At 45.3% G+C, this 72089-nt stretch overlaps 1 protein-coding gene and 1 long non-coding RNA gene across 2 annotated transcripts; both read left to right on the top strand.

The window, feature by feature from the left end:
- The first annotated feature begins 49144 nt into the window (after nt 1-49144).
- Nucleotides 49145-50071, top strand: LOC149864510 (putative G protein-coupled receptor 141). Its single transcript, XM_090048740.1, has one exon. It carries the CDS (start codon nt 49145-49147, stop codon nt 50069-50071), a length of 927 nt encoding a protein of 308 aa, XP_089904866.1.
- Nucleotides 50072-54967: 4896 nt separating this feature from the next.
- Nucleotides 54968-66990, top strand: LOC149864509 (uncharacterized). The gene is made up of 3 exons (XR_016442270.1): nt 54968-55110; nt 65001-65226; nt 66780-66990. It is a non-coding gene; the product is annotated as an uncharacterized LOC149864509 (long non-coding RNA).
- Nucleotides 66991-72089: the final 5099 nt, after the last annotated feature.

Genomic DNA, 72089 nt, shown 5'->3' with positions numbered 1-72089 from the left:
GCAGCAGATTTCAGAAAAAATAACATGCCTAGTGCTTTGGAAGCTAGCATAGTTTGTCATAGGGTGTAAATTGATGTTGCATTTGATACAGAAGGAAGCCTTTTGTTCCATGGCAAATCCTGACCTTTCAGGTATATAAGTCCATGTTTCATGTCACATCCTACTGAAGTATGTAGGTCAATAATCTGCTGCTGCTTTTTTCTGGGACAAAGACTTGCACATCTGTAATGTTACCTCAAGTAATCATCCCAGGACAAGCTGGCTAGACAGTCCTCCAAACATCCCACAATGCACTGCTCTTGCCCCTCTTTAACTTCAGGTGGTCATTCTAGCACAGGAGAACTCTATTGCCTGCAGGTGAGAGGTCACACATGGCCTCACCCATCTTTTTTTGCCCTCTATGGTGACTTGCTTGCCATTCTGTGCTCCTACCCACACAATCAAGGGCAGCACCCTGACCTCAAACCATGCTTCCATCAACCACCACTGGCTGCAGGCATGGCTGCAACTAGATGCAGCATGAAGTAATGGACATGCTTACCATTTGGGGAAAGGTAGAAACCAAACAGTTTCTCCATTCCAGCCACTGAAACCAGGCTGTCAATGAAAGGATTGCTGTGGAAATGGCTGTCCATGGGCACAACTACAACTGGCACCAATACTGCTCAAAGTGCAAGATGCAGAAGCAGAAGTTCATGAAGGCCTGGGGTATCAATTATGTGCAGTATCCTGCACCTGCCCTGCACATGTAGGGTGTCCTGCACCTGCTACAAGGAGCTATCCTACATCTTGGAAGTGGATGACAGGGTGCAGTCCCAGCATGTGGCATATACTGCTTGCATTTCCCAGGACAGCAATATGGAGATGGGACATGCCATCATTCTGTTCCACACAGCCATTCTTTCCTGTTTCCATCCTGATTCAAGAGATGGCCATGGAGCTGTTCCAAGTTGAGGGCTCCCAGACAGCATGAAGATTGACTTGTAGCCAGACAGCCACTGGCCAGAGCACTAAGGTCATTCCTAGTCTACTTCCTGGTCACCCTTAAAGATAACAGGTTTGCAGCCGACTCCTACCTGCACAGGCCTCCTTTCACTGCTGCCAAAAATGCCTGCCTCTAGGTCCTAGGGGTCCAGCCATTGTGAGGGACCAAGCAGATGTCTTTCCCAGCCTGTCCAGGGTAAGTTTGCTCATGAGGTGTGCAAGGGGCTGAAAATATTCCCAGGGGTACATTCCCAGGAAGCAAGGGGGAACCCCAGTCTTAGCCTTATAGAAAGGCAACCTTAAACCCATTTCATTCCAAAGTATAGGAGTTATACCAGACACTGTCAGATTTCAGAGACGTTTTTGACATAAGTGCAAAAGACCAGTGAAAAAGGCATGTATATATGGCGAACTTACTGATACAGTGGCCCTAAGCCTCCCTCACCAAATGGGAGTGGTGAGTGGCTGTGTCCTCAGCTCTGCTGTGGAGGAGTGTGGTGAATGGTGCATAGTTCAGTGCACGGAGCGAGACCCTGGGAGCTGCCCAAGGCAGCTCGGGTCTGCAATCCCTGCCCTAGGGCCAGACAGCTGTGGTGACAGCACAGCACAGAGCAGTCCGGAAGGTATTGGGACCTTGGGAGCCGCTTGCAATGGCTCAGGTCTGGGTCCCCTGGCACAGAGCAACGGCCCAGTGCAGAGAACACTGCACGGAGGGTCCAGAAGCAGACTGAGCCCCAGTGTTGCATGAGGTGACACGTGCCTCCAACCCTTAGCAGAAGGCAAAGCCACCAGGAGCACGTGATGGTGCTCGGGACTCCAAGCAGGTGAGCAGTCCAGAAGGAGACAGAGGTCTAGGAGGCTCCTGCAAGCAAGGAGCAATGTGCCTGAGGAGCCAAGGACCACTCACTATGGACCCCACAGTAATGAGGTGCTGGGGAAACGGATTCTCACAGGGGAGGAGAAATTCTTTCTGGCTAGTAAGGGGCTCCTGGAGGGGAGGTCCCAGGAGAAGAGGGCCCCCTCTGAGTTTATAGGCTTCACTGGAGGTTTGTAGAAGGCCCAAGGTCACTAGGGTTTCCCCTCCCACTGGTCGTGGGAGTACAGCCAAGGCCTGGGCTTTGGGGACTTTTGAAAAGTCATGTTTATTTTGGATGTTTATGTGCCTTATATTTTGTGAGGGAGCACCTCATATTTTGTAACACTACATCTCATATTTTGTGTATTTTTATAATTGTATATTGGTAGTTTAACAAAGTCTATAATCCTGCCTAGGGGGGATCCACTGGGACCCCTTGCTATTACTTACCTGTAATAGCAGGACCTGTCACTCATCTGAAACCCCAGTGGTAGTAATGCATTATAAAAAATAAGGTTTATAGTTATATATCTGAATATATACTTGTATACATACATATCTGCACATATGTTTACATTTATGTTTATCTTTTACCCACTTATGTAAATATTAATAAATATAAATAAATTCGTATATATTTAAGTTCCAGACTGGCCTGGCCTGGTTCCTTTGGGACAGAGGGAAACCCACCTGCCAGCTAACAATCCCCTTCAATTGGAGAAGGGAGTGCATACCCGTGTGCACCCAGGCTACATTTTGGGGGCTTGCATGGGATTTGTTAGCAGGTGATTTAACACTGCCAGACTTGTGTGTCCCTATAAGGAGCCATTAAGAGAAACATGTTAGAGCCTGTTACTCTCCAGGCATCAGAAAGAGATGATCTCCTGGGTGTGGAGGAGCAGCAGCCACTTGAGAATGGATTGCAGCCTTGCAGCAAGTTATTAGAGAGGTGGCAAGCTCCTCCAGTGACCAAGCCACATATAAAAGATTGAGGAATTTTTCAGGAAACCTCCCCGTCCCTGTGAGGGAGGAAGGATTTGAGTCTTGGTCTGCCCACATTCAGGAAACTTTGATGACATGGCATGTTCCTGACAAAGAGAAACATCATTGTCTCCTTGATGAATTAAGAGAGCCCGCTTTTGGGGTTATCAGGACTGCCAAGCTTCAAACCCCCGGTATCACCATGTAGCAGCACCTTCAAACCCTGCAAAATGTGTTTGGGTGGCCGTCCCAGAGCGGAGGAGCGTACTATGAACTGCTCAGCACATTTCAACACAGGCAAGCCTGCCTCTTCATATTTGTTGCACTTAGAGCATTTGCTGCAGAGAGTGGTCGCGCAAGGGCCCTTAGCCCGGGCAAGGCCGACCATGCGAGGCTCTGCCAGGTCCAGGTAGGGGCTCGATATAGCTTGACTCTTATCAGGGACCTGAACCTCCTTGGGCAAAAGAGGAACCTGCCTGGGTTCAGCCAGCTGGTGCAAGAAGTGAGGGATGGGGAGATCCTCCATTTAAGAGATACTGTTTCTCCCCCTCCCCACCCCCCCATAGGGGACCTGTTAGCCAGGCCATGACGGTAACCCCACAAGAAGAGGGGCCCCCGGAAGTTGATGAAGAGAAGAGAGTTAGTTTCCCTTCTACCCCCACTGGCAGGCAGATCTGCCTGCCGTTGCCACCGTGCCAGCTCCCTGAGGCAGAATAGGACCCCTGCCGTCCCTTCCACCAGATGCAGGGGAAATAACCCCTGTCCCTGCCCCCACCCCAGGAGCTCTGTCTGGCCATGCCCCTGCTCCACCACTGCAGCGAGAGGGTGCAGGGCCCTTGTTAGGGGCAGCAGCCCCTGTCATAAAGTCGGGAAGTGCAAACTCCTTCCTGATGGGGGCACCGTGCTGCCGGGCAGGCAGAGCTCAGGGGACTGTGTGCAGCAGCACTGTGGGCCAGAGTGGGCCAGAGCCCTCCATGCACCCGCAGCACCGCCGTGCCCTGCAGCAGCTTCCCTTGACCACAGCGCAGCTGGGAGGAGGCTCACGCTTGGGGAAATGGAAATGGGGGCTGCTGCTTGAGCGGCTGGGTGGGGGCAGGGCCAGACACCACCTGCAGGGCCTCAGGGCAGGGAGTGGGGTTCCCTGCTCTGGCCCTGGGGCACTGCAGCTGGATCTGCCTGGCCCAGCTCGGTCTGCACTCGGGGCAGCATCTTGCAGTATAAGCCCGCTCCTGCTGGGAGGGGCCAGGACCCACATGCAGACCAAGAAGCAGCTGCAGACTGAGCGGCAGACAGATGCAGCTGCGGTGTCCCAGGGGCAGAATGGGGGAACCCCCCAACAAGAGCCCTGCCCACTCCTGCTTTGGTGTCAGGGCAGGGGCATGTGCCTGAAAATGAACCCATGTCAGGGTGCAACCCCCAGGTATTGTTGGTTAAAATGTTCCTGGCCTACAAAATTGAAGAAAAGACTGTAACTGGTTAGCAATCCCTGGCCTATTGAATCAAGACAGGATCCAATGGGCTCATAATGACTTTTCTGGGACTTTATATAATAGACTTTATTTTTAGTCACAGTTACTTTTCATTTCTTGAGAGTCAAAATTTGAACGGGCTCCACATGCTGAAGGGCTCAAGCTGAGGGTTTTTGTACATGCAATCAGTAATGAGCTGTAATATCAAAACAGATGAAATAGAGGCAATGGGATAGAGCAAACCGGTGCTGGTTAAAACATTCTTCTCTGGATCTTGAGTTGAGTGTTAAAACTGCCCCAAAGTAACTAAAAACCTTACAGTAATGCCTTAAGTGACTGAGCTATTTCAAATGTTACTTCCACCTCAGACACATCAGTTTTCCCCTACTGGAAAACTAATTGGCTAGAAAAGAACACAAACGTTTCTCTTCCATTCAATCCTGCATGAAGTGGGGAGCCTTCCATTTACAGATTTTAATCTATAATGTATTGCATTTGGAGAAGTAATTTTCACAGTAGTCTGTTTCCTCCTTCCCATATTTTTGCTTTCACTTGGGATCAACTTGATCATGCTAGTAAACCCCAGCTAACCAGACTTTCTTCCGCCTCTAGTTTTCAGTTCTGTCACAGTAGATAGTGCGTAAGTGCACTGCTGCTGATGATATCTCCTGGAGAGTTTGGTATGGAAAATTCATTTGCTAGAAAAAGGAATTTTTTAGTGAGACTGATGAAAGAAGAGCCCTCTGAAATGATGACCCAAGACTAAAAAGTGGACTTCAGATACCTTTCCTTCTAGGCATATTGAATAAATGAATGAATAAACAAACAAATAAATAAAGCCTTATTGTAGTTATGACCTGTTCTTGATTGAAAGCTAAATCTCAGGAGACAAAAAAGCAGGAAAAAGCAAGCTCATGTTGCCTAATTTTAAATTCAAAGGAACATCTGCCTCCCAGGGTTTGAAAAAGAAATAATGGTAAAAAATACAATAAAAAAGCAGATTAAAAAAAGAACCAGCAACTTAGAAAAGTAGTGTTTGATATAGACTGAAAAGCAAAGGTGACAGGGGGCAGGAAGGACTTTTTGTTTATGTAAGAAAAAGCAGCCTTATAAAGGAGTGTTTCAACATAAGGGTTTTGGGGGGTTTTGTTGTTTGTTTGTTTGTTTTTCAGTATCCTCTCAAAATATTAAGCATTTAAAAGGTTGACAAACATTATAATTTTTAGGTGTAGCCATATGACGTTTTAAAATTTTGATTTATAGTACATTGTTGAGCCCAACAAGTTCACATAAAAAGACTAAGTGAATAATATTCATAAGCATTCAGAGTAAAAGCCAATGCTTCAGGGTTCCATATTCTGCTTGATTCATGTTTCTGTACCATCATAATACTAAACAAAAGTAATGTGTGCATCCTAGAGAGAAAAAAATATACTTTTTTTTTTAAATCTCAGATGCTCTTCTCCTATGGTTATTTTCAGGTTGTCACACAAGGTAGCAATTTAAATGAATGATATGAAAAAATGTCATTAAGCTGCAGGAGCTCTGAGTTTGAAGTGAGTGTATAGAGCAGAGGTTCCCAACCAGGGGCCTGGTACCGAGCTATGAAGGGCTAGCTGCCAGGTCGTGGCACAGGCCTCCCACTCAGACCCCCGTCTGTCTACCCAGGCAAGCTGCTTCTGCCTCTGGCAGTCACAGGTTTAAAGCTGGGCAGTGGGGCAGCCCGAGAAGGGAGGCAGCCGGCTCTGTGCACCCCATCTCGCTCATGCTGGGCTTGGCAGGGCCCCCCAGCCCTACCCGCGGCTGGAAGCAGGGGGAAGCGGGCAAGGAAATGCCTGGGGTGGAGGGTGGGAAGGCAGCTCAGCCGCTTGCTGCTAGGGAAGGCAGTGGAGCCACTTCTTCTCAGGCAGCCCCAGCTGTCTCCCCGCGCCACCACCTGTGCAGCCCCCTCCACCGTAGGGTCCCCCGGTACCCACAGCTGCAATGCCCCAACCTGGCTGGAGCTGCACCTTTACTTGCAGGGCAACTCTTAGCAACCCCCCTGCCCTGATAAATTTAAATAATTAAATTAGATTGTTTCTATACCCCATCCGCCAAAATTCTTTGAGTGAGTTTGTCGGTCCACAATATAAAAAAAGTTGGGAACCACTGGTACAGAGGAGTTTCTGAATGTACTGTCTATAGCATGCATCAAGCACCGTTTCAAAGCAAGTGATGCCATCTGCTGACTTATTTTTTCAGTACAGAGTTTGGTACAGTACAGAGACAGGGAATCTTAAGCAAATACCAATCAGCTAAATTAACCCCCCCCTATAATTAAAGCTGAACCCTACAACTAAACTGAAAGATAAAAAAATCTTAACTTTTACCTTAATTTTTGGTATTTCTAGCTCTATGACCAGCATATTATTCAATATATACACCATGTACTCTTGCAATAGCAAGACTCCTCAAATACCTCTGGCAAAAGAATTTGATGTAGGACAAAATGAACAGAGCCTGTAATACCTCTTAGCACTGAGTCATTTTAAGTCTAAAGCACATTTAACTTCAGAACTTAACAGTGAAGCCAGAAAAACAATGGAGAACAGTACAGGACTTGTAATCACTTCAAGTGTCCTGAGCCCTGCTTACCTACCACTTGCCTCATCAGCATGTTAGAAACTTCACACGATAGCCCAGATTTCTCCCAAAGGATCAGTCCTATCATAACAGCAACTTGTTTGAGCAATTCAACATAGGACTGGCCTTAGACACAAGGGCCACATCCAGATGAACATGGCCGTGGAAATATCCAGGGGTCAAAAAAACTTGCAGAGAAAAAAGTGGAAAAAAGCAGAGCTGGGCTACCCAGAGCTGTGCTGTGACTGCCAACCAGGCTCGGGGTGGCAGAATTGCTGCCGCTGCAGCCCTGGGAAGCCCCCAGAACTCCAGGTAAGGCTGCTGGGGCCAGCCCTCAGCCTCCCCTACCCCACCTGGGGCACCTTGCCACATGCCAGAGATGTGTGGCACGGGCATTCCCAGGGAACAACTAGCAGCAGCAAAAGTTGCATTGCTGCTAGTTGTCCCTGGGGAACCAAATGTCCACACCACATGTGGACTCAACCAAACAGCCTAATTTTTGTTTGGGGTCATGTGTTTTTAAGGGCACAGCCTTTATGGGTCAAACACAAGAGCTGGAATAGGTGGACAAAGTGGTGGTTTTCAATCCAAGAGACAGGTTTATTGGGAACCTGAAACCCCTTTTCAAGCCAAACCTGATAAGTATTCTTGTGAAAGCAAAACTTTTTGCAAAAGTTAAAAAAAAAAGAGTCACAATAACACTGTTTATCAAGGCCACCAGCATTAAGCTAGGCCAAGTGTTAATTTTTTAATTTTTTTTTGGAAAGTACTAATAGTTAAAAGCAATAGCTGTGGTAATAACTGGGTGTTTTGCCTTTTGACAAGAAAAAAAAATTTTGCATACTCATTTAGAAGCCTATTGAAATAACTGTCTTTGCTAGTTAAATATGATAAGACGGAAATTTATGTAGGTTATGTTCAACTGATGTAAATGCGTGTATGAAAATGGGTAGAATAACAAGATTGGAGTGGTTGTGACACGTGTCAGGAAAATGGACTAAAAGGAGCCATGGAAAACTGACTAATACCATTGTTCATAGATTTCATAGATGTCAGACATTAGGGCTGGAAGGGACCTCAGAAGATCATCGAGTCCAGCCCCCCACCCAAAGGGCAGGAAGTCAGCTGGGGTCATAGGATTCCAGCAAGATAAGCATCCAATTTGCTCTTGAAGGTGTTCAATGTAGGTGCTTGAACCACTTCCGATGGCAGGCTGTTCCAGACCTTGGGGGCTCGGACAGTAAAGAAATTCTTCCTTATGTCCAGCCTGAAACGGTCTTGCAGGAGTTTGTGACCGTTTGACCTCGTCATCCCTTGGGGCGCTCTGGTGAACAGACGTTCCCCCAGATCCTGGTGGTCACCCCTGATAAACTTATAGGTGGCCATCAGATCACCCCTGAGCCTGCGCTTTTCCAGGCTAAAGAGCCCCATGGCTCTCAGCCTGTTGTCGTAAGGTCTGTTTTCCTGACCTCTGAACATGCGCGTGGCTTGTCTCTGGACTCTCTCTACACCCTCTCAAGCTTCTCCACATCCTTTTTGAATTGCAGAGCCCAAAACTGCATGCAGTACTCCAGCTGCGGCCTCACCAAGGCCGAGTACAAGGGGAGAATATCGTCTCGGGATTTGCTTGAGAAGCATCTATGGATGCTGTCTCAGGGCACTTGTGTGCCCCGCTCCTAGTGAGAGGTACGGACTTAAGGGGGAAGGGGTGTAGCAGAGCACTAGGGTGCTCGCTACTAGCAAAGGTAACAAGAACCCAGCTGCCAATCTGCAGGGTAGCACAGGTGGAAGTTGCTAGGGCAACTGATTGGGTCAACTGACTGCCAGGGGGCAGGGCTTGGCCTTCATAAGCAGCCAGGCTGAGGCCAGGGGTCAGATCCATCTGACTGCCTGAGGAGTAGGAGCTCTGCTACAGAGCCGAGCCGAGCCGAGCAGGAACTCTGCTGCAGAGCAGAGCACAGCGGCCTTACCGTCTGAGTGTCTGTATGAGGAAAAGGGGTGGAGAGAACCCTGACTGGGAAACGCGAAGAATAGCCAGGGTGGCACACAGTTTATGTTATAGCCGAGCGGCTTATTTTGAGTTATAGCCGGTTGGCTTATGGCTTTATGTTCCCTGGTTTGTTATTGTTATACCGGAGGACCGGGTGAGGCTGTAGGGGAAGGAGGAGGCCTCAGGGCAGCGCCCCGATAGCGTGGGGGGTTCCTGGTGCCCTGGGAGGGCACAGCAATCTGGTGCCAAGGAGGGCACAGCAGGTAGTGCGCTGTAGGGTGGCGCTGTGTAGCGGGGTGTCCTGACCCCAGCCCAGTGGGGCGACATCGGGTAGAGTTAGCGGGGTGTCCTGACCCCAGCCAAGTGGGGCAGTATCGGGGGTAGAGCCCAAGCAGGGCATATGACCCAGAAGACGGGTCAGGGGGCCAGGCACGGCTACAGGCCACCTGAGCCCCAACCGCAGGAAGCGTGGGCGATGAAACCCCAGTGGGGTAACCTACCGCAAGAAGCACAGGTGACGAAGCCCCAGTGTGGGTGTGAGCGCGGGGAGAGAGGCCCCAGCAGAGGCACTGCCTGCACTTGAGAAGCCCCAGAGAGGGGGCGAGCTTACTGAGGAGCCCCGGAAGGGGGCGAGGTTATTGACAGGCCCTGAGAAGGGGCAAGCTACATATTGAGAGGCCCCGGAGGGAGCGAGCATAAGAGCGAGACGACCCAGGAGGGGTCACTAAGACGAGTAAAGATACGAGAACGTCCGGTACATCTGCGAGGCTTGGGGCATGCTAGGGGGGGGTTGGAGGCATGTGACGCCCATAGGGTTGGAGCACCAAAATCCATCGGGTACAGAGCTGGGACTGGAAGAGTAAGAGCACCGGGTCCAAGGGGCCAAGTAAGGCAGCCTCCCATTAATGTTATAGGAACAGCAAAGTCGTGGCGGGCGAGAAAGCGGGTGCTAAACAGGCAACTTGGCACGGTAGGGGCGCCAGGGGAGATCACGGCCGCTCCTGGGTCCCCGCCCTGTGGCAGATGCAATCCAGCATTTTGGTCGCTTTAGTAGCTGCAGCATTGCATTGCAGGCTCATGTTCATCTTGTGGTCAATGACCACCCCCAAGTCTCTTAAATGACCCCCCTGTTAGGCCTCTTCATATGTAGTAAGGTGATTACTTCGCTTACTGCATCTGTATCTCATTGATTTCTTGCTTAAAGTGACACTATCTATGTGTCTTCTAATAAATGCTTATGTTCACCAGTTTTCTGAATTCTTTCTCTTTAGCTTCCCAACTCTTGGGTGTAACAGGAGATGATTGGAATCAGTTGCATAGCACTGAAATCGCTTTCAAGACCCAGAGACAACACACTAGTATTGCATAAGACACAAGGAAGCTAGGCTTGCCTTCATTCTCCTGTGATTCCTAAGATTAGGAGTAAAATCCTCAGAGAAACAGCAGTACTGGCACTGATCCCGCCTGTCAATTAAAATTAATGTGTGTAATGCATTCTATAGCCTGTAAACACATTTTCCACTTCAGTCCCATCATGCAGGAATACTTGCATCAAGTACTTGATGGGCAAATGCATGATTATTATTTATCCAAGAATATAAAATGAGTTGATCCAGTTCATGGCTAACAGGATCAAGAAACAAAAGTTTTGAATAAAACAATCCCAGTATTTTTAAATTATGTTTTATGGCACTCCAGATTGCAACTATACAAGAAGACACGTCACTTATGATACCTGTAATTACAATAAGTGAAGTAGATGATGTTCCACTGAAAGAACATTAACTCTTTTTCATACCAGTGACTACTACTATGGGGGAAGAGGGGGAAGACCACTCATTAACACAGTATTTCAAGAGCTCTAGTGATGTCAGTTTAATGTGAAGATAATGATAAGGGTGACAATATGAATATGATCCAAGTAGTTATTCTTCAATTTGATATTTATTACCTTAGCTTTGTTTTTAGCTAGAAAACACTACTATGTGTCAGTGCAACTGCATTTTTTATTGTCAAAATTATGAGTGCACAATGTATTTGGCTCATTAATGTGGCATTTGCAATATTTCAAAAACATGTCAAAGGTTTTAGAGTGAATGCATTGTGTGAAACAAGATGAGAATGAAGACAGCGTGGCACTGACTTAGCGAAATCTAGGCAGTTGTCATCATGTGGGAAGAGATCAGTGACATAAAATGTAAACATGCAGTTTGGGAAATTTTGAGAAGAAATACGTGGCTGCTAAAAAGTATCAAACCAAGTAGAATGGTATAATGACTCATGACTAACTGTAAAGAATAAGATTGTCTGTTGATAGCCCTAATTCAGCAGAACAGGAACATATGGTTGATGTAAAGGTGACTAGGGCACGTTTACTGTGACAGTTGACTCCATCACTAAATACCTGGTAGCAAAATTCACTGAAAATATACTAGGTTACCATGCATAACTGACAGTTCTTGCTACATAGAACACTGTGTTAGTTATCTGTAATGTAGATGCAGACCCACTAGTCATTTTTTTCCAGAATTTAATTGGTCATAAAATGGATGACAAGTAAGACCTAACTGGAGAAAATGCTAAAAGCAGATTTTTTTTTTTTTTTTTTTTTAGTTCTGTCAATCCATTCATGAACTGGACTTATTATTATGATTATTATTTTAGAAAAGACAGTCACTTACTTTAAAATAGGAACAGACTTTCTGCAATCTCTTGGCTTTTATGCAAGCTCCTTATTTCATCTGAATGATTGATAACCTTTCATATTTCCCTTTTGTTTAGACAGTATCATGCACTCCCATTTATTTGTAGTGAAGATTCTTTAAATAATTTTTCCTAACTCTCAAGCAATGGCCCTCGTTTACATCTGTAAAAGAGGAGGGAAAAGTATTCACGTAGATCTAAAACTGTTGTTCTATGTATAAAGACTTGTATGCATGCACTAAAATATGACACCCCATTTCAAAATACAGCCACGTTTTTTATATCAGAATCCATGTTGTTTTTTAACAGCAGCTTCGGTGATAAACTAAGGAACTGTCATTAATAATTATTCCCATACAAATATAAGTTTTAAAAAGTTGTTTATTCCAAGCTGTCTCTACCTTCAAGAAAACTTTCCCATTAACAAATATTATGGAAATGTAATAATCTTTTGGACTTTGGAGGAACCCTTCTAATAGTGTTTCAACTTTACTGTCTATACAAATTTAGACAAGATAGCTTACAGTTAAGATATATTCACGCATTTTTAAGGGAGGTCATCTCATTAACTCAACTTTGCCATTGGGAGTCTACTTACGGTATATGGGGCATTCATACATGTACCTTTGATTGCTCTGATGCACTGTAAATCCAGCATGTTGGAGCAAACTCGATTAATCAAGTCTAAGGAGCATGCAAACTGACGTGCCTAGCGTTGCATTTGTGTAAATAGCAAATTCCTTGCCAGTGGGCAGAAAACGGTGGCGGTACACTTTTGAATTAAAACACCAACAATGTGTTTTAGTTAAAGAGTGTGCTGGCACCATTTTCTCAGTGCTGTCATGCATTTCACTGTTTATACAAATGTATGTGCTGCAGCACAAGGTGGTTTTAAAAGAACACAGCGCTGCAGCACACACATGTGTACAAATGCCTATATATTTTAAACTGAATCCTAGCTGGTTTGTGTAATGCGTAGCACCTAGCATTTTATTCACTGAGCCTGTTATTAAAACCTGAGTTGAAGTAGGTTAACTGCTTCCTAGGGAGCTTTAAAAAGATCCTTACTCCCTCAAAACTCCATAACTCCTTATATGAACAAGGGCCTCATGGCACAGTAATTTTAGGTGGCTTCAGGAGCTCTTAACCTCTGGGTTAGCTGCACATTAAGACCTTTGAGAGGCTTAACATTATTCTGTTTAAAGTTATGCCACTCCAGAACAGGATTATTAATTAAGCTCCAGTCCCATTAAGGTGTGGTCACTCCCCCAGCTATTCCACCCAAGTTGAAGTCCTCCAGCATCCCAGAAAGCAGTGGCCTCTCCTGAGTCAGGGTGAGCCAGAACGCTGGCCGGGCATGGTGCCTTGTCCCGCAGGCATGCCAGGCAGAATGAGCGATACAGCCCCAAAGTGCCTGGCAGCCACAGTGTCACCCAGACCAGCTTGCTGCTCCCACTGGCAGAGCAAGCCCTGGAGCTTGCTCATTTTGCCAAGCAGGAGCAGTGAGCTGGTCCAGGCTCTGCCTGGCAGGAGCAGTGAGCGCCACACCTCTGTGTTCAGAGCCTCCCTTCTCAGTGTTCCTCATGCAGCCGTGCCCTTCACCCACAGGTAAAGTGGCAGTGGATGCTCCAGGCCCCTGCCGGACATCCCATCTTGTACCCTCCTTGATCTCCCAGCTCTCAGGCCCTGGCCTAACCATCACAGCACTGTGCTGTGCTACTGTGAGTGGGGTGCAAAACCTCTGGCTCTCTGCTGCCCTGGGGAAGCAGCAACAGGTTAGCACCCCTCTCAGGTCTGGCTCCATGCCCTAAAGAAAGGAGGAGGGGCAACCAGAGTGAAGGCTTTTTCCAAAATCAATTAAACTTTATTCTATTTCCATTCTTTGCCATTAAGGCAAAATTTGGAGAAAGCAATGTTCATTTTTACAAAGATAACATCTCTCAGAGAAGAAAAACCTGTATGGGGAACCAAAAAAAAAAAAGTCCAACAAACACCAAACACAGTACTACCCTCTATTCAAAGAAAATAAATCTTGATCTTTTTGGTTAAAGTAATACTTAAACCATATCCGTTTCTTACTTGATAAAGTGTGACTGAGAATATGGCAGTGGGAGGGGAGGACAAAAACATAAAGTAAAATAAAGCATACAGACACCAACTATTTCACCTTGATAAAAGGCTCAGTACAGTTCCAGGGCTACAGTGATCACTGCTCCTGCTAGGCAGAGCCTGGACCTGTTCACTGCTCCCACTGAGCAAAGCAAGTAGACTCCAGAGCGGTAGCACTTGCTCTGCCTGGTGGGAGCAGTGAGCTAGTCACAGCAGTGGAGGCACTGCAGCTGCCAGGGGTTCTGGTACCCATTCTGCCCAATGGGAGAAGAGAGCTAGCTTGACTCTGTTCTTATGACACTGAGTCATTAAATATCAGAAAGCTGTAATGGAAAAAAGCAGCAAAAGTTTAGATGTTTTGAATGGGAATTTTTTTTTAAACTTGTGGATAGTTCTCGGGATAAAAAGATGGTTATCTATAGCTATTGCAAGGCTGGTTTCCAACATCATCAAAGCATCTCAAGTCTCCTGTACCACCTACATGCTAAACATGCTTTTGCTGCCATTTCTCTTGATACACATAACCCACCTACAGCAAATGAATCCTGCGAGCCACGACAGAGTACACTTACTGAGTTTCAGAATTGCTACAAGCCCATGACTCAAACAAAAGACAACTTAACCAATGTTGTTGCAAAATGGATAGCTATGGGCTGCAGACCACTCAACATTGTAAATGACAGAGAGCTAAAAGAGGTTATTCAAATTGCATCTTCCAATCAGTCATACTCCCTGCCCTCCTGAGGAATGACTGCATCACAAATACATTACCTATATCAAAACAAGAAGACTACTAAGTTGGAGCTTCTGAAAAATGCAAAAGCTATTGCTTTGACTGGTAATCAACGGACATCCTTGAACAATCACAGCTATCTGTGAAGCAAGGACAAAAATAGACTGAGCGATAGTGTTGTGAAAGCAGAGCAGCAGATGCAATTGAACTTCAGTATGTCCTGTGCAGACTTTCATGATTCTTAAAAAAGAACCCAGAGTTACTTAGAGTAGCAAGAGGCCAGCTGAAATACAGATTTAAAAGGAAGCAAGCTGAGGGCAACAGCATTCTGCAGGTGACCCAGCTTTAAGGTAAAACATCACATTTAATTCTAATTAATTATTTAAGTATAGTTTCATAGTTTCATAGCTAGTAGGGTTGGAAGAGACCTGAGCAGATCATCAAGTCTGACCGCCTGCCATGGCAGGAAAGAGTACTGGGGTCAAACAACCCCAGCTAGGTGATCATCTAGCCTCCTTTGAAGACCTCCAGGGTAGGAGTGAGCACTACTTCCCTTGGAAGTTGGTTCCAGATCCTAGTCACCCTGACTGTGAAGTAGTGCCTCCTGATATCTAGCCTGAATCTCCTCTCCGTCAACTTATGGCCGTTATTCCTTGTTACTCCCAGTAGTGCTTGGGTGAACAGGGACTCTCCCATTGCCTGCTGGTCTCCTTTGGCCAGTTTGTAGACAGCCACCAGATCCCCTCTCAGCCTTCTCTTGTGAAGGCTGAACAGGTTCAGGTCTCATAGCCTCTCCTTATAGGGCCTGCCCTGCTGTCCCCTGATCATGAGAGTCGCCCTCATCTGAACCCTCTCCATGTTGTCCACATCCCTCCTGAAGTGTGGCGCCCAGAACTGGATGCAGTACTCCAGCTGCGGCCTGACTAATGTCAGATAGAGGGGGAGGATCACCTCCTTGCACCTGTTCATGACGCATCAGTGGATGCATGATAAGATGCAGTTATAGCCTTCCTGATTGTGTCCTGACATTGGTGGCCCATGTTCCTCTTGTAGTCTATAATGACTCCAAGATCCTTTTCTGCCTCTGTGCTGATGAGAAGAGAGTTCCCCAGCCTGTAGATATGCTGCTGGTTCTTTCTCCCTAGGTGCATCACCCTGCACTTGTCAGTATTGAATCCCATCTTATTCTCATCTGTCCACCCCTTTAACCTGTTCAGATCCAACTGCAGCCTGTCCCTCCCTTCCAGCGTGCCCACTTCTCCCCACAACTTAGTGTCATCTGCGAATTTGAACAAGGTGCTTTTCACCCCCTCGTCCAAGTCACTGATGAAGATGTTGAACAGTGTGGGCCCAAGGACTGAGCCCTGGGGGACCCCACTGCCACATCCCTCCAGGTCGAAAAAAAACCTGTCCACCACCACTCTCTGGGTGCGGCCCTCCAGCCAATTGGTGATCCATCTGACTGTGTAGGCATCAACACTACAATCTCCTAATTTTTTAATGAGAATGGGGTGAGAGACAGTGTCGAAGGCCTTCCTAAAGTCCAGAAAGACTATGTCCACCATGACACCTGCATCCAAGAATTTTGTGACCTGGTCATAGAAGGCCACCAGGTTGGTTTGACAGGACCTGCCTCTAATGAACCCATGTTGGTTGCCCCTAAGCATAATCTCCCCTGCTTGGCCCTTGCAGATGTGCTCCTGGTTAATTTTCTCAAAAAGCTTCACCAGGACCAAGGTAAGACTAACAGGCTTATGATTTCCTAGGTCCTCCTTCCTCCCTTTTTTGAAAATGGGGACCACATTGGCCCTTTTCTAGTCCTCTGGCACCTCGCCAGAGCACCATGAGTGCTCGTAAAACAGTGCCAGGGGTCCAGGGGTCCCACAATGACTTCTGCTAATTCCCTCAGCACTCTGGGATGGAGATCAGCAGGACCTGCTGATTTGAACATGTCTAGTCCCACCAGAAGTTCCCTAACTCTCTGACCATGGGCCTGGCTGTGCCTCCCCTGGGACCATCGGGGATCCCATCTCATCGGGGTGGTGGGATGACCTGGTCCCTGCTCAGAAAAATAGAGGCAAAGAAATTGTTAAATAGGTTAACTTTGTCATCTTGTGAGACTACCAGATTTCCTAGCATGTCCTGCAGAGGCCCCACATTACCCGGTACCTTCTTTTTACCCCCTATGTATTTAAAAAAGGATTTCTTGTTATCCTTGATGCAGATTCCTGGTCCCAGTTCCATCTCTGCCTTGGCCTTCCTACCAGCCCCCCTACAATCCTGAGCAACGGAGGTATAATCCCCCTTAGTGATGGCCCCTCCCTTCCATTGGGTGTACACCTCCTTTTTAGCTTTGAGATGTTCCTGGATGTTTTTGGTTAGCCATGGGGGCTTTTGAGCACTTTTGCCCCCTTTGATCTGTGTTGGGATTGCCACCCTTTGGGCTTGAAGGATCGTCTCCTTCAGGAACAACCACTCTTCTTGGACTCCCAACTCACCATCCTACAGGACCTCACTGCCTCCCTAACTAGTCTCCTTAGTTCAATGAAATCTTCCCTCCTGAAGTCCAGGGCTTCTGTCTTGCTGCAGGCCTTTGCCACCCTGCACTGGATGGTGAATTCCAGTAGGCAATGATTGCTATCGCCCAGGTGATCAAGCACCCGCAGTCCCCTCACCAGGTCATCACTTGTGGCCAGGACCAGTTCTAACAAGGTATTTCCCCTGGTAGGACTGTGCACCTCCTGGGTTAGATGGAGGTCCTGTAACATGGCTAGGAACCTACGTGAGCGGTCAGACCTGGCTGACTGCTCTTCCCAGCAGATGTCTGGATAGTTTAGGTCACCCATGATCACCGTGCCCTTTGACTTTACTGCCTCCACAAGCTGACCTGAGAATTTCCGGTCCAGCTCTTCTCCCTGGTTGGGTGGCCTGTAGTAGACCCCCACTGTTAAGTCCCTTTTCCCCCAGCCCGCTTGTATTCTGACCCAGAGCACTTCAGTCTACCTCTTCTCTGACCCAGTGCCACTCGTTGAAGATGTGTTCTTTGATGTAGACCACCACACCCCCACCTTTCCTCTCTGTTCTATCCCTCCTGTACAGCCTATAGCCCTTGATGTTCACTGCTCAGTTGTGCGTTGGATCCCACCATATTTCGGTGAGCCCCACTATGTCTGGGTTTGAGTTAGTTAGCAGGAGGGCAAGTTCCTCCTGCTTGTATGAAGGTTTAAAGTTGAAAGCTATTCATTGCTGTTGCTCTGTACTGTAGCTAGCAAACTAATACTCAAAAAGATGGGTAAAGCATGTAGAAATCCAATCTCAGTTTGAAACAAAATTGTTATATTGATAGTAACATTACCTAACTATTATATTGTTATGTTAACCTATAGATTTGCAATATTTCTTATTCAAGATTCATAATGGTGATATCTTAATGGTACATAACTATATACGTATATACATATGTATATACACACATATATACATATACACACACACATACATATACATACATAGATATATGCATATATAATATTATGAAAGCCTTAATCTGTCTGTCTGTCCGTAATACTTTATTCTCACTCTGATTGGCTAACTGAAACAACCAATCAGAGTGTGAATACAGCACTGGAACAGGAGGTGGTGACATGGCGTAGTGCTGCCATGATGGCAGGGACACAGGGGATAGAGTGGGGCGGGCATGGCCAGCAGAGCTGGCCTCACCCCACACCCCTGCCTGGCTCCCTGGGGGTGACAGCAACAGAGAGGATGGAATGGGGGGAGGGCAAGGCCGGCACTGTTGGCCTCAGCCCTCCTGCCCTGCTTCCTGCAGGCGACAATGATGGAGTGGAGGTGGGGCATGCAGGTGGAGCGGGGTTGGGACACCCCAGGGGGCAAGGCCACCAGCTCTGGCATTGGCCTGCACCTCCCCCATTATGTCATTGCTGCCTGGAGGGCTGACTTGGGGCGATGCAGTGGCAGTGGGGGGAGAAGCAGGCCTGACGTGGGGGTGGGAGGGAGGAGTGGGTGTGCTATGGTGATGGTGGGGGAAAGAGTGGGCCCAGGCTGACATGGTGGCGGTAGGGAGGGGTGGAGTGGTCCCAGGCCCAACACAGGGCGGGGAGGAGCCGGACCGCTGCAGTGGTGGTGGGGGGAGCAGCATCCCAGCCTGACATGGCAGGGGCGGGGGAAGAGGAGGGGAGGAGCCGACTTCATCCTCCCCCTTTGGCCCACTCCTCCCCCACTTCTGCCCTGAGCCCGCTCCTTCAGTTCCTCTGCCACTGCCGCATTGGCCCAGTCCCAGTCCCCTGCCTACACCGCTGTGGCAGGCTGGCTTCTCCCTACCCTTGGGCCCGGTCCCCCCCCACAGCCCCTGCATTGGACCTGAGCCCAGTCCTCCCCTCCCCCCGCCGCCATGGCAGTGAAGGGGGGGAGCCGCCCAGACCCCAAGTGGTAGAAGGGAAAGGGGGAGTGGGCCCAGATTGGAAGGGGAGCACAGGGCTCCAGCCCCCCTCCATTTCTCCCCTACTTCATTCTTGACCAGCAATTGGCTAGTGTGTGTATATATATATACGACCTGTGGGCTGTATTTTGCCCGCCCCTGCCTTACACCTGCACACAATAAATGATGGCTTGATATTGTGAATGGGCTGAACAATGCAATTAATGACATTACGTTACACTGGGGGAAAAAAATCTCCCAGAATATCTTCAGTCAGAGTTGGCAACCCTTTGCAGAACTAGAAACACAACAAGCCACAAATGGACAGAAACAGGGTACCAATATGAGATTCCTAAAAATAGTTACAGCACTCGACCCAAGGTTTAACAGTCTGAAGTGCTTCCAAAATCTGAGAGGGATGAGGTGTGGAACACGTTGTCAGAAGTCTTAAAAGAACAGCACTCTGATGAGGAAACTACAAAACATGAACCACTACAAAAGAAAATGATGAAAATGAAGGTGTGTCGGTCCACTCTGCTTTGGATCGTTATACAGCAGAACCCATCATCACCATGGAGGCATGTCCTCTGGAATGGTGGACAAAGCATGAAGTGGCTTAAGAAAGTTTTGTGCATCTGGCAAGTAAATACCTTGCAACGCTGCCAACTGTTCTCACTTTCAGGTAACACTGTAAATAAGAAGTGTACAGCATTATCTCCAGAGAATGAAAACAAACTTCTTTGTCTAAGCGATTGGCTGAAATGCAGCCAAGTACATTGAAAAATAACTGTTTCTTTTGTTTACCATTTATACAGTGCAATTATTTGTAATAAAATAATATAAAGTGAGTACCGTACAGTGTATATTCTGTGTTGTGATTGAAATCAATTTATTTGACAATATAGAAAAAACATCCAAACATATTTAAAATAAATTGGTATTCTATTATGGTTTAACTGTGCTATCAACACTGCGATTAATTGCAACTATTTTTCTAATCTCTCAATTAATTGCAATTAATTTTTTTAATCATTTGTCAGCCCTAGAATTTTATGACTACTATCTGCACAGTCACCTACCCTGCACAGCATTCTGCTTCTGCATCAATCTCCCATTTTGCTGTGGTCAGTTTACGAGTTTCTGAGCCTCTTCATAAACATCTATATGGGAGGCAATTGTTAGCAAGAGTAAAATTCCTATCTATTAAAAGCTCTGGACACAACTGAAAAAAAGTAAAAGGTGTGTTGTTATTCTAAAAAGATGATGTAACAAACCTTCAGGTCTTGTAGTCCAATATTTCAAGCAAGCAGATTCTGTATTTGGAGATGCTGCCGGGAGCGTTTTTCATTCAGCTGACTTCCTTACCTCTTAATGGCTGGTCCTCACAAGAGAAATGATGGCAAAACAGATCTAAGTATTGCATAGCACAGGAACCAGTATTTGATCAATACATGTTTAAAAGCTGGGGTCCCTCTGCCTACCTAGTAAGTATCTTAATGAATTACAATGGTGTTTAACCCCCACAGAATCACTCAACTTTCCAAAAGCTTCTGTTTAGTTCTTGCTCCCTTGTGCATTGCCAAACTGTTCTCAGCCTGCAGATGCCATTTCACTCAAAAAGTCTGTAAGAATTAAGCAATTCTGTAAGCTGGGTATTATTAGTATTGTTAGTTCAGCAATTCCTAGATAAATCTGGAGACATTCATGATCAATGTATGAAAGCGTCCCACAGCCTTTTTAATGAGTTCCAAGAACCACTGGGAAAATGATTAATTAACCCTACATTCCAATACTGAACCATTAATAACTTTTAGATCCAGTTAAACTGATTGACCTAAAATAGCTAAATAAAGCATAGTATCCAAATTTGAAAAAAAGTCAATGGTCAATGCTCAAAAAACAAAAACAAAAAACCCAGCTTCACACTCCACTTCCTCAGTTCTAAGAAAAGAAGTTTCCTCTTTTAAAAGACTGACCACTTCCTTCTCATGTATGTCAGTTTTCAGAACACTCTTTTTACCTTTACACATAAAAATCTGAGTAAAAGTTACCTGGTAATGAGCTCATTCTTAGCCACTTAATCAACATTTTATCCAGGGCCTACCATGCTCACTAACCCCAAAAGCCAGTGAAGAAATCAATCTTCAGAGCCCAAAAGAAAAAATGAACCAAGGCAAACAGAAGACCTTTGCCTGTGAAATGAGGCACCTGAGCCTTGCAAAGCTTGAGTTGAGCCTCAAGGACAGCATCCTTAAATAGCCATCTGCCTGAATTCAGAAAGCTTAGGGGAAACCATGCCATTTGGGCCAACAATGTTAACTCTAAATGTCCCACCAGAGTGTAACAGGGAGTCAGAAGGTTCCTGTTACTTAAGAGGAATCTGCAGCAGGGAGAGCTGGCTCAGGGAAAGCTAGCAGCTAAGGAACTAGCTGACACAGAGACACATAATCAAGCTACTCAGTGGCTAAAGACTGCAAACAGCAGCTATGCAGCTGTAAGGCAAGCAGGCAGGTCCTCAGGGTCAGGATGAACATACCTGTGATGGCTGCTGAGTCACTTAACAGGAAGGGACAGGGTTTAGCATATGTATAATATCAGGGCCTGTACCTACAAAGTCTGGCCCTGGACTTTGAAAATGTTGCATGGGAAGGTTCTTTCAAGAGATAAAATAGACAGAAAGCTAAAAGTGAAACTTTTAGGACAAAATTGAGGAAAAGCTTGTATTTGTACTCAGGCTACAACAGTGAAGTATTATGTCTAGGCAAGCTAAATGTGAAAATGTTGCAGTGGAAGGAGCTCCAGAGCAGGAGGGGCCAGGAAAGCTCCTAGCTGGCACTGGTGCTCCCTTTGGGGAGGCAATGAGAATGCTCCTGCCTTGCAGAGGAACGTTACCCTGTATAGGGGAAGCCTTGTTGTACAGACAGGTACCTACTGGTTATGTTCAGACACAAAGCGGGTTAGTTGATGTTATAGTCAGAGACGCTTTGTTACAGTTTATACCTGTGCTTTGGGTTGTGATTAGTAGAGATGGTACAGTGGTCCCTGCCATACCTGAAGGCACAAGAGAGTCTGGAGCCCTGCCGGGGGCATGGGCTCAAGACATATATGAGACTTGAGCTTTATAGAGTGGCAGCCAAGTGGCAGGATTGCATCCAAGCACAACTCAAGCCAGATAGGGCCAGAGGGACCGGATAGGGCCAGGGGCCCAGACAAAGCCAAAGCAGGCTCAGTGCCCAGAGCAGGGTGGAGACAATGCCAGGAGCCCAGAGAGAGCTAAAGCAGGTTCAGTGCCCAGATTAGGGTGGTGACATGGCCAGGGGCCCAGACAGAACTGAAGCAGGCTCAGCACCCAAAGCAGGGCTGAGGCAGGGCCAGAAGGCCCAGATGGGGTCAAAGTAGACTCAGCACCCAGAATAGGGCAGGGACAAGAGCAGGCAACCCAGGAGCTTTGCTGCCAAGAACATGCCAGGAGTATTCATGTGTGTGTCTCTTTGAAAAGATAAAAACCACCACCACCACAAAGGTGTTGTGCTGCTTACAAGAATGTGAACAGCACCAGGATAAAAACCTGCTGGCTCAAAATCAAGCCATACAGGACAAAGCAATACTGGTTAAGAGAAGAAAGCACTTTGAAAAAACCTGCTAGTTCAATGTGTGGGTAATGACCATCAGATCTATTAATAGGTCAGGCCTCTGCTACATCTATACTTGAAATTCCAGCTATGATCCATAAAGACAGTCAGGGTCCTAGTAGACAGGTAAGACAACCCAGGACGAAACAAAAGAGATCAAGGGATAGAGCATCTGTTTTCAACCAAGGCTGTTCAGATGTGAAACTTGCTCTCAGCTAAAATTAGAATAGCCTGGAATTGAGTACCATTCAGACATGTTTTAAAGATGCTCTTCCTTGATAACACTTCTCTCAGTAAAGAAAAACAAAAACCAAGATGAGCATCTGAGTTTTGTTATGGCCACCTGTTAGACAGAGAATGAGTCTTAATAAAAGATGTCTTGGACAAATGAATCAATATACCTGTTGAAAGACAGATCTAAGCTGCACAGATATTACACACATGCCAAAAAATTGGGTGGAGTAGGGTAGGTTTTGCCTCAAAATACGAAAAGTCAAATGAGTCCCCTGTCAGTCAAAAAAGTGTCTTATTTACATTTAACTAACAAATTAGCATGCGTTGTGAACAGTGTATTAGCAAGTACTAATTAAATGTTCGGTAACTGAAGTTACTGAGCAGTAGCATTGGCAAACATCATTTCGGTGATGTGGGTAGTCGCCCAATAATACTGCACAGTAGTGTATTAGCAATGCCCATTTCATAACACACTACTGCAGTATTTTCTAGCTACTGTACAGGCAGTGTCTCATGTAGATTTGCCCGGTTAGGACAAATACATCAACACTTTCAAAAAGTTTAGATATTCTGATAGGCATTATGTTATTATATCATGACAAGTATGAAAAGTCTTTCTTAAAGCATTGTAAATTTGAAAAATGGGATGATTAAACCTTATAAACAAATTATATGATAAAACTACCAATAGCCAAATAAATAATTTCTCCATTAAATTCTAAAAAAATATCTAGGCATTGTTATGACCAGTGTTATGTTTTTTTCCATTACTGTACTTGACCTTGTAGGATCTTTACACAAGCCTAGAACAGAAAATATAAAGGCCTTTTGGCACCTATAATTTAAACAAACAAACAAACATGGACTTCTTTCTAGTTTTGGGGGAAAGAATATGCTAGCTCAGCATTAGCCTCTCAAATATCATTTTTATATTATTCATATTACAATGTTAAATATTAGACATATCTTCTGGTTTAAAAGCACTGCACAAAGGTATTCTATGTAGTATATATGTAGTGTATTTCTGTAAAGGTTTCTGTTTCTATAGGTGAAGACCAAGAGATAGAGGTTAAGTAACCTTCCGGGTCAGACATTTCTGTTAGTGCTGTAGTAAGAAGAGTCACGAACCGCTGTGCAGAAGGGAATGCAAGATTCAAAGGGCTGAAAGGAAAGCAAAGAAGAAGGGACCCAACACTGTAGTCTTGTGATTATGGCACCTGCTTGGAAGGAGTTTTAACAAGATTTGAGTCCTGCTCAGTTCTGTTAAAGAATACTTTCAGGTGTTAGCTCTCAAGAGTGGGCTCTTGATAGCAAGGAGAGAGAGGTGCTGCCTTTGTAGCCCTGTCTACAATTTGTAGCAATTGCCTAAGCTCAGGAGAAAGGGCCACTTCCCTTGCATGGCACTTTGGCTCTAAGGTGCTCCCTGCTTGCTATGGATAGCCCTTGTCAAGTGCACAATGACTCTTCCCCACACACTGTACAAATCTTGGGCACCTCACTGCAGTTTCTGGATCCTGCTTTGGAGGACCAGTGTGTATAATATGGGTACTGTAGCACCTCTCTTAGATGCTTCAGTTCTTTTTTTTATTTGACCCCTACTGCCAGTGGTTGGCATTTAATACTAATGCTTCTCTTCCTCTTGCACTGGTTGAAGGAAAATTGGAGGATTCAATTTTTTTCTTCCTGTAGCATGTAATATAAAATCAGATAGCATAAGAAAGCATGGATAATTAGCTCCCAACATTTGCCCTTTTCCTCTGTTTAATAAGAGAATAACACACTGTAATAAGAATGCCTTTCTGCCTGAAGTTTAAATTAAACCCTATACTAGAGAAAATAATATGGTTAGCATAGTCCTAAAACTTAAAACATTTAAGATTACAGGCGACCCTCACCATTCACAGGAGATACGTTCTCGTATCTCCCGCAAATGGCGAAATCCGTGAATATCAGAATCCACGAATGCCGAACCTGCTAATAGTGAGGGTTTCCTGTAGTCTTATCAAGCTGCATCTCCTGAATCTATTTGTAGGGAACGTAACACAAATGAAATGATGATTGCCACAATTTCAAATGATATACTTTAAATGTTGCCATTGTATGCTCCTGCAAGATACTTTGAAGAAGAAAAGGGATCAGAGCAGCATTTCAAGACTTCACAGCATATAACAGCATCTAACCCTAGACATGCCTTCAGACCAGCCCAGTATAAGACCTGGGCAAGTTCTTTAAAAAAAAGAAAAACATATTATGAATACTTATTCAAACTGTTAAGAGAAACTTGCATTGTCTTTGTGTCTCTAAACAGCTACTTTCTGCCAAAATTTTAGCAAATAGGTTCAATGGCAGGAGTATTCAGAGAGCTGATTTTAAGCAAATGTCAGAGTACCTGAGACAAGTAATAGCACTTCTCTATTACAGCCGACTTTTGTGACACGGCTCCCTTTAGAGATAAAGCAGAGCTCTCCTGTGTAGTATACAGTGCATGTAAAGGTATTGCATTTTCATCTTGGTCTCTTCATAAAACTGCAGATGTGAGGAAACCACATTGGCTCCACCTAATTGTTCTAACTCATGCTTATCACCATGCAGAATCTTGCTACATTTCTATGCTACTTCTCTAACACACTCCTTATGGAGCCTCCACTCTTTTATTCATTGCACAAAAAGACTATAACCGCAGCAATGGCATGTTTAGCATAATGAAAAATATCCTTGCCAACACTGCATCCTCCCCTGTGACATGTTGTCTATCATTTGCAAAAGGTAGGGTAAGTCAATGTTTTTACTTTATTATTGTATTACATTATTGACCTTACCTTTGAAAAACTGCAATTCATATTTTCTTTGCAATATGTAGTGCTGCATGATGAGATGAAAATATTTCAAGTAAACTTTGATTCAATTTTGCTGCTTAGAGTGACCAGATTTAATATTTTTAATGTTTTTATCCTGGGAAAAAGAACCAGCTACATCTTTTGGAACCAGTACATTCGCTTCTGTCTAACTCCTCAGGACTATTTGTAAGAATAAAGTGGTGTCAGAAGTGGCCAACATTGAAAGAGTCTTGATGGCCCTTTTGATGTTCAGTGGAACATAGATTTCTGCAGCATTACTAAATTCAGATGTTATGCCAGAATTGAATCATATTTTAAACGCCTGTTTACAGGCCAGGCTACAACCCAGAATTTGCTCATGTTCTCTCTCACACGCACACATGCATATTTTTAGAATTACTTTCACACTTTTTTTTAGAATATCACCTGCTTATTGTGATGTATTTTCTACTGTCAGATGAAAACTGGGGAGCTACTGTATATCTGTTCTGTGGCTTTAGTGACATTTCAGGAACTGTAAAGTCCATCAGTAACAGCTTTTAACCACACTGGAGTGTTAGCCTACCAAAATTCTCCTGGTGAATATCTGGATTTCTCCGCATAGTAGGCAGAGGTAAGCATTTTAATTTTATTTAACAGTAATATGAAGGATAGCTTTGAAGAAAAAAAACATATATAGGTAAGGAAAGTATTTCCCAATGTCAGAAACAAGAAGAAAAAGCAGATAAAGCTGTATTCCCAAACCCAAATGGGAAAACCTTAGCAGTAAATGGAATTTAGCAGGTTCTCTTAAGAGATACAATAAACAGAAAGCTAAAAGTAAAACCTTTAGGACAAAATTGAGGGAAAGCTTGTATTTGTACTCAGGCTACAACAGTGAAGGTCAGTATTATGTCTAGGTAAGATAAATGTGAAAATGTTGCATTGGTCATGTTGTGGTCGGGAGTCCACGTAAAGGAACTCAGACCTGTTTTTTCTATTGCATTTATATCTTAACAACACTTTTAACATTCAATAAGCATTTATGAAAAAAAAGGAAAACAGAAACATGATAATTATTGGTGTTCACTACTGGTCTTGTAACAATGGCCGAAGAGCAAGAGCCTGTGCTGATGTCACTAGTGCCATCAGATACCTTTGATAAAGATATCACAATTAGTAACATTTTCAAGTGACTTAGGAATCCAAGTTGTATTGCCAGTTAATGAGACTTAAGTCACTAAAGTACTTTTGAAGTGCTCCAGCAAGGCCAGACCATAATGCCTTTGAATGATTTCCTTGTTTTATCTCTCGGGGAGATCTCAGATTGTCTTGTGATACATTTATTGAGTTGGCCTGAATATACTCCCCAAGCGGGGCTTGTCTTGTCCCTTTTGTCAAGGGTGTAAAAAGAGGTCACATTCAGAGGATGAGGGAAGAAGACAGTGCAGTGTTTCAGTATGTTGAGAGCCCTGAGCTTTCTGTTCTTTACAGTGAAGCTAAGTGAGTGCCTCTTCCCAAGCTCTACAAGACAGATACACATGGATGAAAGCGAGATGAATAACCCATGCAAGATAAAGGAATGACTGGTGGGCAGGAGAAAGCTATGAGAAGAAAAACACATGAATTTTCCTTGAAACCAACTGTAGGTGTCCTTGCTGACACGCACTCAAATACCTGCAATCTAGGGGCACTTGACAGAGGTTTAATACCCAAAGTTTTATTCTATGCCCTGTATATTGAAACAGTGAAGCATGGCATAAAATCCTGAGGACTAAGCTGTTTCAACTTTTCTGTCACATTATGGTGAGAGGCCTGAGCAGCCCCCTAATTATAGGGGACCCTGGTCCTTCTTTCCGTAGTGGCGGTGCCTCCCTGGGCCACCCGGGTGGAGCAGGCTGGGTGCTGCTTGAAGGCATGATCCAACTCTTCCTCGAACCCGCCCGAGAAGCAGGGCCTAGTGGGCTTTCAGCAGGTGGGCTTGGGGAACAGTTGGATCAGGTCAGGTTTGGCCTCCAAGCTGGGGCAACACCTGGCCTGCTAGCAGCCCTCCTGGGCAGCCCCAGAGCAAACTGCCACTGCAGAGGGAAGGAGCAGGGCCTCCCAAAGTTCAGTGGCCACTTGGCCCATTAACAGCACCTCCCAGCTGGTGGGCGGGTGGGCGAGGAGGCTCTGCAACACCAAGGATTGGGCCCCTTGCTACTTCCGCTTGGAAGCAGGGTCCTGCAGCCAGCAGGATGCCTGGGGACACCCAGGAATGGACTGGCTTGCCCCTGGGGCAATGCAGAAAAGCAGCAGAAGGGCAGCTGGGTTTATTGGCAGCTGAAGGCAGCATTGACAGTGCATGGGGTGCTTGAAGCTCAGGGAAGCATTGGATCGGGCACCTTCAAGCTGGGGCAGCACCCAGCCAGCTAGCAGCATGCCTGCTTCCAGCACCTGTGCACCATCCCTGCTGCCTTCTCTGGTCACCAGCACACACAGCCACCTTTCTGCCACCTTCCCACACTGCCCCAGGGGCACCAGCTCATTCCCAGTCCCTTTTTGTCTGAAGAGCCTGTCTGCGTCTCCCATGGCCAGGGGGTGAGTTGGCAACTGCATTGTTGCAATCTGTAACATTGCAAACTGAACTACATGCAGATCATTTAAAATCGCCCAAAGTCTTGCATGTGTACACTGTGATGCCATTAAGCCACACAAAGTGACATTTTTAATGGTGTCACATGTACAAGTGTCCTAGGAATATGGCTGGATTCTCAAACACTACTGGATGATCTTATATAAGCAGAAGTCCAGGTGACATGTCACCATTTGTTCAGTAGGAAGGCTACAGCTTTTTTTTGGTTGTGAAATTCAATACTATTGTTACTTCAAACCTAAAAAATTGTGATGCATTGTACTTGGGCTATATTTTAAACTTATTTGACAAAGACAACTGGAATAGAAAGTAGCAGCCTCTCACTGTCTTGCCACAATCTTATTCTGTCAGAACTCGATGTTCTGCACCAGCTGCTTGTGATTTCTGGGTGAAGTTCAAGAACGTGGAGGCTAAAGCCTCTCACGTGCGGCAAAACATCTTAGGAAGAAAGATGTTTAGGCACAGAATAATGGTCAGAGGCATCTAAGATATGCCTATATGCTACAAAAGAGTTCCATGATGAGACCAAAAGCCAGTCCCACACACACTAGCTCTAGACTGGAAGGGACCACACACATCACTGTTATCTTGTGTAAATGCAAACAACCATGCAATAAATACAGGAGACTCCAGTCCAGCCCCTGTCACACAATAGCCACAGAGCACCCAAAACAGAAGAAAAATGTACGGTAAATCACAGGAAGAGAGACAGGAAAGTGTTGACACCAATTAATATTTTGCAAAGACAGCAAATATGCTCAGATATTTCTACCATGTGGACTATGCCTGAGACTACAGAGCAAGGGGGAAAAAACCAAACAAACCAACGATCTTTGCCAGTCAAGGCAGCGTTTCCTTTCCAACCCCAGATTTGGTTATTAATTTAATCTGGCAAGCATCTAAACCAGACCCAACAGCCAGGCACCTGAGAGATCTCTCGGTAGCATTAGGAGTACTTGCACATCTGGAAGATTTGTCATAGCCCCTTGTTCCAAAGGCAACATAATAAATAATGGCAGAGCCAGGGCTAGAGCTCAGGCTCTCCAGACTCTCAGTGCTGTGCCCACTCTTCCAGATAATAAAGTAAGAAAAACAAATAAATAGATAAAACACCTGAAATTTGATTCTCATCACCATAGTATGTGAATGCCTTTCAGTAATGTATTAAGCATGCCTATATATCCACCATGTGCTATTTGTCCTCTCCATAGATATACGTTTGTCTTCTCCAAGGGGAGTGACTTGTTTTGGTGGGGCTTTAGTTTGTGGTTTTTTTTTTAAAAAATATACATGTTCCTGTGTTTTTAAATGAGAGAAGGCGAAGTCAAGGAGCAGAATGTAGTGAGGTGTATGAGGGTCCTTAGTTCCTAGGACTCTGAATTACAGCCCTGGACCGGCAAGGTTGTCTACCGCTGTCATAGTGTAACTAGGGTGGGGTGAGCAGGGCACCAACCCCAGATGCTGTCTATGAAGGGGTGCCAAGATCACATTCTCAGGTTTTGCCACGGGGGGGATGAGGGGGCGAGACACTGCTTGGCAACAGAATAGAAGCAGCACTGCATACAGCAGCATTTTGGGGGCCAGGAGTGAGTGGAGTGAGCAGAATGGTGCTCCTTTCCACTTGGGGAGCCTTTGCCAGAGCAGGCACAGCAGTTGGAAGGGAGGGAGCAAACAGGGACCCAGGATTGGCTTCTGAGGAGCCCAGCCATAGGGGTGCTGCTGCAAGGATGGAGCTGATGCTGCTACAGCAGCAGCAGGAGCCCACGAAGGTAAGTCTTCCCTTCCCACATTACAGTCTACAGGGATCAGCATATCTCTGTGCTGCCCTCTGCCTGAGCACTGAATGAGCTCACTGTGTCTCTGATCTGTCTTCAGCCTGGGATTCTGGGCAGCCCTGCTGATAGCCAGAGCCCAGAGCACAAAGCACGCTGAAGACCCTGAAATCCTATGGGAAACTAACAATAATAGAAAAGGACTGATTTGATATGCTAATAGCCTGTGTTGCTGAAGTGATATGGTCTTCTGTACCTATTGGAATTTAAATGTATTAAAGACTTCATGCATAAGAGATACGTAGGGGAGGCACGGAGGCCTGCCCTGAGAGTGGTGGTGCTCCCCCTGACAGTGAGTGCTCCGGTTGTTAGAGGTTCACGAAAACCACTTGTTCCCCCCTCTGAAATTGGCTCTGCTACCAAGATGTCACCGGTGGACATCCCAGTGGCAGAAGTGCCAGCACTTCCACCACCACCGTGCCACATGCAGAAATGCTGACATTTCTGTCACCGCCGTGTCACTAGCATGTTCCCCGGTCTGGCTGGCACTTCCCTGCCCTCCTGCCCCTCCCTCCCTGGTCACCATGATCAGCTGACTTCATGCATGAGTATATTTTATTCCTGTGGCTCACCCAACAAAAGTGTGAATACATCAGGCCAGGTTATCATCTCTGAGAAGGAGATGGAGTCTTCTCTTGAACCTAAAATGAGACAGAACATCACTCCTATATGTTTCTCTGTGAAGGGCACAGAAAATCTAGTGAACTCCTAAGCTACAGACAAAAGTGACCAATTGTGGATGTGCATCTTCAGCTACAGGAGACTGCACCATGGTGACAAATTCAAATTTAAAAATGAGATAAGTTATTCATTTTCCTACATTCCCTTGACTTCATTTGAATTCTGTAATGCCACAGAGCAAAAGAAAAGATTGATTAATGAATCTCTTACTGAAACCAAACTTAGTTTTAGGAAAAAGAAAGAATAAAGCTGTTGTTAGATTCTGGTTCAATACTTAAGAATATTTTGTTGGGGGTATGAGAGAGTGCTAGCATTGTAAGTGTTTTTTTGCATGAAGTTTTGAGAAAGGGGGATAATTAAGAAGAAATCTAGAGACTGACACTATAGTTTCATAGCTGGTAGGGTCGGAAGGGACCTGAGCAGATCATCGATTCCGACCCCCTGCCATTGCAGAAAAGAGTACTGGGGTCAAACGACCTCAGCAAGGTATCACTTCCTTGGACCTGTTTGAGTTGCATCTGTGGATGCATGACTGCATCCCCACAGTGCCAGCACATGTTCATCTTGGCATCAGTTATGACTCCAAGATCCTTTTCTGCCTCTGTACTGACAAGAAGGGAGTTCCCCAGCCTGTCGGTATGCTGCTGGTTCTTCCTCCCCAGGTGCAGCACCTTGCACTTATCAGTGTTGAATCCCATCCTATTCTTGTCCGCCCACCCCTATAACCTGTCTAGGTCTGACTGCAGCCTACTCCTCCCATCTAGCATGCCCATATCTTCCCACATCTTAGTGTCATCAGCAAATTTGAACAGGGTGCTTTTTACCCCCTTGTCCAAGTCACTGATGAAGATGCTGAACAGTGCGGGCCCGAGGACCGAGCCCTGGGGGACCCCACTGCCCACATCCCTCCAGGTCGAAAATGACCTGTCCGCCACCACCCTCTGGGTGCGGCCCTCCAGCCGATCAGCAACCCAATTGACTGTGTGGGTGTCGACACCACAGCCTTCCAGTTTCTTAATGAGAACGGGGTGAGAGACAGTGTCAAAGGCCTCCCGAAAGTCCAGGAAGACTATGTCCACTGCTACCCCTGCATCTAAGGATTTGGTGACCTGGTCGTAGAAGGCCACCAGGTTGGTCTGACAGGACTTGCCGCTAATGAACCCATGTTGGTTGCCCCTAAGCATAATCTCCCTTGCTGGCCCCTCGTGGATATGCGCCAGAATAATTTTCTCAGAAAGCTTGCCCAGGATTGAGGTAAGACTAACTGGCCTATAGTTCCCTGGGTCCTCCTTCTTCCCCTTTTTGAAGATGGGAACCACATTGGCCCTCTTCAGTCCTCTGGCACCACACCAGAGCACCATAAGTGCTCGTACAGCCATGCCAGGGGTCCCGCAATGACCTTAGCTAATTCCCTCAGTAGTCTAGGATGGAGATCGTCCGGACCAGCTGATTTGAATACATCCAGTCCTTCCAGAAGTTCCCTAACTAGTCCCTCACTAACCCTTGGCCTAGGTGCGCCTCCCCTGGGATCTGAGGGGGGCTCAGATGGGGGTTGGCTGTTCCAGTCCCTGCTTAGGAAAATGGAAGCAAATAAATCATTAAGTATGTTAGCTTTGTTATCTGGTGTGATGACCAAATTTCCTAGCATGTCCTACAGGGGCCCCACATTACCCAGAACCTTCTTTTTGCCCCCTATGTATTTAAAAAAGGACTTCTTGTTGCCCTTAATCCGGGAAGCTAGCCCCAGTTCCATCTCTGCCTTGGCCTTCCCAACTGCCCCCCTGCATCCCCAAGCAACCACAGTATAATCCTCCCTGGTGATGGCTCCTCCCTTCCATTGGGTGTACGCCTCCCTTTTAGCTAGGAGACACTCCCAGATGCTTTTGGTGAGCCATGGGGGCTTTTGCGCCCTCCTGCTCCCTTTGATCTGTTTTGGGATTACCTGCCTTTGGGCTCGGAGGGTCGTCTCCTTAATGAGCCACCACTGTCCTTGGATACCTGGCTCCCCTCCCCTCTGGGACCTCAGTGCTTCCCCAACTATTCTCCTTAGCTCATTGAAGTCCACCCTTCTGAAATCTAGGGCTGCTGCCTTGCTGTAGGCTTTTGCCACCTTGCGCTGGATGGTGAATTCCAGCAGGCGATGATCACTATCGCCCAGGTGGTCGAGCACCCGCAGCCCCCTCACTAGGTCATCACCGGTGGCCAGCGCCAGGTCCAACAAGGCGTCTCCCCTGGTGGGGCTGTGCACCTCCTGGGTTAGATGGAGGTCCTGCATTCTGGCTAGGAACCTAGGAACCTACGTGAGCGGTCAGACCTGGCTGACCCAGCAGATGTCCGGAAAGTTTGGGTCCCCCATGACGACCACATCCTTTGACTTCACTACCTCCGTGAGCTGAGTTAAGAATTCCTGGTCAAGCTCTTTCCCTTGGTTGGGAGGTCTGTAGTAGACCCCCACTATTAAGTCTCTTTCCCCACGAGGCCTCTTGTGTATGTGTACACTGGCCCCCTACTTTTTAAAAACACTGCTTCAATTTAGGGTGAAGTAAACACCTGTGTTGTGTACACCCATGTTGGAGCCTGATCCTTACCTGCCTCTCCAGTGGCAGGGAGGGGACAGCGAGCTGCTTGCAGGCAGAGCGGTCCCTGAGCTGAGTGGGGGGAGCAGCTGGTGCTTCTCTCCGCAGCAGCGGTAGCATCTCCTGCCAGGCGGCACCCACCTGCTGGCACCTAGCTTGGGCAGTCCCGGGGAGCACCATACCCACAGAGGGAAGCACTGGGTCCCCGTGCAGCTGAGGCAGGCAGACTCTGGAGGGGAAAAAAATTAAAAGATCAGGCATGCCGCGGTTTTTTTGTTTTTTTCCTTCTGTGGAGCCTGGTTTCCCAGGCTGCTGCCAGGCTGCCTGCAGGGGCTGCCTGAGCAGCCCCTGAGCTGCATGGGGCCTGGTGCTTCCCTCCACAGCTGTAGGGTTTAGAAACTAAAACTCCGTGGAGGTGTTTGACATTGCAGCACCCCAAAATCATTTCCTGTGTCCCAAAGTCATTTAAGGTGCATTACACCACCAAAAGTACTACAGTGGTTGGAATTAATGTGCAATATGCCACCGAATGCCCAAACAGCAATGCCATTAAAGCAGTGCAAAAAGCATTTAACCCACTTTAAACCTGCTTTAAAGTGTCATCTACAAATGCCCATAGGCAGCCTCTGTATGTGGCACATGGCAGAGTGGACAGGGAGAACAGGGCAGAGAGCAAAAGTGGAGGAAAGGGATCAAAGTGGCACTGAGAGGGCACAGACTTAATTTGTGGCACTCCTGCCAAAAAGCTTGGTCCCCGCTGCCTTAGATGTAAATCATTACTGTAATAGATTCAGTGTGCTGCTTTATCTCCTGAAATCAACCCAAGCCCATCGGGGCTTTGGTTAATGTGACGCATGAGTGTTAAGAGATGTTCATATGAGTTTGTGTTAATGTATTTCATCCTGAAGTAGCCTTTACCAGTTTCCCAAAGAGATATATATATATATTGGAGGATTTGAAAGCAAGCAAGCAAAGCTTTCAACATTTGGATGCCCCTTAACTAACTGTATCTTGTTGTTTCACTGTATGTTAACAAACATGATGCATTTGAATCCTGTGGTATTACATAACCAGATACTGAACTATGGAGTTAAAGGGTCTTCTGGATTATGTAGTTATAGTAATTACATTAGTGGTTAACTACTAGAGATGTGTTTAGGTATGAATGTTAATAATCCTTGCTTATGTTTCAGTTGATCTCAAAGTGCTTTATAAAGAGATCTTGTGTTGTTATTACCATTTTAGAGATGGAAAAACAGAGGCAAAGACTAGAATTCATTGTTTCAAAATCACACAGTCATCCAACAGCACAACAGGAGCTATAACACAGGCCACCTGAGTCCCAGTTCAGCACTTCATCTATATATCAGCCATATTGTCTCATGGGCAAGTTCTACAACATTTGTGCAGTAAGAGGTCAGATTAGTGGTGAAAAGAATGTAATGATCTTCTCTTCTAAGATTCGCACATAAACTCAAAGTGGCTGAACATTCTTACACAAATGATGTAACAACCATGACACTGTAAATTGTGTTTATTAGGCTACAGAATGAATGTGCTTCCCAGCTGAATGATAGCAGCACTTGTCTCTACATGTCTACAGATTTAGTTTATAGCTAAACTGTCCTTTTGATGGTAAGGGCAATAAAGCTTATTTGTTTTTAATGAATGCGTAAATTCTACAGGTGATGGTAAAGCCACAGGAGAAACAGAGACAGTCACGCCACAGAATATCATGACCTCACTCTTGGCTAGCTCAGTGTTCAAAATACATTGTTCTGTTTAATAGCTGTACATGTTTCGAATTTTGCTTCTCAATGTTAATGCAGACACTGCAAAATTCAAGTTCAGAAACTTCCAGTAGACTTCGATTTTGCTGACTACTTTGGATTTTCAGTGAGAAAAATCAAATAAAAAAAATCATTTTGCACTGAAGCACTCTCAATTTTAACATAGTATGCTGAAATGAAATAAAATGCTTCAAGTCACTCTTGACACTGAACTGCATTTGCCCACAGTACTAGACTGCCACAAGGGAATTGTCGTTCAAGTGCCTTATGTCCCTATCTTGCCCAATAAATCACCATCCCTGGATAGATTACAACATTTGGAGCATCACCAATGTCAGCTGAAAAATTTTGAGAACTTTCTGCTGAAAATTTTACATTTTTGTCCTGGTAGATGTAACTAAATGTTGAAATGTTAGAATTTCACCTGTAATTGATATCCACAAACAACACAAGGTGACTGCAGGGCCCTTGGGATTTCCAGTTTTGGGGGAACAGACCAAATTAGCAGAAAACCGGTAAATCCCAAATTAGGGTATGTGTTTGTGAAACAGGAATATGCTGACAGAGCAGAACGTGGGCAGTATGATGACCATAGATAGACCAATCAGCAATGGCCAGAGATGTAGAGTTATCATCTAAAAGAATACAAAAAGAAGGATTTCAGAGCAACAAAGGGTCCCCTGGAGGAAAGCCTGAGGCCACCATGGACAGAGGGCACACCACCAGACATGTCATCAACATGGAGGGGGTGGGCTTTGGCCTCCGACCTCCAGGCTGCTGACATCTGACATTCAAGAGAGAACCTCAGGGTGAAGCTCACGTACTGGCCAGATGTATCTTGACTCTATGACATCTCTAGGCCTGGTACATATAGAATTGTTTGCATTATTCTTGTCTGCTATCACTGTGTATCAATAAAATGTGCCTATTATTGAATGCAAAGGTCATGGGCGATCTGAAAGTTTGGGGCCCATCTGGAACAAGGTATATGGATTATAAATCCAGTGCCAACAGCCACTAGACAGCTGGCAAGTAGGGGCCTGATTAGGAGCTACATCTATGAATAGGAGCTGATTAGGAGCTACATCTATGCCACCACAGGGCTGCTGAGCCAGGACAGCCTTTTGGCCCTGCTCTTCATGGAGATGTATGAGAGATGAGTTTAAGGACAATCTGAGGGTTAAGAGCTCAGGAGCTGCCTAAAAAATAAATGTGTAAGAAGGCTTGAGTTCTCTTAAAAGTGTATCTACTTAAAATGTCAAACAGTGGTGATATGCAGATATCAAATATTATACAAGTGCTATGCTTTATGTGTAACAGACTTGAAAAGAATACCGTTTAAAAATATATGTAGCATAAAGTACACCTGGCTTGTTCTTATTTTACGCACCCCATCATGGCACAGGTTTGATACTAGCTCATCTAAAAAGTAAAAAGAGTTTCCTCTTCCCACTTGACCAAGTCACCAAAAATACATTATGATGGCTATTTCTTTTTTTGAGGAGGCACAAGGCAGAAGTGCCTGAGGCTATTTCCTGTCAAAAGCAACAGATAGAGCTGTGTGGAGAAAGTCTGTTCAGTGTTGATCAGCAGAACTACACCTGAGGAAAAGCAGAGTTTGGTAATGGCTCTCTTACAAACAGAGGTGAATTAAGATGTATTGGGCCCTACAGAAAATTGGGGGCCCCTTCCCTTTCTGGTGCTGCCACTGCCAAGGGTGGGGCGGGCCTCCGTGCCCCATAGGGAAGGCTGGGTGGACCCAGATAAGCTAAGGGTGGGGTGGCACATGCTTGCCTCTCCTCCCTGCTTCCCACCATCCCGCCCACCACCATGGCCGGAGCAGAGCACAGCAGGGTGAAGGCAAATGCGGGCTGCCCACTGCAGGCTTGGGACTGTCCCCTGCTTCTGTGTCCCCAGATGAGCCACCTCTAGCTGCATCCAGCTCCGAGCCCTTGCCCCAGGTCCTATGCACTGCCCTGGCTGGGCAGTGCCCCCAGCCCCTACCCCACTCCCTCCATCACTGTGGGGTCCTCAATCAGCCCCAGCATGTCCCTTCCCTGCCTCATGCCCCTTCCCCCCCATAAGACTTATCTGCAGGCAGCTGCCTGCCTGTGCTCCTGGCCATGTTCACAGCAGCACCTTTAATTTTTCAGGTTCCCCCGCATGCCTCCTGCTGCTGATTGTTGGAGGGACCCTGCTTCCTCATTGACAGGGAACTGAAAACTGGTTTTACACTTGGTGCCATTTTTGTCTCCCTGTCACTGATTGGCTGAGGGGTCCTGGCAGCCCCGTCACTTGCTGCTGACCAGGGGTGACAAAAAAGGCATGTTTAAAACTGCAGTTTTTGCTTTCTTTTTTGATTAAACTGCAATTTCCATTAGGGCCCCTCAGTCAAACAGCAGTGGGGAGAAAAATGGCACCAAGTTTAAAACTTTTGCTTCCCTGCCAATGAGGAGCAAGCCACAAGTGAGGCCCCTCCACCAATCAGCAGTCAGGGGCACGCAGAGGAACCTGCAAAATTAAAGGTGCTGACCAAGCATCTAAGGGCCCCTGACCGGCAAGGGCCTCTGGGCCCAGGCCCTCCTGGCCTGTGAATGAATCTGCCTATGCTCACAAACACTAACATCACACACAATTTTTTATTAAGGAATAAGATACTAATTAATCCACATCAAGTTTCACCCGATTGGTTCCCTGAACACAAACTTTCAATAATGAAATATTACCAAAATACCCACAAATCCCTTTTGCATCCTCCTTATAATTGAGCTATTAATTTTTTTTTAATTCACAGTTCTGTAATAACAGCAGCTCTGATGCTAACAGCTACCCTAACCTTTCCTGTATCTATTGACATTCCCAGCTGACATTCTGCTTTGGCCGCATTCATTTATAAGGGAGGGCATCTGGGGCAGCCAGAACCGTTTATGAAGAATGCCAGCACAAACTCCAATCTAAACTGGTATTTTCAGAAAAGACTTAAAAAAAAAAAATAACTGCACATTACCACCAGTATATCACCAACTTAATACTATCTCTTCCTGCAGGCTTTTTGCTAGTTCATCTCTGTCACATACCAGCAGATTTTCAGCAGACATACTTTTCATCAAAAGTCAGGTATAGCTATTCATTTGTTATCAGAATTAATTCTCAACATGATAAAACCACTGAAGGAAGAGTTGAATGACAGGAAGGGACATTACTTCAGCCTTCTGGATGACACTGACTGTAGTGAATTAGAAACACTTCTCCGTTACCTGTCCTTTCAAGAAAAAGCGCTTTGTGCTTCCAAAAGGATTGGCTTCTTCCCAGCATTTGTTTCAGCTACATACTGATGCAGGTCATGTATGTGAAGTTTATTTTATCTTTGTTTTGTCTTGTTTTGTTCTCGTTTGGTAGGTAAAATCATAAGTCAAATGCTACTTGCTGTCTCTCAGCACTTCCATTGCAACAAATATTTTTTTATTCTCTTTTCTTTTTTTTCCCCATTTATTTCCTGTCCAGAAGGAATGTGTAAAGAGGAATTTTATTTTTAGTGAAAAAACTTTTCTTCCTGCTATAAAAAATAATAAATACTTAATATGAAGGAAAATAGGAAAAAGTATATTCCTGTGAGTCTCCCACACCTGTGTGCAGTACACCCAAGTACAGGTACATAAGTACCACTGTAGCAGACTTAGAAATGCCACTGACAGATATGATAAAGAAGGTGTTTTCCTAAATACCTTAGCACTGTGGTAGGGAAATCATTTGGGATAAAAAGGGATTTGGGTTAAAAGTTTTCCTTTCAGGAGAACTAAAAAGTTTAGACAAATTACAGCGCAGGAATAGCTCCATGATGTTTTTTTTTAAAACTATGCTGATGGGCAAGATACTTTCCTAATTAGAGAAGCTAAAGAATGCATAATTAAACTAGGCATGGCATGCATGGGGTGCTCTATTACAGATAAATTATTTAGCCTGAAATGGGGCATGTTCTGGTAAAATCTGAGCTTTCTGTTCCAAGTTAATTATAAGTATTTTTGCATGTGAGTATTTGCAAAAATGTGAAGCTAACTGTATTAACAATAATCTCATTATCATTACTGAACTTTTAAAAAAGTCTTTTGTATATTTTAGCCACTTCATGAATGGTTTAGGAGGCTGCCAGAAACGCAGCCAGTAGGACCAGAAGCTGCACTGGAAGAGGGGGAGTGAATGTGTGAAATGGAGCCTAGAGGGGTCATCGTATCCCCCAGCATCCCTTGGACCCAGATCTACACATAGTAAAACCTCTCATGCTCCGGAGATACTAAAACCTTGGTGTTTTCTTCTTGCCCCCAAACCCCTTCTTCCCCGCACTGAGGGGCCACCTAGAGACTCCATCCAGTAGAAGCAATCAAACCAGGAAACTTTGCATATTGGGCTAACTCCTGTTCTCAGAGGTTAATACAGTAATCCATTCGATTCAGGGTGTCAGGGTAATGTGGCTATAGTACATAAGACACATGAGACAGCATGGGTATCTTTCCACAGTACTGCATTGTGCCATGCAGACATACCTTTCCTTACTTATGCTTCTCGTGGCTGTTGAAGGCCAGCAGAGAGACTGCAATGCTTCTTTGTAGGAGGACAAGAGTACATATTTTTCAAAGACATGATTATCAGACCTTTCTTAAAAAACACTTCATAGGCAGTTTACGAGCACTCGGGGTGCTCTGGTGTGGTGCCAGAGGACTGGAAGAGGGCCAACCTGGTTCCCATCTTCAAAAAGGGGAAGGAGGAAGACCTGGGAAACTATAGGCCAGTTAGTCTTACCTCAATCCTGGGTAAGCTTGTTGAGAAAATTATTCTGGCGCATATCCACAAGGGGCCAGCAGGGGAGATCATGCTTAGGGGCAACCAAAACGGGTTCATTAGCGGCAGGTCCTGTCAGACCAACCCGGTGGCCTTCTACAACCAGGTCACCAAATCCTTAGATGCAGGGGTAGCAGTGGACATAGTCTTTCTGGACTTTTGGAAGGCCTTCGACACTGTTTCTCACCCTGTTCTCATTAAGAAACTGGGGGACTATGGTGTCGACACCCACACAGTCAATTGGGTTGCCAACTGGCTGGAGGGCTGCACCCAGAGAGTGGTGGTGGATGGGTCATTTTCGACCCGGAGGGATGTGGCAGTAGGGTCCCCCAGGGCTCGGTCCTTGGGCCCGCACTGTTCAACGTCTTCATCAGTGACTTGGACAAGGGGGTAAAAAGCACCCTGTTCAAATTTGCTGATGACACTAAGATGTGGGGGGATGTGGGCATGCTAGAAGGGAAGAATAGGTTACAGTTGGATCTAGACAGGTTACAAGGGAGGGCGGATGAGAATAGGATGGGATTCAACACCGACAAGTGCAAAGTGATGCATCTGGGGAGGAAAAACCGACACCATACCTACAGGCTGGGGATCTCCCATCTTGTCAGTACAGAGGCAGAAAAAGACCTTGGAGTCATAACTGATGCCAAGATGAACATGTGCCGGCAGTGTGGGGATGCAGTCAGGAAGGCCAACTGTACCTTGTTGTGCATCCACAGATGCATCTCAAGCAGGTCCAAGGAGGTGATCCTCCCTCTCTATGCAGCACTGGTCAGGCCTCAGCTGGAGTACTACATCCAGTTCTGGGCGCCGCACTTCAGGAGGGATGTGGATGACATGGAGAGGGTCCAGAGGAGGGCCACTCGCATGATCAGGGGGCAGCAGGGCAGCCCCTACAAGGAGAGGCTATGGGACCTGAACTTGTTCAGCCTCCACACGAGAAGGCTGAGGGGGGATCTAGTGGCCTGTTACAAACTAGTCAGAGGGGACCAGCAGGCACTGGGGGAGTCCCTGTTCCCCCCGAGCAGTACCAGGAGTGACCAGGAATAACAGTCACAGGCTGGCAGAGGGTAGGTTTAGGCTAGATATCAGGAGGCGCTACTTCACCGTCAGGGCGGCTAGGATCCGGAAACTTCTTCCAAGAGAAGTGGTGCTGGCTCCTACCCTGGGGGTCTTTAAGAGGAGGCGAGATGTACAACTTGCTAGGGTCGTTTGACCCCAGTACTGTTTCCTGCCATGGCAGGGGGTCAGACTAGATGATCTACTCAGGTCCCTTCTGACCCTAGAAACCATGAAACTATGAAACTATAAAAAAATACTGCTTCAATTTAGGGAGAATTAAACCCCTGTGTCGTGTATAACCCCCCTGGGTTTAACAGCCTAAAGCCATGAACTTCATCCCTGAGGTGGTCTCCTTTTGCAAAGATCTCTATCTATAAGAAAGGGATAGATAGAGGTGATGGGTGTGGAGACTATTCATCCTACAATCACAGTAGGATATGTATGTGGAAGTAGGACATCCAAAGGGGACAACTGTAATAGTTTTGCGAGGTAGGGCGAGTATAGTAGATGAAAAGTTCTGTGTGGTAAATGAAAGACAGTAAAGCTGGAAAGTGTAAGCCAACTGTTCCCTAAGGGCACTTTTGCATGTGCTCTGGGGGCTAGGGAAGGGAGGCAGCGCTTTAATTAGAGTGGCTCTAATTAAAGTGCTGCTGCAACTCCTATATCAGCATCCCCAGGCTTGAAAATGGCGGTGGGGATACTTGAACTAAAGGTTAATTCCAGTGGCCCCACCACCATTTTTAAGCACAGGGACACTAATACATAAGATGTAGGAGGCTGCTGGAGTGTGGCAATTGCCATGCTCCAGCAGACTCAATTCACTGACTCTACTCCAACACTGGAATTCCAGCACATCGGAGCAGCCTCCGCGCTGATATACAGGCACCATAGGATTGTAAGCTCTTTAGGGCAAGGATTGTGTTTTTATTCTGTGTCTGTATCTAGCACCATGAAGTTCTAATTCATGATTAAGAGTCCTAGGGACTATGGTAATACCACTACTACTACAAATGTTCTGCCCAACCCATCCATGCTGTCTTACAATCTCTCTCCTACATGTGTTGCCTCAGGAAATAACACCAGCCTTCTCACCGGTACTCTCTGTGTAGCAAGTCAAACAGTCTGAGCACTTTGAACTAAACCTTGTCGACTGAGCTTTAAAGCACCCTGCTGCCCTTTTTCAGCATGGGGACACTGATATATATGTTACTTATGGCGCTTTAATTGAGTCTGCTCTGATGTGCTGCAATTACAATGCATCAGAGCAGCCTCCCTGCACATGTATAGGAGCCATGGGAGCCTGTCAACTAAGAACACTGCACTCGGTACTATGCAACTGTGACTGCGGTACAATGTAAACGTGTCCAAGTAGACTGGAATCTATCTAGCTCAGGTACCAGTAGCAGTCATGCAAGGTTTTAATGCTTCACACCTTGTGTTTTTGGTGCTACAGCTAGATTGCCACCAGTATCTCAATCAATTAGTTCAAAGCTGCCATTGGTAGGTCTACATTACATTGCAGTAACAGTTCTCAGAACATCTATCTTATCCAGTCATGGTTGAGATTTTCATTTCCTGCTACAGCCAGAGAACCATATGCGATTTGTTGGCTTCTTTAGTTGCCATGTCAGACTGTCCTTTCAATCCTACCCCTAAATCACTTCTGTACTGAGGAATGTGAGATTTATGAATTCTTCATAATTGTATAGATGACACGTTTAGAAAGTTGAGCAATATGACACTATCAAAAATATATGCCTTGAATGATTTAACGTGCAATGTGTAACAAACATTGCTCATATGAATAACCCTCATTCATGCAAGAAGCCCCATTGACGTCAATAAAAAGATCTGCTTTGTCATAAAACAAAACAACAGATATTATATATTACAGCATTTTTGTGGGTTTGGGATTTTTTTAGTTGAATTGGTAAAAAGGAGTTCTGGAAGACAGAGCACAAAGGATTCTGGGACATAAAAGTCATGGGATAAAAGGCCGGGTGTTCTAGGAATCACAGAAGGAAAAAGGATTGTTCAGATTCTACAGTCTAAAATGCAGTGTGCACGTGCCAGAAAATATCATGCTGATTGAATACCAGTTGCAAAGGAAACTCACAGCTTGACAGTTTTAGAGGTTTGCCAGAGGAAGAAGAAAAGTCATTTGGATAGGGTGGAAACTTGCTCAGAGTGGAAATGAACTCCATGGGTCACTTGGTAAACAGACAAGAAGTTAGTGTAGGGCCCCCCGGGAAGGACTAGTAACAAGACAAACTTCAGAGGTTTGACTGAAAACAAGCTGCCCAAGGACGGCATCTCAAAAATGTCAAGGTTGAGATGACACACAAAAGATTCTTATTATAGGTTTTTATTAGGTTGTTTCTAGTGATTTTTTCCCCGAAGGCTGGTAACATTTCACTTTCCCTGGATATAATTCAAGAAGATCTTATGGGCAGGTTCTAAGTAGTGCTGAATGCTAGGGTGCCAAAGGGACGTTCTAGCAGAATATAACCATGGCATACAACCATAACTTCTGGGGTTCCTTTTTTTACTCATGACCCTTGTTACCAGATTTGCCCATCACTTTGGGATGGGCAAATTTATTTATTAGGGTATATTTCTGGGGTCTCTGTAATTCTATTAGCGTGCTGCTTGTATTACTTGTGTTTCTATATGGAGCTGTATCTCTCCTTTCTGCAAGTCCTCAACCCCAATGGAGCTATCTTGCAGGACTCAGTTTCAATGGGGCTGGGTTCCTCCAACCACCAAATCAGTAAAACACATATACGCACATACATAAGCAGATTAGCAAGACGCACCTGAGCTAGGCCAGGTTATTTAGCATTGACAGGCTAACACCCTCATATGCCTTGAACTCAGTTCATCAGGGCAACAATAAAATGCAGTCAGACACAAGCACATGGGTTAACCAAGCACATCTGAGTCAAGCCAGACTATTCAGCATTAGCTGACACCCTCATAAGCCTTGAACTCGGTTAATCCCTTATTTCAACAGGACAATAATAAATGCAGTTAGACACACATACACACAGGCTAACAGAGTACATCTGAGCAGGCTGGGTGCGATCAGCACTTTCAGCTGATATCCTCATGCGCCTCAACGCTCGGCACATCCCAATCTCATCACAATGGTCCTAGTAGTAACTCCCTTGATGAGCGGACCCCACCGTAGTTTTGGGCATTACAGGGATCTTTGGATAGGTAAAAAAAGTGTTGCTGCAGAGCAAATGGAGAGGTCAAGGGGAAGGAAGAATAAGTGAGGCTCAGAGAGAGAGTATAGCAACCAGCTTGACCATAAAAGTTATTTATTGCCAGGTATAGGAACTTATGATGATACCAGTAGTAATAGCCATACAAGAGAGACAGATAAACAGTTACAATATTACATAGTTCCAATTAAGTATTTGGGGATGTCTAGTTCTAGTTTGATTAGCAAAAATCGGTTTAGAAAGCTGTGCCTGGAGCAAGAGAGTTAAAGTCAGGTTCCTGGAGTCAGAGAGAGAGAGAGAGCTGGGACCTCACCACTTTGCGAAGCTTGAACCAGTCGAGGTTCCCAGGTGTTTGTTGGAGCTGGCAGACAGGCAGAGCCCTCTGCACGATCAATAGAGAGTTTGCAGGCAGAAAAGGAGTGGAACTGGTGCAGCTTTCGGATCCAAGCACCAGGACAGAGACTTGAGCTTGGGTAGGGGTGTTTGTAGAGAACTAACAATGGCTCAAGGGAGAACACTGGGTTTGTTTATGGGTAAAGGTTGGCTCATGTGCTCGATAATAGGAACTGATCACTCGTGGTGATGGGTGCCATTACTCTGAGGAAGCTCACAATACAGACAGGCAGATTCAGTGTTTTGCATACCACTAGATGAGTCATTACTAGAATTGGTCTAATAAATACTGAGCTGGGTGTGTGTAGACATGGGTTGATTAGCGTTTGGAGCAGGGGGTCCCCCATCAAGCAGTGCTCCCCAGCTTCTCTGATCCCAAAGTTCAGTGCAGTCCTTGCCTTGGAATCTCTGTTCTCCATCCTGAATGCTAATGAAGGTGCATGTCTGTCCCGTCTCCCTTTTAAATGAGTTGCCATCCAGTTCCATCTCTGATTCAAATGAGACCAGGGGAGTTGCTTCACTTTTATCACCCTTGTCTGGAGGGCTTTAGATGCGTCTCCCAGGGCACCTCCATTGTCTTTTGTAAGTCCTTCCTCTAATCAGTTCTTGTTCAGGCAGAGGTGTGGAAGGGGTGAGTCCTTTGTGAATCAGACAGGCTGCTACTGTGCCAGGGTTCCCCAAGAACAGAGCTGACAGGTAACACCCTGCATTGTCTGCGAGGCTGTAGGAATGGCTTAGAAGCTGTTAGCAAAGCTCCAAAGCACTTAGTCCTCTTGCACAGAAGGATCCCTCCAGGGATCAGCTCCAAGGACAAAGCTGTCCTAATGCAACCCAATATTCAGGCCACTGAATTGTACTTGGCTCAGAAGAGGAAGTAATGCAATTGCAGGATTTTTAAATGAAACTTTTCTTTAAAAAGATTTTGCACAAATGGAATACACAAGTCAATGAGCCCGAATGAGTGCGGCTAGGAGTGAGCCACTTTCTTGGCTAAGAAGTGAATATGTAAGAAAAAGCAAAAGGGTTTTTTTTCTATGTTCAGGTTGTAAATTAATGAACTTCAAAGTTAAAAGTATGAGCCCAGCTTAGGAAATGAGTATACATGGAAAATGCCAAAGGCTGTTTGATGGTTCATTGCATAATTATTTTAAAGCAAAGTTTGAAACTTTAAAAATATTGTTTAATTGGCTATCTTATTTTTTTAAAAATACCTGAGAGCTTTTCCTGGATGGCAACTTTCATTATTGTCCCTTGCTTATTACTGTCTGATGCAGGAAACATTTCCACACTGTTTTTGTGGCATTGTTTCATAATATAATTCTGTTTTGGTTTCCAGTATGGAGAGGTGGGTCCTTTTTCTTTCTTTTTATTTTTTGGTCCCTTTTTCTCTCCTTCCCCTTTATACATCTTGTGTTTGTCATCGCTTATATCTGAGGCTTATCATGGTATATTTTTTTCTTAAATCAGGTGACATACCCATGATGATAAGGAGCGAAGAAAAATTTAAGATTAACCCTATATAATGCATTATCAGCCATTACAGAGTCAATATTTACGAAGTTACCGCATGGAATCTAAAATAAAACAGTTATTTCTGACAGAAGATTTAATAAAATAGTTAGTGGTACGGATACATGGAAAATACTCTTGACATTTTATTGGTCTCATATACTACAAATGATGGGCACTTTAGAAACATTTCTAATAGTTCAATTATTTTAGAAATCAAAGTCATGGAGACATACTGGGTGCATCTACATGTGCATTAATGTGCCATAGTTATGGCACATTAAGTCTACTAACTCAATAAGCAGTAACTGGCACTACTGGCCAGTACCACTGACATACGCCTTTTTAGTGACAGTAATGTGCAGTAGACTCATTCTACTGTACTTTAGCATAACTTTTGCTGTAATGCACTAATGTGTAGTAGAATTAACCTACTGAGCATTTAGCATTTCATGTAGGTGCACCCACACTGTAGTTAATGTCCCAATACACCCCAAACCTGCTGTTTGTACCCCAAACCTGCTATTATCCACAAATGAGGAAACTCTTAAATAGCCTTTTAGGTATCAAAACTATGTATTGCCTAAAATGGAAGTCACCTGAACCATCAGTGATGTAACAGAGAAAGGAAGTAGCACATTGCCCTAATATCGCAAAGCTAATATCATTTTGGTGTTAAAAGGTTCTAAAACCCAACCAGGGAAAATTCAGCTCTCTTTTTGGATCTTATATTGTAAAACCCCCCGGATCAGGTAAAAAGGCTTTGCTAGCAAGCATGAAGATCTGAATTCAGATCCAGACAGAATCCAGTGAATACCTGCTATAATCATGTGCTGCTGAATATACGGAAAAGAACTGGATCTAACTTGCTTGGTCCCATACATGGGCAGATCTGGGATTTTGAAAAGGGAGATGCAGATAGTGTAGTGCATCATCACATATAACACAACACAGATTTTTCTTCAGTTAAAAAGATACTAGAAGCTTTACTAATAAGCAGGGGCCCAAAGCTACATTAATCAATTTAAGATTAAAGCAAAAACAAACAAACAAACAAAAAAACTTTATTGGCACATGCATTAATTTGCGATATCATTCATTATATATAAAAACATAACAAACTAGGCTAAAATAATCCAAGGGGGTTGTTTCATTAATCGTGGTTATTATAATTAAATGTATATGTCTCTTTTTCAGATTCATAAAACGATACCAAACCTTCCTGAGCATCTGGATAGTGCTTCCAATGCTTCACTAAAAGTGATTTCTACACCTGAGCTAATATTCACCTGAGTTAGTATATCCTCAGATGAGTTAATGTTTTTATCTAGATTTAAAAATCAGGTGCAGGGCTGTGAAATGGGAGCTACATTACTAGGAGCAGACAGCAGTATTGCAGAATTAAACCATTAAAGACTATTTAAAAAGGAAAGAGGATCATTAACACCCATGGAATGAAGACTTTAGAAGCAATCAAGAGAATTATAAAGAGCCATTAAGTCAATTGACACCCTCACTGCTGCTGTCACTGCTAGGCTGTTGGCTATAACCTTTGGATGCAGCAGGAAGCAAAGCGGGGTGGGGGGGGAGGAGAGGGGAGAAGGAGGGGTGCAAGTTTACCAGGACACCCCGCCTTGATCTGCTCCTACTCAGGAGGACCTTTGGCCTCCCAATCCCACGTCACATTTCAACACGTCAAGATTCCTTGTTTCCAGTCAGCCCTAGATATTTGCCTTGTGTTGCTCATACACAACTGAATGCTGCAAAACTGACTCACTATTGCAATCTAGGCAGCAGAACCGCAACTTACAGGGCACGGCTTCCCGAAACATAACTGCAGTGAAATGTAGAGGGTTCCAAGTTGACTTTAAATTCTTGCAATATAAACAATTTTGTAATATTTGACAAATGCTGTCATACTGGAATAATCAGAATTATACTTAACCTCCTTTATCACCAGAGAAGAAATGTAATTTATGCCAAACATCTATACTATGTCAGCTAGGAGTACGAAAAGATGAGACTTTTGGTTCTGCTGGCAATGCCCTCCATCTGCGCACAGCTATGCCGACAGAAAAAGCTTCTGCCAGCAGAACTTCTGTTGTTCAAAGAGATAGGAAACAAAGCCAGCAGCGAACTGCTTCTGCTTGCATACCCTAGGAGGCTTGCATACACTACACACTTCTGCTAGGGGGCTCTGCATCATACCTTTACTGTTCAGCTATGGCAGTAGCAGACCCTTAAAATAAATATTATAAATGTGTATTGTGCTACAACCTCATTGTAACAAAAGTCCACTAAGAGAAGGTGTTTGCTATGATAAGCTTAGTCAATCTGACAAGTCTAGTAATGAAAAAAATGACTCCAGCTTTTGAGTTTTATAACCCAGGTGTGTTGCTACAAGTAGGATTTGTTCTAATGAGGTTATATTGCATATATAAGTACATTATGTGCAGATCCCCCAGAAAAAACTCTGTTCTCAGTCACATCCAAAATTTGTGGCTTCAGTGAAGAAGCATACGGTTAACATTAACATCAAGCCCTTAGAATAGGAATTTGTGTTACAAATGAACAAAACAGACTCTAATGACCAAGCAGCAGGATTCTAGCACAGTGTCGTGTCTGTGGCAATACCTATGTAGTTCTTCAGGAATAAAGAGTTGCCTTTTTAACAGATGGCAAATAAATCTGGCACTCAAGTAATCTGGCCAAGAAGTTATTCTGCCTTGATTTTATAATAACACTTCATAACTATTTTTAGTTTTATGCCTAGTAGCCTGGTACTGTTTTAATAAGTTGAAGAATTTCCTCCTATCTTTTCCACGCCTGAGAAAGCTGTAAATTCAGGTTTTAGAGCTGTTCTTTCCTCATCCTTCAGAATATTTCCGTAATAGATACAATCAATTCCATCCCAAGAATAAAATAAACCCAGACCCACTAGGATTATGTTTGTACCACTGGAGCCAGAATGTGGTTGTGGACAAGTCCAGATTCAGTATTTAATCACATTGATTTTTTTTCTCTATTTTCTTAAGAATGCAAGAGAGAGATTTCATGAACATGACTGGGGAGGCACCAGCGTCCAATACCACTCAGCTTGGAATTGCACAGACCATACTGACTACAGTGTATTCAGTAGCCTTTATTGGAGGTGTGACTGGAGTCCTTGCAATGTCATTTTTTCTAGTTAAAATGAACACTCTGTCAGTGACCACCACCGCAATCGTGAACCTGGCCATGGTGCACAGCCTCCTCCTCCTAACAGTGCCATTTCGGCTTCATTACTATATTAATGGGAAATGGGTTTTTGGATTGCCCTTTTGCAAAGCAGTGAGTGCTACACTTCACATCCACATGTACCTGACTTTTCTGTTCTACATTGTCACCCTGGTTATTAGGTGGCTCATCTTCTTCCAGTGGAAGGACAAGGTGGAGTTCTACACGAAGCTTCATGCAGTGGGGGCCAGTGCTGCCGTGTGGACTCTAGTCTCTCTCATTGTGGTGCCCGTGTTTTGTTTTCAATATGGGAACTTTGGGAGATATGAAAATACCACATGTTTTAATTTCCAAGAAGAACTAAAGCAAGGCAATGTGAAAGTACTGAACTATATCATGATTGGGATTGTACCCTGCATCACTTGCATTCTTTTGGCTTTACAAATCTTCATCATTCTCAGGGTGGTGAAAAGGCTTTCAGGCTCTATCTGGTCACATCAAGAATTCTGGGCTCAGATAAAAAGCTTGATTTTCCTAACTGTCATAATCATTTGTTTCCTTCCATATCATCTTTTTAGGATCTATTACATAGAGCATGTGAATGAGAATAATCAGTTAGAAAATGGCAATGAAATCACCTTGAGTATAACAGCTATCAGCTGTCTTGATTTATTGGCATTTGTGCTGAGTGGAAGCTGCCTTAAGCAAAAAGTTATTGTGCTCCAAAACAAGTTTACCTGCTGTTAGCAGGGGCGGGCAATCGATGTTTTGGCAAGCAATCGATGGCTGCATGACAGGCAGCCAGGGGCAGATAATTATCAATTTTCTAAATTTTTAGGGGCCCCATGGGCAAGATAGAATGGCCTGGTGGGCCGCATCCAGCCCACGGGCTGCATTTTGCCCACCCCTGCATTAGCATTACTCTCCTTCGTAACTTGTCTTCCATACTACAGTATTTGGGTGAGTGGAAGGCACATGAACTTTGAATGTATTCTTTTGAATTAAGGCTATTTGACACCTGAACAGCTGCAGGCCCCCTGGGTCACACACCATTCAGGCTGCATGGACTCCCTTGATGTGTGGGCTGTGCTGATTCCCAGCCCCTCTCCGCCTGCCCAACCCAGCACCTAGACTCCCTGGATGCACGGATTACATGGATTCCCCGGGCTCCTCCTGTCCTCAGGACAAAGGCAGGAAGCAGAAGCTGGAGGAAGAGAGGGGAGAGACTCTGGCAGCAGCAAAATGAACAGTGGAGGGAGAAGCAGCCAATTAACACATCAACCTGTGTGCTGCAAGTTGGACAGCCCTCTTTTAAATAATAAACCAGAAAAAACAAGCCAGAATCATTATAAATGCTGTAAATATTTATTATTATAAAACTTCAGCCTGTGGGCTGCAAATTGGACAGAACTCTTTTAGGTAATAATTAGCAAAAATGAGCCAGAAATATTATACATGCTGTCAATATTTATTTTACAGGCCTCAAAACCCAGAATACATACTTGATTAGGTGAAAGCTGTCCATAACTAAGCACTAGCCTATCAGAATAGGTATCACTATGTGATGTGAAAATGGAAACTCTAGTCCCAATGCCATTTCAAAGAGGGGAAAGAGAGGAGGAGTCCAAGATGATTTGTACAAAATAGTGTGTGGGAAGGACACAAAATAAATATTAAAAAGATGGTAAGTGATGGAATAAAATGCAGTTTTGAAATATGTAGATTATTGTGCCTCTCATGTATATGTTAATTCAGTAACAACCATGGGTGGGTCCAGGATTGTGGCAATACGAATGCAGGAACACACCCTTTTGGGGTGGGGTACATATGCATTGAGCAGATGATGTGACCACAGCTCACTGCTGTGATTCTGGATCCCAGGGAACGCTCAGCAGCTGCTGAGCTCAGCAGTCTGGACTCTTCTCAGAGTCCCTGATTTGAGGTGGTTCAGAGTTCGGAGCCTGCTGCCCTTCACTCTGCTGAGTTCAGCAGGTGTGGGGGGGAGGAGGAACTGAAGACCTGCAACGCTGCTTGAAAGCAGGGGTTCTCAGAGGAGGATTAAGATTAATTTGTGTCCTGGACCCCTGGGCCCATCCCCCATGGCCTGGACCCTACCCCCAACCCATGCCCTATCCTGCAGCCACAAGCTTCATCCATGGCTGGGACAGTGGGAGTAGCAGCCAGAATGGGATGCGCTACCCCCTAGGCCTGGGGCAGAAGCCATGGCCTCTCCCACCCACAGGTCCACGATGGAGTCAGCATTAGAAGTGCAGAGCTGTTGCCCACCAAGCACGTGCAGCATGGACTGAGCTCTGGTGGTGGGTCCTCCCCCCGCCATTGCATTGAGGCTCATTCTGTCTGTAGCATCATCCAGCCAATGTGCAGGATTGCAGCTGGGCCAGCCCGGGACCTAGTTGCACTGGGGCTGTCCTACTGCTAGCAGGTTCCAGCCATGCACTGTGCCTGGTTCTGTTCCCTGCCACTGGCATGACTGTGCCTCCCCACCCAGTACCCAGGAGCCACAGGCTGCCACCTTGCTCATGCCTAGGTTGACCTGGCTGCCGGTTTTGTCCACACTGAGCCAGGGGCCCCTGGGCTCACAGTCCCAGGTGGTTCATATGTTAATCCACCTGTGTTTCGGGGGGCAGTTAAGTTACAACTGGCATGTTGATTACTTGGAGGAGCAGAACATTGCATTGAGTCCACGGTTGTTGCAAAAGCTTGACGGCTTTACAAACAGCGATGGAACACTGAGGACCCATTACAGTCCATTAAGGTGGTACACTGAAGCCTCAGAGCAGACTGCACTCAACAGGGACAGAACTCACCTCCTCAGTTTTTGCTCAGGACATCTTTTTGGACAGCAAGGGAAATTTTCAGGACCCATTAACCATCCTTGCCACAGTGGGCATGAGTGTACCAGCTCACAGTACAATCAGACCTGTGGGTATTCCTGGACTTTTAGCAGGCAGCCCCACCAAGCCCTGGACTCCTGCCTCCCCCAACCATGCAAGCCCCTGTGCCTGATTTGTGGACAAGTGCTTACTGTCATGAAAAAAAATCATACCTAGAAAGACACTACAACACAAAGCACATCAAATATGAAATTTTGAGGACAGGTGCATGTGGACAAAATTACAGCCCTTAAGAAGAATTTGACTGCTCAGGAAACAATTTTCACAAAACCAAGGAAGGAGATGGACAGTGTTGTTCAAGCCAGTTACATGGTGAGTAAACTTATCACAAAAGCACTCGAGCCTCATTCAGAAGGAGCGTTTGTAAAGGAGTGCATCATTGCAACCACAGCTTTATTGGCTCCAGAGAAACTTAAATTATTTGAGAGTGTGAGCTTATCTCACAGGACAGATTCAGATCGAATTAACGATATGGCTCAGGATATTAAAATGTCTCTAAAAGATTCTGCAACTGATTTTGAGTTTTCTAGTCATTGGCTATTGATGAAACAGACATAATGAGTACAGCTCAACTGGCTGTTTTTCCATATGGAATCACACCTGGTTTGGGGGTTTGTGAGGACCTGCTTTCTTTAGCAGCAATGCATGACACTACCAAAGGTGAAGATATATTTGAGGAGGTAACATCAGCAGTGCAAGGGTTTCAGTTATCATTTAAATGAAGTGGTTTTACTCCTGATGGTGCTCCAGCTATGACTGGATATCAGAAGGGATTAATTTCTCTAGTCAAGAAAGAAATAGGTTGCCTCAACCTTGATCCAAGTAAGTCAATTGTGTGTCATTGCATCATCCATCAAGAGAATCTGTGCACACATTCAGTGCAACTGAACAATGTAATGTCGATAGTAGTATCAAGCATTAATTTTATTAACAGTAGAGGATTAAACAGCTGTCAGTTTAAGGACCTATTGATGGACCTTGAATTGGAGTATGGTGATTTAGTTTACTACTGTGAAGTCCAATGGCTGAGCCGAGGGAATATGCTGAAGTGGTTTTATGAATTGAAGGAGGAAGTGAACATTTTCACAGAGATGAAGGGAAAACCTGTTGCTGAGCTGAGAGACCCAAAGTGGCTCTGTGATCTGGCATTCATGGTTGACATTACTGAGTACCTCACAGAGCTCAATGTAAAATTGCAAGGTCCTAACCAGCTTCTTACTTCCCTTTTGTCAAACGTAAAATCATTCAAAGTTAAGTTAAAGCTGTGGCAAATGCAACTGGAAAAGGGCAACATGGTGCATTTTCCAACCCTCCAGGGACAAAAACCTGCATCAACAGCAGAGTACACAAGGGAGTACAAAAATTTACTTCAGAAATGTTGTGAGTGATTTCGAGACTAAAAGTGAAGGAACTTGAATTAAACATTTTTGCCACGCTGTTCATTGTTGAAGCAGCCAATATACCCAAAAACTTTCAACAGAAAGTCATACAACTGCAAATCAACAGTGAACTTACAGCTAAATATAAGAACCTGCCTCTGCCGGAACTCTACAGACTCCATGTAAGTGCTGATGAATTTCGAAACCTGAGGAGAGATGCGCTGAAAATCGCACTGCTATTAGGTACTGCATACTGTTGTGAGCAGTTCTTTTCAAGGCTTTCTTTTGTGAAGAACCACCTGTGTGCCAGATTAACAGATGTGAATTTGAAGAACCAGTTGCGAGTAGCGACCTTTCTAGAGCCAGCAAGCATTACAAAACTCACCAAAGAAAAGCAACCTCAGCCATCACACTAAAGTGAGTGACTAAAATATTTTATGCTTCTCTCTAAAAAAGTTACTTTTTACTTGTGTATAGGCTGTGATTGATTTTTTTTCTATGGGTCAGTGGCCCACAATAGGAAAAAGGTTCCCCACCCCTGGCCTAAAGAGAATCAACTCCATCAGCAGTGGCTATCATATTTGTGGCTCGGCAATTCAGCACAATGGCCACCTGACCAGCATCTCCGTGCTGACGGTGGCAGGGTGTGCTGCCTGCCCACGTCTCTGTCTGCCCTATGCTTCCCACAATTCCTCTGTCCAAGACATGCTCAAAACCTCTCCTCTGGTCTCGTAAATCTTATGGAGCATGCAGGCTGCCACTATCAAAGCCGTTATGTTTTCTGGCTCCAACTCAAGCCTGTAGTTCAGTAACCTACACCGTGCTTTGAGGCAGGCAAAGATGCATTCAACAGTCAACCTGCATTTGCTCAGATGATAATTGAATACCATGCTTTGCAGATCCATATGGCTTCATGAGCTAGGGCTGAAGGAGGTAATCCACGACTGGTATGATAAGTGGGGGGACAGCAACACCATGGATCACTCTATCAGGGATTCTGGGTGCATATTGTCTTTGCAACTTTGTAGAAAGTTCAGTATACAGTGCTGTGAAGGAGTGAGAGAGGGTAAACAGAGCCCCCGGCGCCTTATGTGCTGGGAAGCTGAGACTAAGGGAGGAAGAGTGGCCAGCAGTGACAGAGAGGGAAAATGAAAGTAAACAGAGTTTACAGTGTGAACAGATGGCGAGGCTGCAGCTGGAAACCAGAAAAGAGGAAAAGTAATCACAGCAACATTTCCAGAGCATGCTTTTGCTCCGGATTGGAGGAGGGAAGCTGCCAGGAGGTACTTCCAGCCCCGGAGAGGGGCAGAGAGTGTCGATTCCCTGCAAGCTATTGAGAGGGGTGGCTGAGCATTCCTGCAAGAGAAATGAAGCACGAGCGATCAAAGAAGAAGGCATGCAGAGGCAAGCTTACACAAGGATTTTGATGAAGTGCTGAAGTGGAGTAGCTGCTGAGGATCCTGGAGGGAAGCAAGGAAGACTTCTTTCTCAGGTTAGAGCCTCTCTGGTGGGCCTTCACTGTGCTCAGACAAGAGATCCTACCAGGGACTGTGTAGGCTCGCCAGCAGACCTGCATGGATCTGTACTGACCAGCATTAGATTGACTGTTTTTTTAGATATGAGAGATTGATCCCTGGGTAAAGGGGACACAGACTGAATCTAAAGAGAGACTGAAACAGTTGTATTTTGAGGTGTTTTAGCCCAGCCTAAGGCATCCCCTGGATGGGGTGTGTGTCAGACTAAGACTACAGTCATCCAGGTGGCAGGGTACAGAGGGCTGAACATTAGACCATCGGGCACCATAAAAACCAGGCTGAAGAGGAACTTCAAATTCCATCTGGAGTGGCTAGGGTGGGGTAAAGTGGGGGTATGGAAGAAAAAGAAAAAGAAGACAGATATCAAGACCTGAAGGATCACCTTGGGGTATTGCCTCCTATTAACATTGTACCAACAAAGTCATGGCAGACAAGAAAAGTAAGCTCAATCTTCTGGTAGACCGGGTGATCTGAGGCTGAGATCCATCTTGCCACCGCCTGTAGGTAAATGAACTCTTGGCAGTGGCAGTAAGCCCTACAATATCTACAGTTGTCACAGGTGCGTTGCAGTCAGTAGCTGCATGTCTATAGTATCAGGTGCATCCACGGACATCACCAGGGCATCCAACAGCATTTGGTACTCCTTACTCACTCCATCAGGGTTCATCGAAGCCATGTTGTTTTGCACCACACAGCACCATCAAGGTTCACTAGGGGTGTTGGCTGAATACCTAGGCCCATTGAATAGAATCTATTAGCATTGTAATTGCCCTGCTATATACAATTCAATTCCTACATGGCTCAGGAGGCCATGGGTTGGGCGTAGGCTCAGCAGAGCTTTTGGCCTGCAACAAGAGCAGGGGTGGTGGTGGAGGGGGGTGATAAGTCATATCCCACCCATCCACTAAGAACTTGTGCAGTTTAAAATGATCCCAGAAAACTGCCATACTCCCAGGGGTTCAAATACTGGCATTTACTGGACCAGTGAATAGGCACACCAGGAAGTATCACCCCATCAATGTACCGCACTCTGGAATAAGCCAAGGTTGAAATGTGGGTGTGGGGCACCAGCGCTATATTTCAATACCTCCCATTAGCACAACACCTATGCCAGACATCAAGGCACCAGAACCATGAAGTGATCTTACAGTCACAATGGTCCAAAATCCACTCACACCTGGTTTTGAGTAGGGCAGCATTAATATCCCCACTACATTTCTATGCTGAATACACCAGGTTCCTGTAACCTGGTGTCCTCCCAAAACTTAGGAGTTTGGGATTTTGGTTGATCCCCTCCTATACCTCTGGAAATTCATCAGTCACTCATCTTTAAAAAGTGGAGCACTTAGCCAAACACTGAATGGACAAACCCTAATTTTTCCTTCCCTACACACCAAATGGACCCCCAGAACAACTGAGCAATGTATAAGTGGCACAGTGGGGGAAGAGGATGTGTTCTTGAAGGAAGAGCTGCCAGCCAAAGACTCTTGGATGTGTTTGACAGTGAACCATTATGATCTATCCATCTGGGCAACGGGGGATCACTTGGACCAGGTTCTATCCTTTTGGGCAATGGGGGACCATTTGGGCCAGGATATGCATATCATTGATGTTTTGTTAGGAAAGATCACTTGAGCAAATTCCCTTGACTACTGGTACTAAGACACAGTTCACAACTTCATAGGTACATGTAACAAGGCGACTAGCTCCAACCGTGTTACAGAGGTATTTACAGCGCTCACTCACTGGGAGCTGGAGAACTGAGCACAGAGAAATGATGTCATCAGGCTGCATTGCTCAGTCTGAAAACTCCCACACCAAACAAAAGAAAGAAAATGAGAACTAACTGAAGTGAGGAAACAGCGAAAAACCACCAACAGCAAAGTTACTTCCCCAGAAGGGGACAAAGAGTGGAGAAGTGGCTGAGCACAGTTGCTGAAATCTGTGCGAAGGCACAGAACTTTTCTAAAATATTGAGAGAATGAGATGCTGCTTGGGTACGAGTAGAGAAGACTTATCAATGAGAGCAGGGTGAATTCTCTTCTTAAAGCAAAAGGCAGCAACTGATCCAGATGAAAAAGTCTAGAAGCTGTGAGGAATTTATAGAAGATTTGACTTTAAAATGGACTATGTAATAGCCAGCATACTTATCAAAGTGACTTTAAATACAATCTACTTTGGTTCTAAGTGAATACTTTTGTAGCAGGAGTACTGCTGTAATCCCACTTGTAAGTCATTGACGTCAGTTTACACTCTCAGTTTCTATATTCTCCCACCAAGGCATGGCAGAAAAATTACAGAAAGAAGTCAACTTGTATTTTCCAGGCATGCCAAAAAGGTTTGTGAAGCTCCCCGAATACCTGGCACAAAGTGGTGCGTTGGTCAGGAACTCAACAGTGGACTCAAATTAAGAAAATCTGTGTCGCGCCCCAAATGCTGGTGCACCCTTGACCTGCGAGCCTGGGTCGGCACGACCGGCTTGGCGCGAGGAGGGAGATTTATGACTCGGCAGGTGGGTGATAACAGTAAGCAGGAGTCAGAGGGATTTAAACACAGCATGGTGGTTACACAGAAAAGTTTATTTTACTTACGCTACTGATGGCTTGCAGCGTAGGCAGAGGAGTTGATTTATTCAGTTACAGCATGCAGATATCATGTTACCCAGCATTTACAGGGTGGGTAAGAGAGTTGCTTGTTACAATTCCGAGTGATTCACATAAGCCGTTGCAGTCTGCAGATTACTGAGAGCTCTTGATAAGAAAGATAACACCAGAGATAGAGAGATAAATGGGCTGGCAAGATGGAGATACGCCAGAAAGATAACGTAGGCAGAGAGATGCACGATCTGTTCTTCTTGAGTGTATACGCAGTTCTTTGCTTTGGGCGGAAGTTCTTTCAAAGTTATACGCCAAGCATGAATAATTAATGAGTTGGCACTTGTGCTCTCTTTGTTTGCTCAGGTTTCATAAAAAGGGGGGTTATTTTTACTTGCGTGGTACTGGTTCTGTTTGGTCACAGAATGGCATGCGTAGCATATTTAATTTTACAACTTCATTAAAGTAATTTCATTTTTATCTGGTCACTATGGGTACCGATATCTCTCGTGCTGAACTGTCAAGGCCAGTTTCTCTCTCAAGTAATTTGAAATGAGGCACAGACAGGGGTGTGTATATGCAGCACTGTTAATACAGAGGGATAAATTACAATTACAGAGTTTGCTGTGTTAGCTTCTGACCTTTTGCCATCTGACCTTTTGCCATCGGCATCTGAAATCAAAGACTTTGATCTTTGACAGTCTGATGGTATAGAAGTCATGGACCAGGTAGGGGCTGATATGAGCCCGCCTCTGGATTGGCAGCAATCCATAGTGTTACGCTGAGGATATTGAAGAATCAATAGACCCAGATGGAAGAGCTGTTGCAGGTAAGGGCTCAGGAAGCAGAGGCCAGAATTATGATATTCTCATGCCAGCAGGAGTTAAGTGAAATAGTGAAATGTTAGAGGCTAGACAAATAGCAACAGCATGGGGATCCAAGATTGTTAGTCTTCCTAGGATGATGGCTGAAGATGATGTGGAAGCCTTCCTGGAGGCATTTTAGAGAATGGCTATAACAGCCAGATGGGACCCATCTAGGTAGGTTAGTCAGCTAGGTCCTTGATTTATAGAGCCAGCACAAGCAGCTTATAGTCCCTTATCTAGAGGAGAAGCAAGAGACTATGAACAAGTAAAGAATGCAATATTATATCGATTGGAAGTATCCCCTGAATCTTATTGGCAATGCTTTTGGGCAAAGAAAAAAACAAAAGAATTTAGATCATGACTGTTAGCCCAAACATTAAAAGATCCACTTGAAAAGTCAATTCAACCTGAGGATACATCAGTGGTGGAAGTTCTTGATATATTTGCATTAGAACAGTTTCTTACAGACTTAAGCAAAGATACCCAGAGATGGGTTACAGGGCATCAGCCAAAATTCATGTAAGAGACCCTACGTTTAGCAGAGGCATGTCATAGTTTGTAGGGTCAGAAGGGAGCCGAGCAGATCATCAAGTCCGACCCCCTGCCATGGCAGGAAAGAGTACTGGGGTCAAATGACCCCAGCAAAGTGATTGTTTAGCCTTGTCTTAAAGACCCCCCGGGTAGGAGCCAGCACCACTTTGCTTGGAAATTGGTTCCAGATCCTAGCCACCCTGACAGTGAAGTAGCGCCTCCTGATGTCTAATCTGAATTTACCCTCCGCCAGCTTGTGGCCATTATTTCTAGTCACTCCTGGTAGTGCTCAGGGGAGCAGGGACTCTCCCAGTGCCTGCTGGTCCCCCCTGACTAGTTTGTAACAGGCCACTAGATCCCCCCTCAGCCTTCTCTTGTGAAGGCTGAACAGGTTCAGGTCCCATAGCCTCTCCTCGTAGGGCCTGCCCTGTTGTCCCCTGATCATGCGAGTGGCCCTCCTCTGGACCCTCTCCATGTTGTCTACTTCCCTCTTGAAGTGCGGCACCCAGACCTGGACGCAGTACTTCAGCTGCGGCCTGACCATTTATAGTAGTGGAATGAGAAACAGAATCTAACAAGGTGGGAAAAGGAGGAAGTTCTACATCAATTGGTCAGAGTGATCTTGGGAATCAGGGCCAAAAAGTAGAAATGGCTAAAATGCCAAGCCAAGAGAATAAGAATTGGGAACCAAGATAAATTATCTGCTATAGATGTGAAGTCGCAGCCATGTGGCAAGATTTTGTCCCCAAAAGGTAATGGGGGATCAGTTGGGGGATTTCCTGCACAAATAAAATGTGGATTGTAGTTTCAGCAGACATAAAGGGCCTTGGAAATGACAAAGCCTATAGTAGATGTTAAAATTGGGGATTTCATAATCCCAGGTATAGTGGATCTTTGATGCCCACAAACACTGCTAAGAGCGGATTTGATTTCTTGCATGGAGCTTTGTATACCTATGAGAGACGCTGGTTAAGACTGATGGTCATGGGTCATACTGAGGACCTGGCAATTAGACTGGCAGAGACTTTACCATGCCCTATGCTGCCAGGAGTCCAGGAACAGAAGACTTGCAGAATACTGGCTTCACAGGAATAGAAACCAAGGAGATACCACAACCCAAAACCCTAATTCAGCAATAGTTTAGAAGAGATTATAGGAGATGGTTGGTTTAGGGAAAAACAAGAACAAGAACCAATATTTCAACACATTTATAAAGAAGGCTTAGTCAAGCAGGAAGGAGAGGTTGTGAACCCTGGGCTTGCAGAGGTCATCCCCAGGTTTGAGTTAAGAAAAGGTGTGCAATACTGGGTCAAGCCAGTGTGAGTGGCACACACACTTACTATAAGAGGCCACCTGGGGTGGGATAAAATAGAGGTACACCTTAAGCAGCACGTGTTTTGGCCTGGACTGTATAAACATAACTGCTGCAATTATCCAGAGTGTCAGAGGGTCTCTGACACATGCACTCCTCGGATGCCCTCATGCCACTAACATTTAATTTAAAGACCCTTTGATTGTATAGCAATGGACATGGCTGATCCTTTTCCTAAGAGCTGTGTGGGGTATCAGTTTGTCTTAGTAATAACAAATTATGCCACGAGATTTCCAGAGGCCATTCGTTTGAGATTGTAATGGGGAAGGATCTATCCCAATTACTATAGAAGAGAAGCCGAGATAAAGAACACCTGAAGATTTAGTGAGGGACTCTGGTAACAAAGGTGCCAAGACAGTAATGAGGAGGAACACACTGGTGGCATGTTCGAGACTGATTGCCAGCCAGAGAGCCAGCAGACAGACAAAAGGAAGGTTCACATGAGAGATCAGCCTCGGAAAGGGATGAGCAACTGAAAGAGTGAAACTTGGGCAAGAACAGAAGCTTCCCTGCATGGAGGCACAGGACAGAGCAAGAGAAAAGATGCTACTGGAGCCAACAACAGAGTTACGAAGGTGGTAGGCATTCTCTGGCTTTACTTACCGAATGGTAAGGTGACAGGGTGACACGGGCAACTTAACTGTAAAGAGAAAAGAGATGGAGTAAGAAGTAAGATGGAGTAAGAAGATGGAGCCACAAGGAGCTGGCAACCCAATCTAGAGACTGAGTCAAGGGTATTAACCACAAAAGGGGTGTTAACCCAGTGTACCAATTTAGGAGAATATAACAACTAAGATGGCTTTGTTACCTAGTAAAGTAATATCACTGAAACCTCAGTTTGCTTGCGATTAATGTATCTCCCATCAAGTCATGGCAGAAAAGTACCCCAGGCAGAGTGAAGAGGACATGCTTAGAGAACCCAGTAACAGAGATCTGTCACAGCCCCAAAAATAATTGAGGAACTTATAAAATGGGTATCTAGGGCAGGGATACCACAAGAGATCCCTACGGATCAAGGAAAGAATTTAAGTCTAACATTTTAAAAGGGTTTTATGCTACACCTAAAATTCGTCCAGCTCCAAACCTCCGTCTATCATCCCCAAAAAGATATTAGTAGAAAAGTTCAACTGTACATTGAAGGAAACACTGTGAGCATGCATCCAAGGAGATCCCAGAAAATGAAAGTTAATGATTCCCCCATTGTTATTAACCATCAAGGTGGTATCCCAGGCGTCTATGGGCTGTACACCATTTGAGCTAGTTTACGGTCATCATCCTCAATGCCTATTAAACAAAGTCTGTGAGGAATGAGTAGAAGAAACCCAGTGCGGGGGGAATAGACCTAGACAAGTACAGGAATTCCAGGAAAGATTGGAACGAGTGCAAACTATCGCTCAAGAAAATCTAGGAAGAAATCAGATACACCAAGAACAAAATTATGATAAGCCTACTAGAGAGAGGGATTTTCATGAGGGTGACTGGGTGTTGCTGATGTTACCAGACAGCAATCATAAGTTACTATCTCGGTGGCAAAGACCATTCCAGGTTACACATAGGACCAACAGTAGGACCAGTGAATTACGAAATTCAGAGGACAAAGCCAGTAAAAAGATGATAAGTCTATCATGTAAACTTACTTAAGAGATGGGATAGGGAAGAAGGTTGGCTTATGCAAGACAAGATGGATTCTCAGGCATTAGATTTAATTGGGGGAGGTCTGATGGTGGGAAAGGACCTATTTAATACCCAGAATAGTGAACTGCAATGGTTAGTAAGGGTGTTCCAAGATGTCTTTAGTGACTGACCGGGGGTGGCAAAAGGGGTGGAACACCATATAAGAACTCCAGGATGCAGTGCAGAATCATTGCAGGCAGTTACCTAGGCACCTATGGCAGTTAGTTAAAAGGGACAGAGCAAATGAGAACACTGGGAATCATAGAAGAGTTGCGTAGTTCCTAGAGGAATCCAATAGTGATTGTCCCTAAACTGGATGGCTCCACAAGACTGTGTGCGGATTACCAGAATGTTAATGAAGTGGGAACATTTGATGCACTCCCTATGCCACAAATAGATGATATGATAGAAAAAATAGGTCACGCTAGTTGTAGTTCTACCCTGGACCTAGCTAAGGGATATTAGCAAATCCCCATGGCCCCATGCAATAGAGAGAAAACTGCCTTTGGCATACCATAGGGCTTATTTTAGTTTACACATATGCCCTTTGGATTACATGGAGGGGCTGTGTCCTTCCAGCACTAAATGGATACAGTCTTGGCTCCCCTCCAATTATATGCAACAGCATATATCAACGATATTATTATTTTTTCTGAAAATTGGCAACAACACCAGCAACACTTGAAAGCCGTGTTATAAGAACTAAGGAATGGAGGATTAATGGCAACTCCCAGGAAATGTTCTTTAGGTCAAAAAGAAACTCAGTACTTAAGCTTTCAAGTAGGACAGGTTCGTGTTCAGCCCAGGGCTGAAAAAGTAGCAGCCATACAGAACTACAGACCACCTCAAAATCACAAACTACTTAGATTTTTCTTAGGGCTTGCAAATTATTATCAATGGTTTATTCCATGTTTTTCTGAATTGGTGGCCCCATTGACTGATATGGCACACAGGAAATGAGGCAATCTTCAGTGGTCACTCTATGAGAACTATGAAGGCTTTTAGAAAAGTTAAGAAGGTCCTTTGCCAAGACCCTGTGTTATATACCTCCAATTTCAAAGAAACATTTTACTTACAAACTGGTGCCTTAGGTGTAGCTCTAGAAGCAGTATTGTTTCAACAAATACAAGGGGAGGAACAACCCATAGCGTATGCAAATCAGAAACTCTCAGTGGATGAAACCAGGTACTCTACAATAGAGAGAATGCTTGGCCATTCGTTGGGGAGTAGAGCTTTTTAGGTATTATTTATTGGGAAGAAAGTTTATCTTAATTATGGACCATGCCCCATTAAGATGGTTACAGTCCTTAAAGACAGGTAACACTTACATTATAAGGTGGTCTTTGGAATTACAGCCTTTTCATATTTCTGTAGAACACTGTCCTGGAAGAAGGAATCTAACAGCAGATTTTTTTATCTCACTCTCTGGGATGACCACAAAAACAGAGAGATGATACCTGGAAAAGAAGGAGAAGTTAGTGTCAGAGACATTTCGCCTAAATACTTGTAAATTAAAAGGGAACTTTTGAAGTAGAGGGGAACGTACGTAACAGGGAGACTAGCTCTGACCCTGTTATGGAGGTATTTACTGCACTCAGTCGCTGGGAACCGGGGCGCTGAGTGCAGAAAAATAATGCCATCAGGCTGCGGCGTTCAGTCTGAAAACTCCCACACCTGAAATGAAAGAAAGAAAATGAGAACCAGAACTGACTTAAGCAAGGAAACAGCTAAAAACTGCCAACAGCAAAGTTACTTCCCCATAAGGAGATGGAGACTGAAGAAGTGGCCAAACACAGTTGCTGAAATCTGGGCGGAGGCACAGAACTTTACTAAAATATTGAGAGAGTGAGATAGATGCTGCTCAGGTACAAGTGGAGAAGACTTACCAACAAGAGCAGGGTGAGTGCTCTTTTTAAACCAGAAGGTAGTAACTGATCCAGATGAAAAAGGCTGGAAGCTGTGAGGAATTTATAGAAGATTTGACTATAAAATGAACTATGTAATAGCCAGCATACTTATCAAAGTGACTTCAAATACAAAGTACTTTGATACTGAACCCTTTTGTAGTGGGAGTACTGCTATAATCCCACATGTAAGTCATCAGCCCCAGTTTATATGCTAGTGACCTTTCTTTTGTTTATAATTTTAGATATTCTGTCATCAAGATATGGCAGGAAAGTTATTGGAAGGAGAGTCAAATACGTATTTTCCAAGCAAGCCAAAAAGGTTTGTGAAGCTCCCAAAATACCTGACACAGTATGCATACATTGAATTTCAGAAAAGGTTCTTATAGCAGGCCAAAAACTTTGCCAGAAAACATCTTGTGTTCAGGAGGGCACACCTAGCTAAGAGACCACAGACTGTCCTGACACTCCTACAGGAAACACGATGGAAGTGTGGGGTGACTTTTCACAGGAGCTGGTGAGCGGGAACATCCAAGATGAAGTTATCCTCCAAATGGAACCAGTCTCCCCGATACCTTGGCTGCTGAGCACAGAGGAGGTCGCTGCATTGGATGGAACTGTGCTTTCCCCCTCGGACTCTTGTGACACGGCAGAAGTTCTAGAGACCCAAAGATCAGTTTCTGTTCCAGAGATACAAGAGCATCCATGGCCAGACTTGTAAATATTGGGGAATGGGCATAATACCCATTTGTGGTACTATGGGAGGCACACAATGTTTCACTTCCATTGAGGTAGATGTGCTGTGGGTTTTCCGCAAGTAGCTTAGGAGGGGGTTAACCTTTTGTTTAATGAGTGGGGATGAGATCTCTGACCATGAACACTTTGTTTTCCAATTCCTGTTACCAGATACTTCACCAAATGGAAGCCGGGGACATGAGCCGGAACCATGGGCACCAGCTTGCACTGGAGCAGAGTGAATGTGCAAATTCTGCCTCAAGCAGTGAGAGAGCATGATGGAGTCTTTAGTAGAGGCACAATCATGAGTGACCACAGTGGCTGACTGGTGGGACAAAGCCCAGGAGGTGCTTAGAGAAGCTAAACAGAGGGAGACGGAAAGTATGGCCAGCACTAGGTAATTCTGATCATAGACAGCATAAAAACAATTCCTTGAGCTGGCCTCACAGTGCCATGAGAGTCTTGAAGATACCCATGCAATAATAAAGGAAGAGATCCTTAAGTACATGAACAAGCCTCCAATTTGTAAGAACCTCCCCCAGGAACAAGCACATGAGATCCATTAGGCTTGCCTGTATCCAGGAGGTTACCAGCTGTGAAACTGCTGAGCCTGTTCCCGCGGCCCACACAGCAACAGCTCAGAGACATTCACACTGCCTGTGAGTGAGGGATGCCCCAATTCTAGCAGGGCCAAGACACCACCACTATGCATCAGGGAAGGGGTGGGTCAGAGAGAGGGTGCATGGCCAAGAAAAAAGAGCATATGATGGGAGAGGTTATTACTTAGTAATGCTGCTGTTCATAGCGGAAATCAGGGAGTGGGCATCCTGCATTACTTCATTGCCAATAAATTCAGTGGTGTGGTCTAATGAAAGTTCATTTTCATCCATGTCTGCCTGCTTTAATGGGAAGAGTTTGTAATGCTTATTTTTGGGTGTTGTGTGTTGAAGCAATGCCAAACATTCCCTAGCTTGCTTCAGAAACACAGCAGTAATGACAGAGAGTACCTCCCCATGAGTGGACAGTGGGTGTGGAGAGGGAGAGGGGGTGCACAGAACAGGGGTACCTTGGTAACTCGGGGTGAGGTGGGACAGAGTTTGGGTAGTGGTGGTGGACAGATCCAACACAGTCTGCCCCATACTGTAACAATGGCACTAGTGCTGGTGACCAAAGGCAAACGGCAGGACATGAGAGCGGAGCCACCCAAGTTGCCTGCAGGCAGCACATATCCCCATGTGCTGCATCCCACTGCGCTGTGCCCCTCCGCGTGTCTGTGGCCAGGGTGACTCCGTGTTGTGCCACCCTTTAATCCACCCCTGGTTCCTGCAAGGACTTAATAACCACGCGGGTACCTATCATGGGCACCTGGGAGTGCTTTCATTTGCTCTTAACAGTAAATGGTGCCCTGCCAGTCCTGCATCTACAAGATATGTGCCTGCCCAGGGTACCACACTAGGTGTGCTCCCCCTGCCTCCCAACATTTATTTTTGCTGCACCCCCCCCATCTGATCTGCAATTTTAACAGGTTGTGTAGTTCTAAAAGTTTAACAAACCCCTTTATGGGTGCCTCTGGCAACTGCCATTGCTTTTGCAAGTGAGGAGAACAAAGCCAGGGAGTCTGTTATAATGGCTTGCATTTAAAAAGGAAGTGCCTGCCCATCAAGGTTATGCAAATCTCTCCCTTTCACCAGAACACACATGAAACCTGAAGTCCAGCATATAGAAATTTTGATTTTAATAATTAAACATAATTGATATATTACTGGTCTCCCATAAGAGTCATTCAGGCAAAAATGACACTTCTGTTCAGGCTAACTGAAAACCTCTGGGGAAGTCTTCCCCTGCCCAAAGCTCAACTTGATGGTGGGCTGCCAACTGACAGCCCCCCCAGCCCACTGTACTAACTATATGTAATTGCAAAAGGAACTGGCTTTTGGACTCTCGTTACAGATGGAAAGCCTTCTTTGGCCACCCCATACCATGCCTCTTTGCATGTGATCTTAAGGTGTTCAGGGACCCTCAGCTGGACTGTCCCCTGAGTACAGATGTTGGCTCTGCAGAGACAAGAGACAGAAGCCTTTTGTGCAACTTTGCAACATGTCAGAGATTTGATGCTCTGCACTAAGTGCCGTCCACTGCCTTTCCTCAGATCGGGGCTTGGCCATGCACAGGGATGCCCAGTGGGAATGGTAAGTCAACCAGTCAGATCTGGTGGCCAGGAGGTCACTGGATGAACCCCCCACTTCCCAATTTGATCCACTGGGGCCACCATCCCACTGGGTGATGGGCACAGGTAACTGCTGCCACCACTCCAAATCCTTTTCCTCACTCCCCTGTCTGCCCATGAAAGACAATTACTGTGCTCCACTGCTGCAGAGCCTTCAGCGCCCAGGCTTGGGTCACATGGGACTGCAGGGCAACCATTATGCGCACCAGCCCTTTAAAAGGGTTCTGTGAGGGAGGGGCTTGGTGTGTGTATGGATGGATGGTGTTCTTTGTGTTGGAGTGAATATGCTTGTGAGAGAGATTGTACAGGAATGCCTGAGGGCCTGTAAGGACTGATTTGATAGAGAGACAGTGATTGAGGGGACCAAGAGAGAGTGATAGCTTGTGTGAGTGGGTTTGTGTGAGATCTCCCATGGAATCTGGGCCCTTTGCAAGGAGCAAGGATCCCTGGAGCAGTCAGAGACCACCCCTCAATACACTGCTATATTCAGTCAGAGGTTGGCTCCCTGTCATTTTCCTGTCAGGTGCATAAGGGCTTTGGTAGTGGCCTCACTGAGTAGTTGGTGAGTATCCCCCATACCTTGGGAAGAGATAATTTTGTGGGCTATCCTTTCTGTCATACACCCTTGTATAAGATCAGTGACTAGGAATAGGGTAAGGTAAGCTCTGGCACTTGGTCTGAAGAGGCAGAGCCGACAACGGCAGTGGTCCAATAGATCTCTCTCATGATTGTTGTCTCTTTGTTCTAGTTATAGGATTTATAGGTCTCAGGAATACTTAGTGTTGATTGCTACTGGTGTAACTGCTGTCCTTTTTTTATATATATATATTGCTAACATAATAGTGGCTGTTTTGTGTTTCTTTAATAAATCATTTCATTCGTGTACCACAGGCCTTCCTCTTAGTGATTATTAATTAAACCAGTGATAGATACAGACAGGGTCAAGATCCACCTTACCTTTCAGGGAGAAATCTGAGAAGAAGCAGTTGTTTAGGCCAACTTCAAGATTTGGTTTAAAAAGTGCAATTTTTCTCCAACAGGATGGTCACCCCCCACTACACCAATGTGCTGTTTGGGCCACAGGTCGTATGCGATGAACTGTTTATGCAGGCTGAAGGTTGCCTGAGTCACTACACCCTACTGATGATGATCCTGCTGGTGCCCTGGGCACACCTGTGCTCCTGGTTTGAGACCCTTAGCTGTGATAATGTGGGGGGCAAGCCTGGCCTGCCATGCAACCTCTGCTGATGGCTGGATACCTGTCACAGCGCTACATGACCCTGACCCCCAATACTGAGGACAACGTTGCCACAGGACTTGACAATTTCCTTGGCATGTGAGCAGTGCAGTCCTGCCCAGCTCTTGGGAAATAGGAAGATAAATAAAGGTGTGAATCTTGTCATGCCTGTGCATCTGCTGTACTGGTGGGAACAAGGGTTCAGGGTGGTGTGGTCATGCCATCCTAATCCTAATCCTACTCCTACTCCAATCTTCATTTACCACTGTCATACCCACTTAGGAAAGAACTGACTCATAAAGTGGATGGCCACGCTTAACAACCCTGTGGGCTCACTGAACTCCACTTATCAGGTTTTCTGTAAAACTTCTCTGTAAATATGTGTGTGTAGGGGGGGAGCAGAATTCAGCCACAGCAAGCTGAAAAGGAATTGTTTTAATGGAGGGTGGAGGGGAGCAGTAGTTCCTCAAGGCCACTGCTTTCAAAATCTGGGAAGCTATGATCTGCTAACATTTTTTCTGCAAGTAGTGCAATTTCAGCTGGTGCCAGTGAACAACATGCTCTGAATGGCTTGTCACTACAGCTGGGCAGGCAGGAGGGGGCAGGGGGTGGGATAGAGTTCTGGGGAGTCACACCAAAGAAAAGAAACTTTGCTAACCTCAGTGACCCAGACACTAGTAGTGGGGCCTCCTGCCCCACCAAATGCCCCCCTCCCCCCCTCTCAACCAGGATCATGCATGCCCCTTCCCTGGCATTGGCCCAAACACAAGCCTCAAGTCTGGCTTATGTATGCCCTGGTCAAGCTAAAGGTCGGGGGAAGTGGGGGGCAGAGATGCAAATGGGGCAAAGTTGTTCCAGTGCCTGCAATCATGGAATCAGACAACCCCATGCTAGTTTAAACACAACTGAAACCATGCTCAGGAGCCCACTTAAAGCAGAGAAGCGGTTATTAATTCTGTGCCACTGTTGGATTAATGCAGACATGCAGGGTCCAGAGGCTGGGGTTCCCTTACTAATCATAATCTGCCTGGGAATGACAGAGGCAGCATGGACCTGGCAGGCATACTGGCCGCTGTCATCCATGACTGGCTACACCTGTCCCTTCTCTGCCCCTCCATCCATGGTTCTGTGACAGGCAAGACTGTGCTCAGGGATGTACACAATATTCCCCTAGTGCCACAGAGGCATGGTGTTGTGTGGCCAAAAAAGGATTTGAAGATACTAGAAAAATAGCCAGTTCCTCATTTGAGCCATTATACAAAACACACCTGAATTCACCACTCTCCCCCCCGCTTGCCCTTTAGTCACTCACCAGTTTTACGTAAAACATGAAAGCGACTTTCTGTGAGCCCATGCAAGTGTTAGGCAGGCCTGCTTTAAGATTAGCGGGTCATTTCTGTCAGTACTCATTCATTTGTTCAGTCACTCATTCCCTCACCAGCTATGTAAGAAACTGTGAGCAGGGACCAGTGTCTTGACACACGGGTGACTAGTGGGAAGCCCTCTGTTGTGTCACGGCCCAAAAAGGACCCTGTGGGAGACTATCATTGGCCTAGCTGCCACTACACTGCTCACTGATTAGGTACCTTCCAGATATTTTGGTGGCCAAAAATTGCAAAAGACTTTCCTGAGCAAGTATGCCCGTAAGAAACAAAGTTGTCAGCATGGCACCAGCATGTCTGTTGTCTGAACTCTGTACACCAAAGAGGGTTGGAAGGGGGTAAACTTTATTTGACCAGGCACAGCTCTCAGGGTAGAGGTACCCCTTATTGATCTGAAATGTCTGACGCTGAAGAGAAAAGAGAAAGAAAGAAGAGAGCAGACTGTGATGCATTGGCCTAGGACCACTTGGTCCTATGGAGAAACTAAGAGCCTGGTGCGGGTGCTCCAGGACCCTGAGGGGTTAACCCAATTCAACAACAGCCTGTGTGCTAACAGGCATCTATACCTCTGTGTGTCCAGGAGACATGCTGAGCCCAGTGCAGGGTAAAGGCTAAGATTCTGAAGGTTGCTTTCCGACAGGAAGTTGCAAGAGCTCAGCAGCAGGGCATCCCCATGTGTAACATGGTGCATCATCAGTACCTCCATTCGCTAACTGAGGTATTCAAATGCCATGAAATGAGATGATCAGGAGTGTCCAGGCCATCCTCCACTCCTGAGACCTCACCAACCACAGGTCCAACTTGTGCTGCCACAAGCAAGGAAGACAGCAGCAGGGTACAAATAATGGCCCATGAAGATTCTTCTGAAGAGAGACGGGGGACCTTGGCCTCAATACCCAGTATGTGAAGCAAGCCCTGGAACCTTTAAGTCAACTGTCAACTGAATATCTACGTTTAGGCTGGGCTGTGAGGTGACGTGGGAAGGGGATTGGGTTGGCATTGGACACTGCTTTGAAGATTCAGAGAGTTAGTGCAGGGAGGCGCAGGGCAATACACAGCAGGGAGGCTCTGCTGGGCAATTGTTTCATAGATTTCATAGATTTTTAGGGTTGGAAGGGACCTCAGTAGATTATTGAGTCTGACCCCCTGCCCTGGACAGGAAAAAGCACTGGGATCAAGTGACTCCAGCCAGATGCGATATAGATTTTGACTAAAGAACAAATGCAACACACAAATGACACACTGTAATGTAAATTCAACTGTACCACAACTTGAAAGAATTGAAATTAGAATACTATTACCCACATGTCTATTTATAAGAAGATAGATAGTGCATATCCTTTCCTCGTTGAAGAAATAAAATAAATCTTCTGCTCTCGGAGACCCTTACACATACTATTTTCAATTAGGATTTTCACAACTCAAGCAATGTTGTCTTTGGTCAAAAGAACTGATAGCCATTTTTTTCCTTGAAAAGCCCAAAAGATACAGGGATAAAATTTCCTTTCTGTCAATTGACACAACTGCCTGAAGTCAACTGAACTGCACCCGTTTCTACCAGTAGTGAGTTCACAAATCCCTGTTACAAAAGGCGCAGATTAGACATGACCATTTTCTCTCCATCTGGCCTCAGAAAGCAGTTTATAGCTGTGACCAAACACAAGTACATGGTTGAAGACAGTTTAAAAAGTGGTGATCAGGAGAAAAAATGAAGGTTCACATGAAGACATTTCAAAGCAGAGCCTCTTCTGTAACTTCTGTGTGCACAGCCTGCCAGCCTCAAGATATTTTCAGAATGGGAGGGAGGAAAGGGAACAGGGGGAGTTCAGTCTGGGGGGTTTTCAGCCCCTGCTGGACTGTGGAGTCGGTTTACCGTAGCCCCCTTGAAGTAGGGGGGGAATCTAATTCACCCACCCCACCCTCCACAGCCAGCTAGGAAACCTCTAACTAGCCACTAGATTCCCCCCACCTACCCCCTGGAACCAACAGTGAACTTCTATTTGGTTCAGAGGATCATTGTAACTCAGAGTGCTTCCTCCAAAGTTCTCAGTTGCAGCGGGGAGCTGCACTGCTGTCTGCATCTAGAGATGCTGTTCATTTAACTCTGGTTGTAAAGCCATTCAACCTACAACAAGCCCTGAAAGAATCAAACCCTGCATCTATCCCAGGTAGATATAATGGCCAAGCTTCATAAAGCAATGTTCATTTTAAATGAAAAAAATAGAATGGGGCAAGCACACATTTCAGACATGAGCTTTAGACAATATAACAGGTGCAATAAGTCCAAAAGAAGGAAGAGAATTGTTAATTTATGAAGCTAATAAAATACAGTTCCTTCCAGATTAGCAATGAAAGGCAAAACTAAAACATCCTTAGATTAAGGCCAGGATAAGGACAGTTGACTTTGGCAGCTG

The sequence above is a fragment of the Crocodylus siamensis genome, chromosome 5 (genome assembly GCF_052110815.1).
Source record: "Crocodylus siamensis isolate JL-2025a chromosome 5, ASM5211081v1, whole genome shotgun sequence".
Taxonomy (NCBI): Eukaryota; Metazoa; Chordata; order Crocodylia; family Crocodylidae; genus Crocodylus; species Crocodylus siamensis.
Note: the sequence above shows the minus strand (reverse complement) of the source record. Positions and strands in the feature narration are given on the sequence as shown.

Bases quoted from the DNA above. Each gene is read 5' to 3' on its own strand.
- LOC149864510 (XM_090048740.1), top strand. From the start codon at position 49,145: ATGCAAGAGAGAGATTTCATGAACATGACTGGGGAGGCACCAGCGTCC.